The sequence below is a fragment of the Lithobates pipiens genome, unplaced genomic scaffold (genome assembly GCF_037356315.1).
Source record: "Lithobates pipiens isolate NorthernLeopardFrog02 unplaced genomic scaffold, aLitPip1_a1.2 Scaffold_18, whole genome shotgun sequence".
Taxonomy (NCBI): Eukaryota; Metazoa; Chordata; class Amphibia; order Anura; family Ranidae; genus Lithobates; species Lithobates pipiens.
Window position 1 is genome coordinate 616,848,774 of NW_027507758.1, and position 64,910 is coordinate 616,913,683.

Sequence of the window (64,910 nt, forward strand, 5' to 3'; positions counted from 1 at the left end):
TTTACCAAACAACCGGGCATTATATTGTGTTTGTGTGCACTAAAATTAAATTGTATTTTTTAACGCAAAAAAAAAATGTGTTACCACCTTATTTTTTTTACATCTCCCCAACCACAAATGAAAGCAAGGCCTTAGGGCTCATTCACACAGGTGGCTGGGAGGGAGGTAAAAGCAGGAGGTTGAGCTGTAGTTTTATTGCCACCTGAACAAGGACATGCTGCTATTCAGGGCTGTACACATGGCAAAATTGAAATGACATGCACTGCACACAGCAGGTCAGCATTTTCAGGGTTAAACAGGTGGTGGTGACATATGGCCTCCTCACCACCTGTCAAACACCTGCAATGATAGCTGCATGTCTGGAGGAGACCTTTCAGACCTCATTCCTCCTCCAGAGCCTCCCTAGAACCCTACAGTTCCATGCACCCCTCCTTCATCCCACTAACATAGAGTGCCACAGGCTGATCGCCTCCATGCCACGCCGCATTGATGCGGTAATTCATAAAAAAGGAGTCCCGACCAAGTATTGAGTGCATTCTATACTGTACATACTTTTCGGTAAGCCAACATTTCTGTATTAAAAATCCATTTTTTTTTTTTTTTTTTTTTTAATTGGTCTCATGTAATATTCTAATTTTCTGAGATAGTGAATTTTGGGTTTTCACCAGCTGTAAGTCATAATCATCAAAATTAAAAGAAAGAATTGCTTAAAATATATCACTCTGTGTATAACGCATCTATATATAAAATATATGAATTTGAATATATAATGTTGACCAAGGTGAAGGCAGGGATCCTCTGGGCTGGATGGCTTAAGTAGGCAGGACTGACGAGCAGGATATCATCAACAGCTGAGTAACTGTGGAGGGATGGGAGCTGGCAATTAGCTGACAGCTGAGCGACCAGCTCAGAGAAGGAAGGGCTGAGCCCAGCCCTGACACCTCCTCTGTGCAGTTGGTTTTGCACAGGGCAGCCTGGATCCTCCTCTTCTCCAGGACCCTATTTGCCGGTGTTCGTGCAGATAGTGTCCTCTTCTCCGGTCCTTCTTTGCTGGTCTTGGCCCCTCCCTCCTGTTGAGTGCCCCCACAGCAAGCAGCTTGCTATGGGGACACCCGAGTTGAGCTGCAGCTCCGTGTGTCCATTTAGAGGCAGAGCTTCCGTTCGGCCCAGTCCCCTATCTCTCCTGATTGGCTGAGACACAGCAGAGGTGCCATTGGCTCCTGCTGCTGTCAATAAAAGTCAGTTAGCCAATCAGGAGGGAGAGTCCCAGTTGGCCGAGGGACTTGTGGTCATCACTGGACACTGAGGGACCTCAGGCAAGTATTAGGGGGACTGCTACACATAGAAGGTTTTTTTTATCCTAATGCATAGAATGCATTAAAGTGGTGTTGCACATAAAAAAAAAAAAAATCAAAATTCCCAAAAAAAAATAAAACATTTGATTTTTTTTAACTCGCCTCTAAATGCCTGTTGCCAGGGGGTCCCTCGTAGCCTGCCTCCTTCAGTGCCTGGGCTCTTGACGTGACTTCCCCTCGGCGCAGGAAGAGCTAAGCTCTGCCCCCTCCCACCTGTCAGTCATCTGGGACACGTCACAGGTCCCAGATGACTGCGCGGCCAATAACAGCGCACGGCGCTGCTCGTGCATGCGCCGCTCGCGCATGTGCAGTGGGTGCCCGGCTGTGAAGCCACAGCCGGGTGCCCACAGTTAGAATGCCGGCACCGCCGAGCGGAGGGGAAAACAAGCGGGGCTTCATTCCCCCGCATCGCTGGACCCTGGGACAGGTAAGTGTCCGATTATTAAAAGTCAGCAGCTGCAGTATTTGTAGCTGCTGACTTTTTTTTTTTTTTTTTTAAGGGGAACTCCTCTTTAAGGTTAAAAAAAAAAACTTCTGCCTTTACAACTCCTTTAAATTCATTCATAACAGCTTTGTGGACATTGTGATCATGTGATTGCATAGGAACCACATGATCCCCCAGCCGATCAAGATAGCCAAGTACAAGGAACTGCAATCCGTTGTGTCCTGTAGACACAGCTCTTGCAAAAGCAGAACGCTGCTCACCTCCTGGGGGGGGGGGGGGGGGGGTGCCAAGCGTGCATGTGGCAAGTGATGTATGGGTACGTCACTTAGCCTGTAGCTGCCACCTGTCGGCAGGGAATCAAGGCTGCCGCAGTCTGTCCCCCTGTCCGATGATCCCCTGATGTGCCCGCCAATCGGGTAAGTGCCGGTGGGCCGGCAAACAACGAGGGGGGGTGTTTGTTGAGAGGGGCATGGTTGTTTGCTGACCCCCCCCCCCCCCAACAAAAAATCACCAGCCGCCACTGCTTGGCTGTGATAAATGCCTCAGCACCACTGACGCCTCAGGTTTCACACATTAGCAGAGGTAGGTTAGTGATTTTTCAATACCTTGGGGTCACCCTGGAATAAGACTTGGGACTTTGTAGCAAATAACAGAGTATATTGTCAAGTAATTATTAAATAAGACATGCGTCAAAAAACTACAGTAAACCCAATTCAGGCCAGCATAAACGGTAGCGTTTCTCACTACATCAGCAGCGATGGGCAACCAAGATAGGTACCAATACAGCTAGAGACTAAGTTGCCAATGGGCTCTGGATGCTAAACCTCTGCCTTTTTATAAGGGAAGATTGCAATTTAATGGGTATAATAATTGCTCTCAACAGCAAGTGAACTATGTGCAGTCCTTAAAGTTAGTCGTCTGACAGCTACGTTGGGGCCCTTGAAGACATTGGCACACTTATTGGTGTTAGCTAGTCATGCATCCAGTGGGGTAGTCTTAAAACAATGGGCTCCTTAGGACACTGAAGTGGGAGGGGCCTGGTAATGTGTTAAGGTTCTGGGATACAGGCTCTGGGCAAACTAGCAGACAATGCCAGTGGCGTAACTAGAACCTTCAGGGCCCCGATGCAAGAAACCATGAAGGGCCCCCCTGAACCCCAGCCAGGGCCCTTCCCTCCGAGTCTGGCGGTGGAACTCCAGGGTGTGGTCACAGGTATGACCTTTTGTGAGCCCTGTACTTCCACCACTGGTATCAGTAGTTTTTTTTTATTAGTTTTTTTTTTTAATTTTTAGGTGCCCCATTGGGGGACTGTCCCTAGGCAGGATGGGGTCCCCGTCCCCAGAAGAGATGAGGTCCTTTTGTCCAGGGCATATGAAGTTACTGCCCCCAGGTGAGAAGGGGTCCCTGTCCCTAGGGGAGATGGGGGTCCCTGTCCCCACGTGAGAAGGGGTCCCTGTCCTCAGGGGGAGATGGAGGGAGTATGTAATGGTGTGTGGAGGATGGGGTCCTCTCACTCACCATGACCAAGCTGCAGGCTGCGCACTCATCCATGTTGGCCTGGGCTCCATCCAGTGTGCTGGACGGGCGATCAGCATATCTCCCAGAAAGACCTTTCATCATCTGTGTATGACGAGGGAGGAGGAGGGCTGGCAGACAAGCCTGCAGTGTCCTCCAGGGAGCTGGCTCTCATAGGGCTACACTGCATCTGTGTGCTTAAAGTTTGTTTACCCGGGAGAAGTATGCAGTGCAGTGTGTGCCGGATTCAGGGCGGGGGGGCGGGGCAGGACTCTGGCTGGGGAGAACAGACATCGGACTGAGCGGCAATGCATGGAGCAGGAGAGGGGTACTCTGAGGAGCCGCCCGAGGACACAGGTCATGTGGGGAATGCACAACTAAAGAGCAGCCAGTGCGATAGTCGAGCATGGAGCTCTGCTAGCCACCCTCCACCTCCAGCCATCCGTGTGCATGGTGCACTGGTACCCCTAGCTGCCTATGCTGCTGCCGGCCATATGTAGAGGGGGCTGCATGGGCCCCCTGCATCACAGGGCCCAGTTGCGGTCGCGACTGCTGCACCCCCTATAGTTACGCCCCTGGACAATGCTGAAGTCTAGGCCAGATGCCCACATGTCTTGTTAACGTCCCCTTCCCCATTGTGATGCCACCAGGCAGCAACATGGATACCTGAAGAAGAACTTTTCAACCCCTACACAAGTAGTGAATAGGGAGCATGAACTTTGCCGATTGGAGAGCTCTAGATCTAACTGATGAAGTGGCATGTTGGACCTTTGAAGAGAGACTCCTGCTTCCACACAGAAAAGAAGCATCCTTCCCTACTGAATGCTGGCAGGGAACGGTTCTTTTTACTTGGGATGTGGCTGCTTTCTAAAGAAAATAAACTGTGTGGTTGTACACATCTTTTTGTTTGATGCACCCAAAATATGTTTATCTGATTTTAACTGAACATTCAACTAGCCTTTAACAATAGAGCATCTGATTTTGACTATATTGCATTTATTTTGTAATTGTTGTAAAACATGTAGCCCGGGATAGAAAATTGAAGTTTGGCCCTGTACTGGAGACTTTGACAGCAGACATATTTGGGCTGGTGCTTATCACACCCTAGAAAAGGTGGACTGTACCAGAAACAAGAGTCACCTTGGTGTGTACTGGTCGTGTGGACTGTAAAAGACAATGAAAGCTGTAGGTATGTTACTTTGAAGAATTTCTATGTCCATTATATATTGTGAGATTCCTTTTTTTAAATGGTGATATCCAAGCTGAAGGTCAGCCGTGCCATGATGGTGAATGGACCTTATGTTGGAATGCTTAAGACAGAAACTCCTTTCCAAATCCACCACATCTATTGCAGTAACCCACATAGGAGATTCTGTGTCTTCGACCTGAAGTTGTCTACTGCCAGATAAGCCATTGACCACTTGTGAAGATCCTGAATGATACGCCTGGTTATGCTGTCCAAGCAGTGGAGAACTTTAATTGTTGAGTGATGGAGACCTAGAACTTGGAGTACAGAATGTTTGGACCCTCGAGCGTTGGCTGATGTACATCAGGCTGCTTTCCTCAAGGGTAGTGCTTGGGAACCTGAAAAATATGGCTTGAATTTTCATTGTCTCAGGTTGAGGAATCTCTGGACCATTCAGAAGACAAGGCAATGAGCAACCAGAAAGATTTAGCAGAAGCAGAGCCTCAGCTGGTGTGCATGGTTTGAAAGGTTTTTTTCCACACACATTCCCCAAAAAGGTTATAGTATTTGCAGGTCAGGGTCATGTTGTATTTAGGTTGAGCAAATATCAATTTGCTACAAAGCTAAGTTTAAAGTTTTCCCATTAACCAGATGATAAACAGAACCTCTGTCCCCTCCAATAAAATAACTGTGACAGGAGATGACCTTTCACAGTCACTCTGTGATCCTCAATCATGTTGCTTCTTATCCTCCTGATCATCAGCACATCCTGCCTGTCAGTAAGTGCTCTAGGTAAGTCTCGTGTTTTTGATGTCAGGAGATTTAATCGTTAAGCAGCTAGTAGATAGTCCTTGACAATGATGCAAGAAAGTCAAGTTGTGTAGATACCAGAAGATCTCCCTTGCATTCTAGACTGGTAGGGAAATCTGCCCCTTCAGAGGTTGTTGCTGGTGGGTAAATCCACTACTGTAGCTGTGATCACCATTGAGAACTGGTGTTCTTGAGAGCAATGGAGGTATATCTTGTGTTTTGTTGAGCAGTGGAGGTATATCTGGTGTTTTGGAGAGCAGTGATAGCCTAACCGCTTTTCTAGTTATCAGTGTTAGCCCTTGTACACACGGTCGGAGATTCCGACGGAATGTGTCCGATCGGACCGTTTTGTCGGATATTCCGACTGTGTGTGGTCTCCACCGGACTGTTTCCGTCGGAGTATCCGACGGACCAAGTTTTCCAACTTGTTGGTACAATTTTCCGACAAAATGCTCCGATCGAACATACTCCGATCATGTGTAGAGAATTCCGATCAGACAAAGTGCCACGCATGCTCAGATCAAATTCCTACACCAAAGCTATTGGCTGCTAGCGTGAACGTAGTCCCTTCGTAACGAAATAACGTCATCACGTTCTGTTTCCGACAACTTTGTCCGACCGTGTGTATGCAACAGTTTCGGACAAAATCCGTCGGACAAAATCCGATGGATTTGGTTGTCGGAATGTCCGACCGTGTGTACAAGGGCTTAGACTATCTTGTGCTCTGATGTTCTAGAAGTGAGTTTTGGTGGAATATTTTGTATTTCAAAGATGATCAATTGCAAAATAACTGATGTTCTAGAAATGGGTTTTGATGGAGTATCTGGGGTTACAGAGGTAATCATTGGTGGGTTATTTAATGTTCTAGAAGTAAAGTTTTCGGGAGTATCTGGTGTTCTAGAGACAATCAGTGGTGGGGTGTCTAATGTTCTAGAAATAGGTTTTGGTAGAATAATATATAGTTACATAGTTAGGTTGAAAAAAGACACATGTCCATCAAGTTCAACCACAAAAAATAAAATAAAAATAATAATAATATCATACAATCCCATATACCCAATTCTATACCCACAGTTGATCCAGAGGAAGGCAAAAAACCCCAGCAGAGCATGATCCAATTTGCTAAAGCAGGGGAAAAAAATCCTTCCTGATCCCCCGAGAGGCAATCGGATTTTCCCCCGGATCAACTTTACCTATAAATGTGTTCTAGAGGTGTCATGTGTTCTAGAGGTTATCAGTGGTGGGGAACCTGATTTTCTAGAAGTGGGTTTTGATGGAGTATCATGTGTTTTAGATACAATAAGAGGTGAGATATCTCATGTTCTAGAGGTGGAGTAATTTTTGTTCTCGAGGTAATCAGTGGGGGGTATCTGATGGGATCTAGAGGTGAACTCACGTGTGGATTATGTGGTAACTTTCAGGTGGTTATTGGGGGAGAATAACTGTTCTCTTGGCATTCCAGGCTGTTCCAGCGGTTTGCACTCTTCTGCTCACATAATCATATATAGTGATGCTTTTGAATATTTGAGCAATCTAGATGACTTTCAGACTATCCGAAAGTTGGTGGAAGCCTTCAACAGTTCCTCCAATGAAGTCAAGATTGAGCTTTATTCGTATGACGCCAAGAAGCTAGGAGATTACATCCGCAAGAATAAGGCCCTTGGATCAGCTGCTTACTCTGTGACTGAGGTCTACATTATAACATATATAAACTCCATGATATGGCAGCCACCAGCCACCACCGAGCGCAAGTCACATATCCTTATCCTGCTTTTGAGACACTCTTATCCGCACATATTCATGAAGCCTAAAATCCACAAGCTGAAGAGGGCCGGGTTCCAGATCTTCACACTGGTCTATGGAGCACTGAGAGAATATGAGTTGGAGGAAGTGGCCACATACCCAGCAGAGTGGCACTCGTACAGCCGGATGAACTTCAAGAGCAGTGACAGTGCTGCCGAGGCCCTTGTGAGATCTGCATGTCGGAATATTGAGGCAAAAGAACGCGTAGCAAAGAAACAGCGTGAGTACACCCATGTACTAACATTATTCATTCTCTGTAAATACACAAGATGGCCGGTTGTGCTGCATTACTTGTGTTTTCTTGCCTTCCAATGTTACATCACCTAAACTTTAAACCTAGACTTATAGTATAGTAATAATGGTATCTAGTATGCTGTGAGCTACTTCTGCAGGACAGGTCCATGTTGGAAAGCTGCTGCAGATATGACTCTTACCAGTTTGGTGCTGGCCACATGGCTTAGCTCTTGATTAATGTAACAAAACAAGAACACAGATATGACAATACATCATAACCAGGGGCTGACTTGTAACTTTTGGCCCAGGGGGCAAGTACAACCCAGAGGGCCATGGTGCAGCAACTCAGTCCCCCTCCCACTTGCCCTCTTCCCTGCCTCCTCCCAACCCCCATCCCAGGCTGAAGCTCTGCTCCAGGTAATCTCTGCTCACTTGGCGGGTCGGGCTAAGCAGCAGCTACTGCACCGACTATGGGTTTCTGAACTGACCATCAGAGGGGCGGCTGAGGGCTGCAGGAGGAAGATGGGGCGGCTCGTTGGGTCTGACCAGGGGAGGAGAGCCCCTGGTGGGGCAATGGGCCGGCCTCTGCTCTGACACGGTGTACAATGTCTATGCCAGTGGGGAGCAGCCTGTGCCCTGTCCTTATCCAGCACTTGGTAGGACACTGGTGGAATTTTTTACTCCTCTTCTCCAGGTAGCTTTTAGGTATGTCTGCAGGGCCGTTGCAAGTATTTCTTGTCTACTCAGGCGAAGGTGTCAATTTGACAATTCACACCTTCAGCAATGTCAACTGAACAATTAAAAGCTCCCCCAGACATCATGGCACTATAGTGATTGGGTTATGTAATTTGAACAGCGCGATTTCACAAACGTTTACACCATCAAACATATTTTCCGACCATCAACATCTGTCTTGACACATTCCATGGTGCCTGGATAGATTGATTTACCTGTGTACATGTAAAAATACTTAAAACCAAGGGTGAAAAACAATGTAGTGGCAATCTACACAATCACAGTAGCGATTGGATTTAAATTTTGCTGCCCCATCCCTCCCTCCAAGTTTTTCCCCTATCTTATCTTATTAACATTTGGTAGTCATATCCCAAAATATTCTAATGCCGCATACACATGATCAGAAATTCAGCCAACAAAAGTCCAATGAGGGCTTTTGGTCGGAAAATGCGACCGTGTGTATGCTCCAATCTGACTTTTGCTGGCGGAATTCCCGTCAGCAAAAGATTGAGAGCAGGTTCTCAATTTTTCGGTTGGAAAAAGTTTCGATTGGAAATTCCGATCGTCTGTATCGATTCCGACGCGTACAAATTCCTACGCATGCTCGGAAACGATTTCGATGCATGCTCGGAAACATTGAACTTCATTTTCTCGGCTAGTTGTAGTGTTGTACGTCACCGCGTTCTTGACGGTCGAAAGTTCAGAGAACTTTTGTGTGACTGTGTGAATGCAAGTCAAGCTTGAGCGGAATTCCGTCAGAAAAACCATCCAAGAAAATCCACTCGTGTGTACGCGGCATAAGAAGTATTTTTTTTTATATCTCATGGATGAAATGTGAGAAATAAAGTATATATGATAAAATCATTCCGTAAACACATAACACATACACTGCATATATCATTTGGGGAAAATATGCTTATAAAATAGTTTGACCAATTAATCAATTTCTTTGTTTGTTTTTATTGTAAAGAACTAAAAAAAATGGCAGCCAAGTGGCTTCCTCTATTCTAATTAGTATGAGAACCCAGGAACATAAACGAGTATTTTTATATTCTCATATAAGCACTGCGCTATTGTTATATATATATATATATATATATATATATATATATATATATATATATACGTGCTGCTACTTAAAATGCAAATAAGAAAACAATGTAGTGTCAATCTACACAATCACAGTACCAAAAAAGAACAATAAAAATTATTCAAAAGTGTCCATAATAAAATCAAAAATACAAACGCATAATCTTGAATAAGTGTATATCCAATACAATTCTAATAACTGGTACAATTCATAAAAATGTATATCTATATATACAATGTAGACGGGTTGCCACATGATTACAAACGATTAACCACATTCTGACCGGCGCAGGCCGATGTACGTCGGCAGAATGGCACGGGCAGGCATATTGGCGTACAAGTACGTCCATTTTTATATGCCGCCCTGCCATCGCGTGCGCGCTGCTGGCGGCTCGCTTGCGTGCCTGTCGGGACCCCCGTGAGTCCGGTCGCGGGTCCCACAGACTCGATCACCGCGGGGATACCCGCGATGGTCTCACGGGGCGGCTGAACGGGGAGATGCCGTTGTAAACAGCATCTCCCCGTTCTGCCTAGCAACAAGTGATGCTGATCTCTGCTCCATGTGATTGGAGCAGAGATCAGTGTTCACTAACACAAAGCCCAGCCCCCCACAGTTAGTAACACGCCCTTAGGAACACTTAACCCCTACACTGCCACCCCCTGGTTAACCCCCTTACTGCCAGTGTCATTTACACAGGAATCACTGCATTTGTATAGCACTGATTGCTGTATAAATGACAATGGTCCCAAAAATGTGTCAAAAATGTCCGATGTGTCCGCCATAATGTCGCAGTCACAATAAAAATCGCTGATCGCCGCCATTACTAGTAAAAAAAAAATATTAATAAAAATGCTATAAAACTATCCCCTATTTTGTAAACGCTATAACTTTTGCGCAAACCAATCAATAATCGCTTATTGCAATTTTTTTACCAAATATATGTAGAAGAATACGTATCGGCCTAAACTAAGGAAAATTTTTTTTTTATATATATATTTTTGGGGGATATTTATTATAACAAAAAGTAAAAAATATTGCCTTTTTTTCAAAATTGTCGCTCTATTTTTGTTTATAGCGCAAAAAATAAAAACCGCAGAGGTGATCAAATACCACCAAAAGAAAGCTCTATTTGTGGGAAAAAAAGGATACCAATTTTGTTTGGGAGCCACGTCGCACGGCTGCGCAATTGTCAGTTAAAGCGACGCAGTGCCGAATCGCAAAAAGTGGTCTGGCCTTAAGCCAGCAAAATGGTCCGGTCTGAAAGTGGTTAATATCAAAAATTATACATACTGACAGACTTCAATTGAATCATGGGGATACGGCATATATTAGCTCTATGCATTTTGTGGATTGATCCACTCTTCAGGAGCATGCGCGTTGAGTGCAATAAAATATAATAGAAGGATTTGCTCTATGGTCTGATCCTACCCAAGGAAAAAAGAAAAATCATAAAAAGTAAAAATAAAATAAAATCAAGTATATAAACCCACTCTATACCATACCTACAAGGTTGACTATATAATAAAAATGTGGCACTGCAGATCGGGGACCCCCAAAGGGGGGCATCTCCAACGGGAGCCAAGGTGGTGTGAGTGGCCTGCTGTACAGCAAGAAAATCATCCAGGGGAGACAGATTTCAAGAAATTGAAGTAGTCAGAGTGACCATAAGTGTTGAGACCATCAATGAAGGACTTCTGAAAACATATATATGATTATATATTTTATATAGTTATAGTATGAGACGTACGAGGTGTCCTGTGCTCGGTAAAGAACAGGGGGATTGAAGTACTAGAAAATATTGGTGGTAGCCAAGGTGTAAGAAGTGAAAAGTGATGAGGGTATAAACGCATCGCCAAGGTTGAATAAAACAATCTAATTCTAATTACCAATTAGACAGTGATTAGTTCATAGGGTCCAGGGATCCAAGGTGATTAATGCAGTGAACCAAAGTGAGCGACAACACACCAGAATGAATCTGACATTCCTGGGTGAAGCCTATAAGGGCAGGGCCATCACACGCCCACCAACGTCTCGTAGGCGTACACTGCAGGCCACCAACGTCACGTAGGCATGCACTGCAGGCCACCAACGTCACGTAGGCATGCACTGCAGGCCACCAACGTCACATAGGCATGCACTGCAGGCCACCAACGTCACGTAGGCGTGCACTGCAGGCCACCAACGTCACGCAGGCATGCACTGCAGGCCACCAACGTCACATAGGCGTGCACTGCAGGCCACCAACGTCACATAGGCGTGCACTGCAGGCCACCAACGTCACGTAGGCGTGCATTGCAGGATGGAGGCGTCCTTGGCTGGGCGGAGAACCGCCCATCGTTGGTGCCATTACACTCCTCCATCTAGCTGACCCACCTTAAGTAGAAGGGGCTGTTACCTCCCATCCCTTGATTGGATATACAGCCTCCCTTGCTCTTTTTAGTGTGCCATGTGATCTGGTTTAGAAGCCCCCTGGCTCCCATCCCTCCCGGGAGCTGCGATACATGCTGCGGACCCTCCTCCTCTGCTCCTACTTAGGGTGGGTGGATGTTCATGCACCATGCATCATCGTCAACTTCTGTGTGTTGCAGGTGCGGTGTCACTGCTGTGGCACCGCTACTGCTTTTCACAGTTGTACCGTCTGGCGGCTAGATGGTGGAGCGTAATGGCACCAACGCCATTAATGTGCTCTCTCTCTTCTCCCAAGTCCCTCCATGTCCCCTCCTCTGTACATCTCAGAACTCAAGAAGGTGAGAAGGGGGCAGGTTCAGTATTTTCCTATTGGATGAGAAAGCAGAAAAAAGGCTGTATATCAATCTGCCTCTGAATTCTGCCTGCTGGGTCTAGCTATATATCATTGACTTATGTGGCAGGAGCCACTGTATCCCTCCACAGCAAAAAAGAGTCCCCAGGTTCCTGGCATCAGTACAGGATTTACAGGTAGAATAACATTTTAAAAAACACTGTGAAACATAGAAGAACTGGTATGTGAATTTTAGGGTTGTTTAAAGAATTTGTCAGGGTGCTTTAGAACCCCCCAAGCTTCTATCTGGCACCAACTCTGAATCCGGGGACAAAACCGGGGGACAGACTTGGTCCAGGGACAGTGTCCTCAGTCCAGGGACTGTCCCCGGAAACCGGGAACGTCTGGTCACCCTATCTTAAAGGAGTCTCAAACTCAGACACACATTAAATTTGCCCATTAAACAAGTCCAAAGTCCACCGACAAAGACTTTACGTGCCCCAAGGGTGCCCAATTCAGCTTTAATCATCATGAGTTATTAGTTGCACTCCAGAGGTGTCCTGCGATTTTGTAACAACAATTTTCTCCTTTTCTATGCAGTTCTGTCTGAGGTTCATCTGGTTGGTGGAAATGGACCTTGTCAAGGTAGGGTGGAGCTGTTCTACAACCAGACGTGGGGCACCCTGACTGACGAACACTGGGACAGACAAGCTGCTGACGTCATCTGTAGACAGCTGAAGTGTGGCCCCTCAGTGGAGGCTCAGAAAGGAGACACATTTGGGGCTGGTGTTGGCCATGTCCTGGAAAAGGTGGATTGTACAGGGGATGAGAGTGACATTTCAGAGTGCTTATTGGGAGCCTGGACTGGGAGAGATGATGTAAGAAGTGTGCACAGTGCTGGAGTCACCTGCCTATCCTCTGGTGAGTCCATCTTAGTCCTCCACTCATAGAATGATATGTTTTATGATCACTGGTATAATGGCAGTGTTTGCTTTGCAGGTGTCAGTGGTGTCAGGCTGGTGGACGGATCTGGTCGCTGTAACGGGACTGTTGAGGTGTCTGTGGACAACGTATGGAGGAGGCTCTCCCTATGGAACTTTGACTTGAGGGAGGGAGCAGTCATTTGCCGAGAGATGAGCTGTGGACCTCTGGTGAAGGTGCAGGAGGTCTATTCCACTTCTGGCACCCAGGCGGTGGAGAGATCCAGATGTTTTGGGTCAGAGTCAAAGTTTTCGGAGTGCAGAATTGGTCTTTGGAAGGCTGACACTCAACTACCGGATGTACATGCTGCAGTCGTGTGTTCAGAGACAGGTAGACACCCAGTACAACCGATATTAGACGTGTAGAATATAAGAAAATCACCACACAACCAACTGTGGAAAATGTCTTTCTTAGATGATTAACTCTCAATCTTGAAATGTATATGGCCATTTCCTATGCATTTTAATAAACTGACAGTGACATTTTCCACAGTTAAGTTGTGCGATGAATCCTTCATGTCCTTGGCACTTACCTTTTGGTATTACAAACCAGTCCAGCACGCAGCCTTTGTGGAAGGATGTTAAAGTTAAGATCCACCTGGAGCAGTTGCTTGATGTTTATCTGTATGAGAGGTGGTCCATGACCCATCTTTTATCTTTCTTTATTTTTATCTCAAACTTTCTCTCACCTGACTTTGTATCCCCATTTCCTCCCTCTTCTTGCTCTCTATCCCAGCCTCTTTGGTTGCTCTTGCTTTATCTATTTCACCATCTATCTGTTTTTACTTTCTCTTTCCTTGTCCCTTTGTACTGTTTCATCTCTCTCTATCTCCCTATACCCCCCATTTGCCTCCACCTTTACAGCTTCCATATATAACCAGGCATGTACTGGCCATTGGGACTACAGGGAGTTTCCCGGTGGGCCGATGGCTCAGTGGGCCGGTTTCAGTGACAAAGTAATGGCTGCGTGGCTCGCCCTCAACTTCATACAGTGATATGAGACAGATGAGAAAAATACAGAGGAGAATAAGTGAAATGCATGAATTTGCACAATTGCGTATAGTTTTATATACTGTTTTTGTGCTTGTTTGCAAAATTAAAGTGGGCTGGTCTGGATGAAGTCCAGGGCCAAATTTTTGTCCCAGTCCAGTCCTGTATATAACCCTCAATTTCTCCATCTACACCCATCCATTTTTCCCCATCTATACCACTCAATGTCCCTTCATCTATATCCCTCTGTCTCATCGTCTATATCCCTCTATCTCATCCTCTATACCCCTCCATCTCTCTTCATCTATACCCCTCCATCCTTCTCCCTCTATACCCCTCCATCTCTCTCCCTCTTTAACCCTCCATCTCTCCCTCTATAACCCTGCATCTATCTTCCACTATACCCCCCCCCCCATCTCTCTCTATCTATACTTCACCATCTGTCTCCATCTATACCCCCCCATCTCTCTCTATCTATACTCCACCATCTGTCTCCATCTATACCCCCCATCTCTCTACCTCTATAATACTCTATCTATCCATCTATAACCCTTCCACCTCTCTCCATTTATACTATACCCTTCCATTACTCTCCTTCTATACCTGGAATAAAAAGGGGGGTGGTTTTTGGCTTCCCCTTATTCAGATTATAAATATGTATTACCTTGTCTGTTCCTATAATTAGCTAGTCTATCAAAGCTCTGATAGTAATAATGGTGATGATATATTAACTATATCAGCTATAAAAATAAACACAATGCTCGAAGAAGCAAAGGTCTTGTTTATTTACAAAGAACGTAGCATACTAACATACAATCTACGAATATTACAGAGCATATAGTAATAAAAGAACAGAGATGATACTTTACGTACAGTGAGACCTTCCTTGAAGTTAAGTTTGTTGGTTGGGCTCTAGGAGAAATAGGGGTCTTCATGATTTGCCCTCATATTTTAAAACACTCAGACACAACCCACACAAATACCCTCTGTGTGCCCATGTAGTCCTCTGTCCAATGAGAAGCTATAAGGGGTTGTTCTTCCTAATCCCCAGGGGGTATGTGTTACCCTGGATCCTCCAGGAAGTCTTTTGTTGTCTCTACCAGGTAGCACTGCTACATTACCATCAAACTTCTTGGCCCTGGTCAACATTCCAGTCTATATCTGGTCCCTTAGATGTTCTGGTTGAAAGGGAGGCAATTAGGCACTTTTATCTTCCCACCATCAGGCAGTCTGAAGCAAAGCTCTCCTATTCCCATACCCCATCATTAGGGGGTATGTGTGATTCCTTTTTCCAGATGAAGATTCTGATTTGTACTCTTCTGTTATACAAACCCTGTTGTATAATCTTGTTTTACTGACATTCCAAGATGACTTCCAACAGGCCAAATGGCTTTATTAACTAAGCAGTAAAAATCCACAATTGTCTGATATAAAAACATATGTTGCGCCTTTCAACAATACCCCTCAATCTCTCCTACTCTATACCCTTCCATCTCTCTCTCTCCCACTATATCCTCCATCTATCTTCCGCTATACCTCCCCCATCTCACTCCCCCACTATACTCCTCCATCTGTCACCCTCTATCTATACCCTCCTGGGATTTTTTTTCTTCAAAGAATTGGTGCAGGAACTCCCCCCCTTCAGTCACCTCTTATCTCAATGTCCTACCCACCTCTGAGCACCATCCCTTGGTTCCACCCCTTACCCACCTCCAAGTACCGACCCTTTTAGAAAATACAGAACCAAGTATAATTTTGTGGTGATAAGTAATTTGTATGAAATGTAATAACAATAGGAAAACCAGTAAAGTAGATCCCCCACAGCCATCAGCTATAGCGCCCCCCCCCCCCCCCCCAGCAACAATAGCATTCCCCAGCAATAATGGATCCCAACAATAGACCCGGCAGCAACAACAGATTTCCCAGAAGCCACCCCAGCATCAATAGACTCTCCAGCTGCCAGCAATAATTGACCCCCTAGCAACATAAGCCCAACCAGCAACAATAGATCCCCCACCATCAACAACTGACTACCACGCAAAAATAGATGCCCCCAGCAACAATAGATCCCTCAGCCCTCAGCAGTCAGCAACAATAGACCCCCCTCAATAGTAGAACTCTTCCAGCAACAATTGACCCCCCAGCAACATAAGTGTGGCACAGTGGTGTAGTGGTTAGCACTCTCACCTAGCGGTAAAAAAGGGTCGCTGGTTCGGATTGCAACCGCGACACTACCTGCCTGGAGTTTGCATGTTCTCCCTGTGCCTGCGTGGGTTTCCTCCGGTTTCCTCCCATGCTCCGAAGACATGCAGGTATGTTAATTGGCTTCTGTCCAAAATTGGCCCTAGTATATGAAATGGGGACCTTGGATTGTGGGCTCCTTGAGGGTAGGGACCGATGTGAGAGTGTGATGTACAGGGATAGGGACAATTGTAGACACTCACTCAGGTTGAACTGGATGGACTGGTGTCTTTATTCAACCTTACTATGTAACCATTAGTCCCCCCCTCCCAGCAGCAACAATAATAGACCTCCCCAGCAACAACAGACCCCAATGCAAAAATAAATTGCTTCCAGGAGCGATAGATCCCCCAGCAGCCAGCATCAATGGACCCTCCAGGACCCAGTACCCCCAGCCATTACATACATTCGGTGCTGGGATTGCGCCCCCCCCCTCCCTGCTGAAAGAAAGCCCTTATACCCTCCATCTATATTCCAGGAAACTCCTCTATTTCTTTACCTCTATATCCCTCCATCTCTCTCTATCTTTTTATACCACTTCACCTCTCCATCTATACCACTCCAGATCCCTTAATCTACAACCCTCCATCTTTCCCTTCTATACCCTCCTATCTCTCTCCCTCTATGTTAAATACTTCTTTTCCATTGGCGCCTTTTACCAAAATAACAACATTTTGGTTAAATGTTGGATTTTCCATCTAGTTCATCCCCAATCATCTCATATGGGCCATCACAAAACATGAAAAAATACACCTTATAATGTACAGTCTAGAACAGTGATCATCAACCCTGTCCTCAGGACCCACTAACAGGCCAGGTTTTATGTATTACATTGGGGGGATGCAGACTAGAATACTGCAATCACTGAGCAGCAAATGATATCACCTGTGATGTATTTGAGTTATCTTGTAAACTTGGCCTGTTAGTGGGCCCTGAGGACAGGGTTGATGACCACTGCTTTAGAGGGTGACATCTGGACCAGTTGAATTTGGCAATGCACCTTCAGATCCAGACTCTTGCTCCTAGATGTAGGCCTGGTTCAGTGGCCCAATCGTGTACTGTAGAGGGGCTGCCGTTGACTGCAGCTATAACTGCACAATTAGTGTATCTGATGGACTACCAAGCATTGGACCCCAACATCCATCGCTTTTGGACCTCCAAGCATTGGATGTTGGAGTCACTCTCATGCACTCCTTCTCCATTTTCTTTCAGCAATATCCAAGGTGTCAGTAGCTGGGGAGAGTGGTAAGTGTTCCGGGAAGGTGAAGATCTTCTCCGATGAGCTCTGGAGCACGGTCTGTGCAGCAGAATGGAGTGCAGCTGAAGAGGCGGTACTTTGTAAGCAGCAGGGCTGCGGTCCAGCACTGGAGCTGGTTGAAGTCAAGAAGGTGACTCTGTCAAGGAGTGCAACTCCACATACAAATTTCCGCAACGTGCACTGCAGTGGCTCCGAGACCCATCTGTCTCAATGCAGCACCGTCCTGTCCAGAGGATACAACTGTTACTCTGGGGAGGCTGTGGTCTCGTGTTCACCAACAGGTAACATTAAATAACCAGTAGCAATAGTGATGCAAGGGATATAGACTGGCCCAATAGTTAAGCTTTTTTTTTTTTTTTTGCATTTTTTGTATTTTTATATTTCTTTTGGTGTTGAGATCACTATTTTTTGCTGGCGGCTTCCTACATATGTACACGTATTTAGATATTTTTTAGGCTCACATATATATATATTTTTCTTAGGTATTTTTTTTACACATTTAATATTAGCCAGGTGGAGCGCATTAGTTTTGTGCATTCATTCAATAGTTAAGCTTGGCATCTACTCATGGCTGGCAAGGAAAAAGATTACAGGTGAGGTTAAGAACATGCAATTAGGGATTAGGGTGAGATTCATCAGGCCAGTAAAGACAATACTTCTGTGGGGGACCTAGCATTAAATTCAACATGATGGGTCCATCCAAGGTTCTCAATTGTCACATACCTTAAGGCAGAGCCCGGGATGCAGGGAGCGGCCTCTCCTATACCTCTGATTCGGGAACCCCTGGTAGAGATGACAGGGGCTCGAGAGTACAAAGGGGCACAAGTGCCTAACTGGGTAGCTGGTGTAGAAGGCAGGATACCGTAGATAGAAAGGAGGTGTCCTGTAGACCAGCAGCGGAATGCAGACAGGGTACAGCAGACAGCAGGGAGGTGTATTGTAGTTCAGCAGCAGGATGCAGACAGCAGGCAGGATACAGCGTACAGCAGGAAGGTGTCTTGTAGCCCAGCAGCAGGATACGGACAGCAGGCAGGATACTGGGTAGAGAAGACAGTCTGGGTCAAACACAGGCAGGCAGATCCAAAGAATAGTCAAAGTCCAAGCCGGGATCGGGGTGGGCAGCGAGCAGAGGTGTCAGGAACAAGCCAAGTCAGATATGGATCAGGTAAATCAGGTAACAGATAGCAGAGGTTGCAGGAAACGCTGTTGATCGGGCAGCAAGACAGCAAGGCATGAGTCCCCTTTAAATAGCGCTTCTTGGCACCGAGTGCTGTCAGAGCGGGCATGCGCGACTGTGCGCCCGTGCGCCGTTAATTGCGCTATTGCGCATGTGCGTGCGCCAAACAGCTTTCTTGTGCACAGGCATTCTTCTGACCCCCAGATTGCTTGGAAGTTTGCTGGAAAGGCTTTCCTGACAACAATATGAGTATACTAAGTCTGAAAAGCGTGCCAACCTTATCTTTTGTTTATACACATCATCAAGTTTGATATCACCGGGCGAAGTGTGAGAGACTTTTTCCATGCACAGGATTTATTTTCATGCCACACAGTCAAGAATCCATTTGAATTTGGATTCATTCATCTTTTAAACTTTTATCTTGAACTTCAATTTATTCACATACATATATTGTGATATCCAATTAGGGTTTTGGGCTAAGTATACAGCATGTTACAGCCAAATATTCACGTGTTCCTGCACTAGTCAAACCATTATTCACCAGAACATACCGTAGTGCCTGGCTCTGTTTGGAGAGAGGGCATTGTCTATTTGTTGTCAAAGGCTGATGTTGTTATTGTTGCAGGTGTCTCGGAGGTGAGGCTGGTGGATGGTCCTCATTCCTGCTCTGGACGGGTGGAGGTCTGGTATAAGAAGAGGTGGGGAACGGTGTGTGACCAGAACTGGGACCTCTCTGATGCTGAGGTGGTGTGTAGACAGGTTGGCTGTGGTCCTGCAGTTCAGGCACCCGGTGGAGCACATTTTGGCCCAGGAAATGGAGACATTTGGCTGGAGAAAGTGTTCTGCAATGGTATGGAGACTGAGCTGTCACACTGTGGTGCTATGATGTCCAAGAAGAACCTCTGTGTCCACTCCCAGGATGCTTCTGTCATTTGTGAAGGTCAGTGACTTCTAGACATTGTATATGAAACTCATCCTCTAGCTCAAATTTCCTGAGAGTCATATTCATCCATTTGCATGTCAGCTGTCCTCTCCTGCATGTCTCTGTGTGCCGTAGATTGTGAAGATTTGCAATAATTTCCTAAAAGATGCAAATTAGAATGTTGCCGTTTTATTATCCCAATAAACTCTAATGCTGCGTACACACAATCGGATTTTCCGACGGGAAATGTTGGATGTGAGCTTGTTGGCTGAAAGTTCTGACCGTGTGTATGCTCCATCGAACATTTGTTGTCGGGGCTTTCCGCCAACAAATGTTGGCTAGCAGGTTCTCAAATTTGCAGCCAACAAAACTTTGTTGTCGGACTTTCCGATCGTGTGTACACAAGTTCGTCGCACAAACGTTCATGCCTGCTCGGAATCAAGTACGAGCCGGAAGTGCTCAGTCTTGTAAAACTAGCGTTTGTAAGCCCTTGTACACACGGTCGGACATTCCGACAACATGATCCGTTGGATTTTGTCCAACGTATTTTGGCCGAAACTGGTGTTGCATACACACGGTCGGACAAAGTTGTCAGAATATCCGATCATTTGTAACGTGGTGACGTTATTTCGTTACAACGGGACTACGTTCAGGCTAGTAGCCAATAGCTTTGGTCTCGTAATTTGATCTGAGCATGCGTGGCACTTTGTCCGATCGGAATTCACTACAAACGATCGGACAAAGTCCGATCGGATCATGTTGTCTGAAAATTTTATAGCCCAGCTCTAAAACTTTCTCGGTCGGATATTCTGATGGAAACAGTCCAATGGAAGCCATACACGGTCGGATTATCCGACAACACAGTCCAATCGGACATTTTCCGTCGGAATGTCTGACCGTGTGTACAAGGGCTAATGGAGATATCACATGACTAATGAACTTCCTTTTTATCAGCCGTGGTACATCTTCTATGTCACCACGTTCCCATGTTCGGAATTGTTGGCCAACATTTGTGTGACCGTGTGTATGCAAGACAAGTGGGAGCCAACATCCTTCGAACAAAAATCCAAGGTTTTGTTGTCGGAAAGTCAAATTTTCACAAAGATGACTCTTCCTGTTTTAGACAAGATATTTATGATCTCCACTGGGGAATTCACCCTCACTTCCTGTCCCGGTGATAGGGATGTGATATCATATTTCTCAGATGGGGATAGAGGCAGCAACCAATGGATGTATTTAGTAGGGTGAGGAGGGGTCAGAGTAATAGCGGTCTCTATGTCTTCCTATCTGGCTCAGTCAGTTGCACATAGGAGGGCTCCAAACATGTTGGGACTAGTGGGCTTTCTTAATAGAACTCCCAGCATGCTTTGCAAGCTTAACATCATGGAGGCAGTATAAATGTAAAAAATGTATAGTTATTGAAAAAAAAACATCAAGCTCCTAAGTTTCAAACTTAATTAAAAAAGAAATCAATATCAATAATGTCAATAATTATATCGGAATTGCATCCAAAGTGTTTCTTTTTTTAACTAGTGGAAGTTAGATTTGAACAACTGGTCAGTCTTTTCATTGGGAATTTCTGCCCCCTAGTGGCTGCTGTGTAGTAATATATGGAGAATGCGGGCAATCAGCTTTCTGCATGGGAGGGGGGTCACAGTGGGACCCCCTCCCCAGTAAAGAGGGACTGGAACACATTTAGCTTACTGAACTTGCTAATAAAGTAATATTTAGCCATGTATTGCCAGGTTCTCAACAAGCTGTCAGCCAGGCTCCACCCCCTAGGAGCCTTCAGCACCAGCTGACACCCAAGAATCAACTACTGCTCCAACTACTGCTCCAACAACCTCTTTAAGAGGTTAACCTGTCATGTTTGATTTGCCAATCTGATCCTCCCATAGGCAAAAAGGGCTACAAATTTTTTTTTGGGCTTACAAACAGATTTTCCCAGACAAATGCCATTGTTCCTCCCAGAAAAGGCCAGCGCTGGGGTCGTGTGCTCGGTGCCGACATACAAAGGGATTGCAGGGCATTAAATCTTTTGGAAGAAGGTCTCAAAATGGAAAAGGTTGCTTGTTTAGTAATGGAAATTGGATGAAACAATAAATAATAGTGTTCTTTTTATATATACATAGGTTTGGAAAATGATATCTTTTTTTTTATGTTTCCACAGAAAAGGAGCAGGTCTAGCAGAGAGGGAGGCAGGCGAATGTCGTCTTTCTGGTTCCTTGCAGCATTGCCCCGTCTCTTCTACACATTATTCCATCTATTCCATCCATCTACTACCAGGTCACAGAGAATGAAATATCCAACGTTCTCCAATCACAGACAGATGTACGGACACGGCCACCAACTGATGACTTTTTTCTCTCATCCCCGGGCCTCACCCTTATCTGCTTCTTATAGGTCACCGTGTGCTCCCAGCAGTTCTGTCCAGCTCTCTCCTGAGCAGCAATTATTTTCCAGCATGATGGGGCACTACCAGGCAATCTGCAGTCTCTCCAAAGGTTGGAGAAGGCTCTAACGCCTAGAGGCCAATGAACCATGATGGGACGTTCTCCAGTATCCGGAAGGCGATCAGTGCCGCCATTCCACCTACAAACTATATCTTACCTACCGCCACCTAACAAAAATAAAATTTCTGAAGAAAAATTCTTGGAGACAATGTTTTTGGGGCAAACCTTTCCCGCTAAAAGCTATTGGATGGCCACTGTCTATATGACTTGTATTAATTCCCCCCTTGCTGCTTGCACGTTGTGAACTTTCAGGGTGAAGAAAGGGTTAAGGGCCACCCTTCCCATTATATACACTTCTCCAAAAAATGAAAGGAACATTTTTTATTCAGAGTATAGCATCCATTCAATGAAAACTCTTGGGGTATTGTCCTGGTCAGTTTAGTAGCAGAGGGGGTTGTTAATAAGTTTCAGCTGCTTTGGTGTTAATGAAATTAACAACAGGTGCACTAGATGGGCAACAATGAGATGACCTCCAAAACAGGAATGGTTTTATAGGTGGAGGCCACTGACATTTTTTTTCCCTACTCATCTTTTCTGACTGTTTTTCACTAGTTTTGCATTTGGCTAGGGTCAGTGTCACTACTAGTAGCATGAGGCAATACCTAGATCCTTATAGAGGTTGCACAGGCAGTCCAACTCCTCCAGGATGGCACATCAATATGAGCCAGTGCCAGAAGGTTTGCTGTGTCTCCCAGTACAGTCTTATGAGCATGGAGGAGATTCTAGGAAACAGGCAGTTACTCTAGGAGAGCTGGACAGGGCTGAAAAAGGTCCTTAACCCATCAGCAGGACCAGTATCTGCTCCTTTGTGCAAGAAGGAACTAGATGACCACTGCCAGAGCTCTACAAAATGACCTCCAGCATGCCACCGGTGTGAATGTCTCTGGCCAAACATTTAGAAACGGACTTCATGAGGGTGGCCTGAGGGCCCGACATACTCTAGTGGGCCCTGTGCTCACTGCCGACACCATGGAGTTCGATTGGTATTTGCCATTGAACACCAGAATTGGCAGGTCCACCACTGGCACCCTGTGCTTTTCACAGATGAGAGCAGGTTCACCCTGAGCAAATGTGATAGATGTGAAAGGGTCTGGAGAACGTTATTCTGTCTGTAATATCATTCAGCATGACCGGTTTGGTGGTGGGTCAGTGATGGTCTGGGAAGGCATATCCATGGAGGGACACACAGATCTCTACAGGCTAGACAATGGCACCCTGACTGCCATTAGGTATCGGGATAAAATCCTTGGACCCATTGTCAGATCCTACGCTGGTGCAGTGGGTCCTGGGTTTCTCCTGGTGCAGGACAATGCCCGGCCTCATGTGGCGAGAGTATGCAGCCAGTTCCTGAAGCATGAAGGAACTGATACCATTGAATGGCCCCCACACTCGCCTTACCTAAATCCAATAGAACACCTCTGGGACATTATGTTTCGGTCCATCCGAAGCCACCAGGCTGCACCTCAATCTGTTCAGGAGCTCAGTGATGCCCTGGTCCAGATCTGGGAGGAAATGCCCCAGGACACCATCTACCATCTCATTAGGAGCATGCCCCGATGTTGTCAGACATACATACAAGCACGTGGGGGGAATACAAACTACTGAGGACCACTTTGAGTTGCTGCAATGAAATTTCAGCAAAATGGACTAGCCTGCTGCATAATTTTTTTAACTTAGATTTTTGGGGTGTCTTTGAACTCAGCCCTCTGTAGGTTGATCATTTTCATTTCCATCAAACAATGCGGCATCCTTTTATTATGAACACATTAACCAGTCCATACCAGTATAGATCCCAACACATTACCCAGTCCATGCCAGTATAGATCCTAACACATTACCCAGTCCTTACCAGTATAGTTCCTAACACATTAACCAGTCCATACCAGTATAGATCCCAACACATTACCCAGTCCATACCAGTATAGATCCCAACACATTACCCAGTCCATGCCAGTATAGATCCTAACACATTACCCAGTCCATATCATTATAGATCCCAACACATTACCAAGTCCATACCAGTATAGATCCCAACACATTACCCAGTCCATACCAGTATAGATCCCAACACATTACCCAGTCCATGCCGGTATAGATCCTAACACATTACCCAGTCCTTACCAGTATAGTTCCTAACATATTAACCAGTCCATACCAGTAAAGATCCTAACACATTACCCAATCCATACTAGTATAGATCCTAACACATTACCCAGTACCTACCAGTATAGATCCCAACACATTACTCAGTCCATACCAGTATAGATCCCAAAACATTACCAAGTCCATACCAGTATAGATCCCAACACATTACCCAGTCCATACCAGTATAGATCCCAACACATTACCAACACCATACCAGTATAGGTCCCAACACATTACCAAGTCCATATCAGTATAGGTCCCAACACATTACCAAGTCCATATCAGTATAGATCCCAACACATTACCCAGTCCATATCAGTATAGATCCCAACACATTACCAAGTCCATACCAGTATAGAGCCTAACACATTACCCAGTCCATACCAGTATAGATCCTAACACATTACCCAGTCCATACCAGTATAGATCCCAACACATTACCCAGTCCATGCCAGTATAGATCCTAACACATTACCCAGTCCTTACCAGTATAGTTCCTAACATATTAACCAGTCCATACCAGTAAAGATCCTAACACATTACCCAATCCATACTAGTATAGATCCTAACACATTACCCAGTACCTACCAGTATAGATCCCAACACATTACTCAGTCCATACCAGTATAGATCCCAACACATTACCAAGTCCATACCAGTATATATCCCAACACATTACCCAGTTCATACCAGTATAGATCCCAACACATTACCAACACCATACCAGTATAGGTCCCAACACATTACCAAGTCCATATCAGTATAGATCCCAACACATTACCCAGTCCATATCAGTATAGATCCCAACACATTACCAAGTCCATACCAGTATAGAGCCTAACACATTACCCAGTCCATACCAGTATAGATCCTAACACATTACCCAGTCCATACCAGTATAGATCCCAACACATTACCCAGTCCATATCAGTATAGATATCCAGCATGATATTTTTCCTCACTGAGATCTGATGTCTTTTGAAAGTGTTCCTTTCATTTTTGTTGAGCAGTGTATATTAGTTGTGGAGTCCCTGCTGTGTCAGACGGAGATCTGTGTGGGAATACAGAGCCCAGTATTGCTGTATAATTTATATAACATGATTTTAGACACGGAAGAACTCACTAGAGACGGCACGCTGCAACCGACCGGTAATGTCACTGGTCTCCCAATGCACAGTACAGACAGATTTTCATAATTAACCAATATACTTTCTTCGCTACAAGGTAGAATTGGTTCTATATATAAATATATTCAGGAGGGAACTGTTGGTTGAGTATTAATATGATGAGCTGGAAGCTTCTTGAATACTGTAAACAACTTTACTTGCATGGAGGATAGCAGTATATATCTTAACAGCATGGAAACAGGAACACAACTGAACACTGAGAAAAGTACTTCATCTCATTGCATCATACAATAGATTTACATGCACATTACTCTTAACCCTACAGCGCCACCTGCTGTATAGACAGATATAATGTATATGTAGTCACAGTACATAAGCAACTTGCTGTTGTTTTTCCAACAGAAATAATGTTCAAACATCCAACAATGGACAGTTTGTTTCGTTTGCGATGCGCAAAGCCTACCCATGTGCACCGCACTCTAAAAAAACTGTTAAAAATCTGGACGGTGGCCATTTTTGCTGAGTTCATTCATTTTAATGGACTGCCTTAATGCAATGCACAATAATATGTGACACTTTACTGGATCTCTTCACATGTTGTTAGTGTACAAATGAATGCAGAGATTAAAAAAAAGTCATTAAAGGGTAACTCCACTTTCATAGGAAAAAAATAGCAAATAAAAAAAAAAATATATATAGCGTATACAATTGCAACACAAGTCATATTGCAATTGAATGCTATTACCTTTCCTTTTCAATCTGCAGCTCTATAATTTTCTGTAAAATACAATGCAAACAGAACGCCCCCCAGAAACATAATTTTCTGCTTGTGTGATTGGCTCATTTTTCCAGAAGTCTGCACTAAGATACCATTCAGGATTTCAGGCATCCCCTGCAACAAAAAATTTATTTTTGGTGAGATACTCCCAATAGGAAATCATGTCTAAAGGAATGCAGACCCTGGGATTTGGCCACGCCCTTATTACTGTTTTCATAGAGTGTGTGAGAATCAAAGGTGCCTGAAGACCTCTGTATAGTGCATTTATCAATGATTCAAAGGACCCCAGCGATGCAGCCTCCAGCACCACCAAGGTGTTTGTATCGTCAGAGATCACCCAATTATGTGCGTGGGTAAGTAGGGCTGCAAAGAAATATTTTTGAAGATCTGGACAGGCCAGTCCCCCTTCTGTCCAGGGTCTACAGAGATTTGATTTGCTGAACCTGGGAGTTTTAGATTTCCATAGGAATGAAGAGATAATAGTATCTAATTGCTTTAAAAAAAATGGGGGTATCCATATTGGAGTGTGTCTTATGACATCAAGAAAAATAGGGCCATATGTCTATTTAAAATGTTACTACATCCAGGACCCTGCATTCACTATATCTGGTCTCCCACAGTACACAGAACATGGAATTGCAATTATTTTAGTAAATATAAACTGCTAAATACCTTTTATCATCATCAGTATATACTGTAGCCAGGGCTGCTGTTAGGAATCACGGGGCCCCATACAGCCTACCTGACAGGGTGTCAGGACTGGGCTCAGCCCTTCCTTCTCTGCAACTCAACTGTTGGCTAAATGCCAACCCCTATCTCTCCACAGTGACTCACCTGTTGATGATATCCTGCTCGCCAGTCCTGCCTTCTTAAGCCGCTCAGCCCAGATGATCTCTGCCTTCACCTTGGTCACATCTCTAGAGACGCTCTCCTGCATTCCTCATAAAGACTTGCTTGGCTGACATTCCTTTTGGCTCCAGATCCTGCTTGCTGTTCTACTACGCTCCTCTTAGCTCCCTGATGTTTTGGCTTTTCTGACTACCCATTCCGGTTCCTGAACTCTGGCTATGTTTTGACTACATTTACTATGTTTACCTTTTTTAAAATTATTATTAAACAAGTGAGATTTAACTGTACTTCTGTCTCAGTCTGATTCATGGTTTCTGACATAGGTCCCCCTTTGGCTGAAAGAGACTGAGGACCTATCAGTCCCTTTCTCTACAGCCTCATCTGCACAGATAAATTAACAGGAAATGCTCAGAGGCTTCCTGCTCATTCACAAACTGAAGCATAGTAGGAAAGGAAGGGGCTAGTAAATTACATATGAACTGATGGTGCCCAGGCCCAGTACAGGAGGGCTGGCTGTACTTCTGTTACCGGCCTCAAAATGTGAATTAAGAGAGCCGATAACATTTTGGGGGCTCGTGTGCCGGGATTCGTTGTGTTACCAGTGAGAAGGAAGTGCGAGACAAGCGTGAGCCTGCTACAGAGCTACAAGGAGAATCGTGAGAGTCGTCTGCCTCGTGAGTGCAAGTCTTCAGATTGCAACAGAGATGGCGTCTCCTCGTCGTGCGCTGATGTGGGATATCCGGAAACAAATTCATCTGCTTAATGAAGAACAGCTGCATAGCCTCGCTATTACGCTGGAAGATGAAAGAGACGTGGACGTTCCATCAGTGACTGGTACCAACGAAATGGAACTTGTTGAATTTATTGAAGACTACTTGAGAAGTGATCAGCTGGAAAAGTTGGAAGATCAAGGTATGTCTTACCTACTCATCATCCAAGACAAGATCAATGAACTAAAACTTAACAAGGAAAGTACACCAACTGTGGACATTGCAACCGCTGCAAATAAAATAAGTAGTGGGACTGCAAGGACTGAACAGGTATCGGAGGTGGTGAGATTAACTGATGTTGTTGCTTTATTGCCACGTAGAGAATTTAAAATGCATGGTGGTGTAATTTCAGATCATGGTTCGGACATGAGTTACAGTAGCGTGTGCAGACAAATTGACGAGGGTCTAACAGAAAAATTCCCTGAATCTGAAATTATACGCACAGTGTTGAGAATAATCAAACCTGGTAATTTTAAAGATATGTTGACTGACAAAGATGATCTTACTGTTGCTGAATTGAAAAGGTTTTTGAAGTCACATATGAGAGAACGAAGTGGTAATGAGTTATTTCAGGACCTTAGCAATGCTGCCCAGCAAGAAAGAGAAACAGCACAACAATTTGTTTACAGGCTAGTGGGGTTAAAACAAAAAGTTCTGTCTACATCACAACATGATAGGCGAGAGCTTAACTATGACAAAAAACTGGTGCAAGGCATATTCCTTCATACACTGTATCAGGGACTAAATGAGAAAAATTCTAATGTTAGACGAGATATCAAGCCTTATGTGTCTGATTTGACAGTAACGGATGACTTTATCATAGAGCAAGTCACCAGATCAGTTGATGAGGAAACAGAAAGGCAGAGACGCTTAAAGCGGGAGTCCACTGGGACTCCGCGTTTTTTTTTTATTTTTTTTAAAAGCCAGCAGCTACAAATACTGCAGCTGCTGACTTTTAAATAATGACACTTACCTGTCCAGCGCGCCCGCGATGTCGGCACCCGAAGCCGATCGCTCGCTCGGCTGCCGGGTCCCGCCGCCATCTTGGGTATGGGAATCAGGAAATGGAGCCTTTCGGCTTCATTTCCCGGTTCCCTACTGCGCATGCGCGAGCCGCGCGGCGCAATCCGGACGGTCCCCGCTGCCTCTGGGAGCTGTGTGTTTCCCAGCAGGCAGCGGGGCACTTGCTGAAGGGGGCGGGCGCTTGCGGAACGGGGGCGTAACGTACGCCCCGTTCCGCAGAGAGCTAGCCCGGAAGTGGGTGCAGTTACCTGGATTATCCAGGTAACTGCACCCCCCTCCCCCCTGAAAGGTGCCGATTGTGGCGCCGGAGGGGGGGGGGATTCCGATGAGCGGAGGTCCATTTTAGGGTGGACCTCCGCTTTAAACAGTGCTCCTAAACATAAACCTCTTACTGTTCATTCATCCCAGACACCAGGTAATAGTGAAAAAGACACCTTCCAAAAGGGAGTTGAGGGAGATGCTAGAGCAAATCACACTGCATTAATGGAACTAACAACACAGGTCTCTGCTCTCACAAAGAACCTGGAAAAGATGATGAAGCTAACTCCTATTGTTGGAAACCAAATGACTAAGCCACTAACCAATGTTCAAGTTCCAGATACAACTCACTGCAAGCCCAGGTGTGATGATTGCATTAAACGAGAGAGTCAGAACTGCTACCATTGTTTCTACTGTGGTTGGACAGGACACAGAGCGGTTGATTGCTTGAAGAAAAGAAGGCAGTCGGGAAACGACAGACGGTCACTGGGAAAGGGACAACCAGTGACCACCTCAAATGATCTGTCCCATGCTAAGGTAAACAGGGTATTCACCCACCGGTCAACTAGAACACTCCCAAAAGAGAATGGATTCTCCAAACAACACGTAGCACAATTAATTGGAGGAAAATGCCTACTGTCATGTCGGATGAATGGTGTACCGGTTGACATGTTGATGGATACAGGAGCTCAGGTCAGCATTGTCGGGAAGGCATGGTTAGAAAAGTTTCTACCCAGCGTCTCCATTAGGCACATACAAGATTTACTTTGTGATGACAACTTATCCATTACAGCTGCAAATGGTTCTATCATTCCATTCATAGGGTGGATTGAAGTCTGCCTGGAATTCGAAAGTAGTGGACATGGAAACTCAGCCATTTATGTGCCAATGCTGGTGAGTGACTGCTGTAATGACAATCCAATTCTTGGGTTTAATGTTATCGAAGAATTGATCAGAGAAAACCGTGACCGACCAAACAGCACCCAAAACCTGACTATCTTGCTGAGTGAAGCTATGAAAGTAAGACAGAGTGTAGCGAATAACATTGTCAATGCTGTCAGTCAAGCAACTGACCCAGGAGAAATATTCGATAGTCGTATGGTCAAAGTGGGGAAGAAGGGACTCCAGATTAAAGGAGGCGAGCTCTGTGAAGTCAAATGCAGAATTAGAGCGTGGTCGAAAGGAGGAATCATGCCATTTGAACCACTTCCCGAATATCCAGTCGAGGAAGGACTTGAACTATTTCCTTCAGTGGTAGATGTGCCAAATGGGTTCTCTAAACTGGTGAAGATACCTATACTGAACCGTGCTCAACATGACATCTACCTTCCACCCAGAACAGTATTGGGTACCATTTCTCCAGCAGCTGAGATTCTACCATTGTCTCCAAACAAAGACGATGGAAAGGGAATTGACCAGAAGAAAAGGGTGTTTCATGTAAACCAGTTGAATCAAGTGGACACTGGAAATCAGCTACCCACTAACAAATCTGTTAAGTGGCACCCACCTGTCAATTTGGAAGATCTCTCAGAAGAAGAACAGGAGATAGCGAGACAAATGTTATATGATGAATCAGATGTCTTTGCTCGAGATGAGGGAGACATAGGATGCATTCCTAACCTGAAACTGAGGATAAATCTGAAAGATGAAACTCCTGTCCAGAAACGCTACAATTCGATACCGAAACCCCTATACAAAGAAGTGAAAGAATATATCCAAAACCTTCTTGACCGAGGTTGGGTAACAAAATCTTCTTCTTCCGCATACTCATCACCAGTTGTTTGTGTTCGAAAGAAGGACAGTAGCCTACGACTATGTGTTGACTTTAGGGAGTTAAACCGAAAGACTATCCCAGATAGACATCCACTACCCAGAATACAAGATCTGCTGGATAGCTTAGGAGGATTTACGTGGTTCTCAATCCTGGACCAGGGTAGTGCGTATCATCAAGGCTTTGTGCATGAAGACTCCAGACATCTGACGGCTTTCAGCACCCCCTGGGGACTCCTGGAGTGGAACCGTATTCCATTTGGATTAACGAATGCCCCAGCAGCTTTTCAGAGATGCATGGAGAATGTATTAGAGGGCATCAGAGACAAATGTTGTTCTCCATACTTGGATGACGTACTTTGCTACTCCAAAACTTTTCAGGAGCATGTCAATGATATTAGGCAAGTGCTTAGTCGAATGCGTGAGCATGGTATCAAACTTAGACCGAAGAAGTGTGAACTCTTTAAACGACAGATTCGATACCTTGGACGAATGGTGTCAGAAGAAGGCATAAAAATTGACCCAAAAGATCTTGAAGCGGTATTACATTTGAAAAGGAAAGAACCCAAAACAGTGGGAGGAGTCAGATCTTTGTTAGGATTCCTGAGCTACTACAGGTCCTTCATTCAAGATTTCTCTCGACTTGCTAAACCACTGTATGAACTTTTGCAGAACACTGAGAAAGAATCTGCTACATCCATCCCCAAAAACAATCGGAGGGAATCTATAAAGAAAAACGGGAACAAAGCACAAGTGCCATCTAAAACACTGATTCAATGGACACCCAAACATCAAGCTGTAGTATCCAGACTGGTGGACATGCTAACCAATCCACCAATTCTAGCATACCCTGATTTTGATTTACCCTTCGTCTTACACACTGATGCTTCCAATGAAGGCCTAGGTGCTGTACTATACCAACGACAAGGAGAAAAACTTTGTGTTATTGGGTTTGGCTCCAGAACATTGACTCCAGCAGAGCGCAATTACCATCTTCACTCTGGTAAACTTGAGTTTTTAGCTCTCAAGTGGGCAGTCTGTGACAAATTCAGAGATTACTTGTACTACGCTCCAACATTCACCGTTTACACAGACAACAACCCATTGACATATGTATTGAGTACTGCCAGACTGAATGCTGTGGGTCATCGCTGGGTTGGCGAGTTGGCTGATTTCCACTTCGATATCAAGTACAGGCCAGGTAAACAGAATGCAGACGCAGATACACTGTCACGATTTCCGGTGGAACTTGCAAAGAATCTGAGTGAGTACACAGAGCTTGTACCATCTGAGGTTGTGTCAGCTATGTGGCAAGGGAGCAAAGCTGTTGACGAAGAAGAGGCATTATGGGTGGTTTCATTGACTCTTCACTCAGAAAGTGATGTGGCCGAAGAATTGCTGAAAGGACAGACAATCTGCCCAATGACTCAGGAGAATATCAGAGCATTACAACAAGACGATACCAACATTAGAGAAGTGGTCTGGCTTAAGGAGAACGACTGGATTCCAAACCACAAAGAAAAGGAGAGTATGACCAGCAAAACAAGAACAAAATGATGGAACAGTAGTTGGCGACCAAATCTGGGCTACAGATATGGTGGGACTAGACACTGCAGAATTACCCTCATTAAGTCAAGACTTACCTGTGAACCAAGATATGCAAATGGAGAATGATGTTGATGGAGAAGACTCAACTCCTGTCAGAAGATCTACCAGACAAGCTAAGCCTAAAGAGATCTTTACATATGACACACTAGGTCAGCCAAGATACATAACAAGTCAGATTCACACCATACAAACTCACACAATGCTAGCTACTCCCAGGACATGCCAGGTAGTTAACGTAGCTCCTTGGTGGCAACAAGTACCTATTTGGGTTACTTAAATCACTAAATAGTGTTCAGATACCAATTGAGTTTAATGTCGGGAGCCATTAACTGAAGGAGGGGAGAGTGTGACGGACTGGGGTTTATATGGTCACAAAACAGACACCCCAAAGCAAAGTACATATTCATTTTTTTTTATATTTCTAAACATCTCCCTTCTATTCTATTAATAACCAGTAGATGGCAGAGAAGGTACACAAACAGAGTCTATATAAGGCCACACACCATGTGACTGGAAATTAAACTACTTCCAGCCATAAAGTCAGTGGTCATATCTCATGCTGTTTGTGTGATTCTTTGCAGTCCACGCCAAGCTGATCACCTTATCTCATCGCGTCTACAATCATCGGCTCTCTTAATTCACATTTTGAGGCCGGTAACACTTCCTTATCAGTGGCCTTGACTGTAGCAGGCTTGTGACTTCTATAAGTGTCTGCTTAAAGCTTGTAGGAGGAGTTTTCATTCTCCCATGATTGTCCTTTGAGGATGCAGGACCCCTGACTTTCTGTCTGGTCAGATTGGCCCTGAACTGATCACATTCATTCTCTCAAGAAAAAAAACTCTCTAGAAATACACATCAAACTGAGCATGTGCAGCTTGTCCCCTAGCCTCTGTACTATCCAGAGATGTATTGGGGACGATGAAAGAAGGGGAGGATCTGTGCATACAGGATCAAACAACCTTTTTACATAATGCAGAGGATTAATCCGTTAGGTTCTACAGAGAGTATAACAAGCATTCTTTACTGCATATACAGACTGAGTTTACTGTTTTGGGTTTAGTAACCCTTTAAGCTCCTGCCCCCAGGTTTTGACATGCATTTTGTGTGTGGCAGGTGTAGGGAGAGAAACCCCGCTTGTCAGGGACCACAACTAGCAGTACAGAAAGGTTCCTGATGAGGAGGGGAAGGTTAGAGCTTTTTTGATCAGGAAAGAAGTCTCCCCTCTTGGAACCAGACCGACCAGGCTGCACTTTACCATCTAGACAGGCGCTGTCGGTATCTCTCCTCAGCCGCATCTGTGACTACATTGAACTGTGAGTTATTTCTCTTAAGTGGCGCTCTCCCACTAGGGTGTTTGCAATGTTGGCACTCTACTTAATACAGATTTCAAGTTTTGCTGCAGCTGGACTCTGTGTATTCATTGCCCGCACCACTGTTGCACCTCCCCACATGCCCTCTGCTTCCTTGCATCTCTAACAAGTACTCACTGCTTCGGGAAATTTTTTCTTAGGGAGCGTGCGGATCTTGTCCCCCAATTCTTGATACTTACTAGCTATGAACGAGTAATGGGCAAAGTACAGAACATGTTTCCTCTGTTCAGGAGAGTATGTACATTCTAGATCTCTTTCCCACTTCGGGAGAAAGGGGGGGGGGGGTACAAAGACCTCAGAAGACTTGAAGGCAACAGAGGCCATATGACAGGAGGGCCCGGGTTCCAAACAAAGGGGTAGCAGAACTCTTTGAGCTCCCGTGCCAAAGATAGTGAATGACCTGTTGAAGTCGCCGAGCATCTAGTGGACTTGGAGGATCAAACATAGATCACTAGTCAGAGGCCATATTCAGACCAGTAGCGAAGTCATGAAGGCAGAAGGTGCCTCATTGAAGTAGTTGTCGGAAATTTTTGTCAATTAGGCCTAAGGGGGAAAGCTGGATTACCAACACCCAGGAAGGACCTAGGGATTGCCTTAATGAAGTACCTTAAGAGTTGCACATATTAGGAGGTGATTCTTAAGGGTGCCCAAGAACTGTGATTCTATCCATGGTAGGCATTATGGTAGGCATTGAAGTAGGATATCGGTACAAAACTGCTCCAGGGCTTGCGTTCAATAGCCCTAAACCAATCAATCACCCTTTAGAGATGAAGCACTTAAAAGTATCTAAGGGGCTTTTTCGGAACACCACCCCCCATGTATTAAGGCAAGGTAGGAATAAGATGAGCGGGGGCGTGAGTTCACCCAAAGCGTATGAACCTGCTCCGGACCGTTTAAAAAAAAAAGATTGGGTAATAGAAATGAGCAAGGCCTTGATTAGATATAAGAGTCTGGGCATGATATACATCTTAACCACTTTCAGACCGGACCATTTTGCTGGTAAATGACCAGAGGTCTTTTTACACTTTGGCACTGCGCTGCTTTAACTGGTAATTGCGCGGTCATGCAATGTTGTACCCAAACAAAATTTGCGTCCTTTTCTTCCCACAAATAGAGCTTTCTTTTGATGGTATTTGATTGCCTCTGCGATTTTTATTTTTTGCGATATAAACGTAAAAAGACCGCAAATTTTGAAAAAAAATGATATTTTCTACTTTTTGTTATTAGAAAAATCCAATAAACTCAATTTTAGTCATACATTTAGGCCAAAATGTATTCAGCCACATGTCTTTGGTAAAAAAAAAGTCAATAATTGTATATTTATTGGTTTGCGCAAAAGTTGTCACATCTACAAACTAAGGTACGTTTTCTGCAATTTACGCAGCTTTTAGTTTACGACTGCCTATCTCATTTCTTGAGGTGCTAAAATGGCAGGGCAGTACAAAACCCCCCCAAATGACCCCATTTTGGAAAGTAGACCCCCTAAGGAAATTGATAAGAGGCATGTTGAGCCCATTGAATATTTTATTTTTTTACCTCAAGCGATTGAATAATGACAAAAAAAAATTTTTTTTTTTTTACACAAAGTTGTCACTAAATGATATATTGCTCACACATGCTATGGGCGTATGTGAAATAACACCCCAAAATAAATTCTGCTGCTTCTCCTGAGTACGGGGATACCACATATGTGGGACTTTTTGGGAGCCTAGCCGCGTACGGGGCCCCGAAAACCAAACACCGCCTTCAGGCTTTCTAAGGGCGTAAATTTTTGAGTTCACTTCTCACTACCTATTACAGTTTTGAAGGCCATAAAATGCCAAGATGGCACAAAACCCCCACAAATGACCCCATTTTAGAAAGTAGACACCCCAAGCTATTTGCTGAGAGGCATGTTGAGTTCATGGAATATTTTATATTTTGCCACAAGTTGCGGGAAAATTACAAACTTTTTTTTTTTTTTTTTTTTTCACAAAGTTGTCACTAAATGATATATTGCTCATGCATGCCATGGGCATATGTGAAATGACACCCCAAAATAAATTCTGCTGCTTCTCCTGAGTACGGGGATACCACATATGTGGGACTTTTTGGGAGCCTAGCCGCGTACGGGGCCCCGAAAACCAAGCACCGCCTTCAGGCTTTCTAAGGGCGTTACAGTTTTGAAGGCCATAAAATGCCAAGATGGCACAAACCCCCCCCAAATGACCCCATTTTGGAAAGTAGACACCCCTAAATTTAGGGGTACACTAGTGAGACTAGGTAATAAATGGCGGGTGCCCTGAAACTATAAAAAAATAACTAACCAACCAGCGTCACCTGTAACAGTTATATGGTGATCACTGGTGAAAGGGTTAACTAGGGGGCAATCAGGGGGCTTTATGCGGTAGTATATGGGGGTCCCTGGCGCTATAAAAAGCTGCGGCGAACCTAAATACCTACCTGCCTAACTAGCGTCACCTGTGACACTAATACAGCGATCAGAAAAACGATCGCTTATTAGGCTGGGTTCACACTGGAGCGATGCGGGAACGCCACGAATGCGCGGCGGGTTCCCGCATCGCATGCCTCCCGGCGGCAGTTCACACTGCCCTATGCGAACTGCTGGGAGTGTCAGTGAAATGTTACTGACACCCCCAGATCAGTTCGCATATCGCAGTGCGATCTGCAAACTCGGATCGCATGGTGTGAACACCCATGCGATCCGATTCTGCTGCGGGCCAAAAAAAGGGTCCCGTGCGAATTTGCGGCGGGTGCGGCGGGTGTGGCGGGTGCGGCGGGTGCGGCGAATGGCTGAACTCGAATCGCACAGAGATCGGATGTGATTTGCACTGCAGTGCGGTGCGAATCACATCCGTTCTCATAAACCGCTGCAATGTGAACCCAGCCTTAGTGACACTGGCGACGGGGGGTGATCACGGGGTTAAACCTTTATTGGGGGGGTTAGGGGGGTACCTTAGAACTAAAGGGGGCTAACCCTAACTGCCCTAACAGTTATTAGTCACAAATGACACCCGCCGGGTGATCAGGGGGTTAAACCTTTATTAGGTAATAAATGGCGGGTGCCCTGAAACTATAAAAAATAACTAACCAACCAGCGTCACCTGTAACAGTTATATGGTGATCACTGGTGAAAGGGTTAACTGGGGGGCAATCAGGGGGCTTTATGCGGTAGTATATGGGGGTCCCTGGCGCTATAAAAAGCTGCGGCGAACCTAAATACCTACCTGCCTAACTAGCGTCACCTGTGACACTAATACGGCGATCAGAAAAATGATCGCTTATTAGGCTGGGTTCACACTGGAGCGATGCGGAAACGCCACAAATCCGCGGCGGGTTCCCGCATCGCATGCCTCCCGGCGGCAGTTCACACTGCCCTATGCGAACTGCTGGGAGTGTCAGTGAAATGTTACTGACACCCCCAGATCAGTTCGCATATCGCAGTGCGATCTGCAAACTCGGATCGCATGGTGTGAACACCCATGCGATCCGATTCTGCTGCGGGCCAAAAAAAGGGTCCCGTGCGAATTTGCGGTGGGTGCGGCGGGTGCGGCGGGTGCGGCGAATGGCTGAACTCGAATCGCACAGAGATCGGATGTGATTTGCACTGCAGTGCGGTGCGAATCACATTCGTTCTCATAAACCGCTGCAATGTGAACCCAGCCTTAGTGACACTGGCGACGGGGGGGTGATCACAGGGTTAAACCTTTATTGGGGGGGTTAGGGGGGTACATTAGAACTAAAGGGGGCTAACTCTAACTGCCCTAACAGTTATTACAGTCACAAATGACACCAATGCAAAAAAAAAAAAAAAAATGACATTGGTGTCACTGTGACTGGGGGGCAGGGGTAATTGGGGGGGTGATCGGGGGGTAAAGGGGGGGTGTGAGTGTGCCTGGCATGTTCTACTGTGTGTGTAGAGTGTTGGTGCAACTCACCGATCCGCTCTCCTCCGTGTCGGAACGAAAAATACCGACACGGAGGAGAGAATACATCACTTCCTCTCCTGTGTTTACATTACAGGAGAGGAAGTGATGTCACGGGGGATTCCTATTCGTCGGGAGCGATCGCGAGGGGGTGGCCATGAATGAATGGCCGCCCCCTCGTCCCGGATCGCTCCCGGACGAAAACCGACCGCCGCAGGCACCGGGCGGGGGCCCGATCGGGCCCCCGACCCGCGGGAGGCAAGGGACGTACATGTACGCCAATATGCCTGCCCGTGCCATGCTGTCGACGTACATCGTCGTGCGGCGGTCGGCAACTGGTTAAGGATAGCATTGCTGAATATTCAGGAATATTATATTCAAGAACATTTAGAAAACGTGAACTGATCAGGTTCATAACCAACTGCACAGGATGCAGGACCTCAGCTTGTGTGTAGGGGATGCCAAATCTGTTTCCACATACTTTATTTAAAATGTTGTAAGTTTTTTGTGACAGGTTGAATACATATCAGTGTTTTTCCAATTTGAGTTTATGGTTTCCCCATTAACCACATAATAAACAAACCTCTGTCCCCTCTGGAAGACCACTTGGCAAGAGGAGACATTCCATAATCGCTCTGTGATCCACCATTGTGACACTTCTTGTTCTGTTATTCAGCTGAAAGTTCGCTTCTCCTCCTCCCCCTCCTGCGGGCTTTCAGCTGCTGCAAGAAAATATAGCTGATCGGTTATAGCAAATGCTGCCCCGCCGACCCTGCTGTCCCTCTTCCTCTTTCTGCCCGGGCCCCCCTCCGCCCTCACTCTCCTGGTGTCCCAACCCCCCCCCCCCCCCTTGATATTTCACCAAAGCCCACCAATAAGGCTGCTCCATCCACTGCCCTACTGACACCGTCCTCTGCAGGTGGCAAAACCACCAGGGTCGCAAAGGTCACATTTGCGACAGGCCCCTGTCGTTTTGCCACTATGCACGATAGGGGGCTGCTGCAGACCATGTTAAAGGGTCCCATTGTGGGACCATAATAAACAGCCCCACAACGGCAGTAAAGAGCCCAAGGAACAGTGGGAAGAGCCCTGGGACCAGAGGAAACAGCCCCAGGACCAAGGGTTTCTTGCACAGGGGCCCTGAAGGTCCTAGTTATGCCTCTGGTTAACAGTAATGGCTGTACGATTCCACAAAGCACTGAAACATAACACACTTTGTCTAGATAGATATTAAGTAATACATTGAATTTTTCTGTCTGGGGCATGTCTATGTTTATTTCATTGTTGAGAAGGCAATCATTGATGGGGTAATCTAGTGTTCAAAAGGTGATCGGTGGTAGGATAATCTAGTGTTGAGAGTTGATCACTGGTGGGGTAATTTGGTGTTCTGGAGGTGATTCCTGGTGGATTAAGCAGGTGTTCTGGAGGTAATCACTGATAGAGCAATTTGGTGTTATGAAAATTATCACTGGTGGGGTGTTCTGAAGGCGATTCCTTATGGGGTAATCTGGTGTTCTTGAGATGATGTCTGCTTTGATGATCTGATGTTATAAAGGTGATCCCTGGTAGGTAAATCTGCTGTTTTGGTTGTGATCCCTGCTGAGGTATTCTCAGGGCCCGTCTTTAAGGCAGGGCAAAAGGGGCAGCTGCCCTGGGCCCTGCATTGTTGTGGGGCCCAAAGCAGCTGCCTCCTACTTGCCAACTATCCTGGTTTAAATTCCCTCGTCCCTTGAAGTTTTAGTCCCATGCTGTGTCCTGATATCTCAGTGTGAAGTGCTGCTACTAATGCTGCCCAGCTCTGCCCTATTGTTGTGTACGGATGACTCACCTGCAGACCCCGTATTTACATGCAAATAACCAGCATTCATATGTAAATAGCAGCAACATTTATATGTAAATAGCAGTGTCCGGCCGCATTGATATGTAAATAAAGGTGGCTTTCTTGTACATATCATGCCCCCCTGAGGTAATATCCACCATCACCTATACTGAATGCTGTCCACTGGGGAGGGGCATGCTTGAAAGTCCTGCCTGCAACTGTGGTCATTAAGCCTAGTGTTGGGGTGTGCAGAGGTAGGGAGAGAAGGAATTATACTTTGGGGTGAACAGGTGAACAAAGAGGGGATGTATAGAGGTAAGTAAGGTGGGTGCAAAGATGAGCAGAGGAGTCAGGTAGAGTTAAAGGGGGGGGGGGGGGTTTGAGTGCACAGGATGGGGCAGGTTTGGGGGTGCAGGGGCACTGCTGTGTATCTGCTAAAGGGCAGTATATTTCTGTGGTGTCAGGAAAGCGATTTTGCATGTGCTCCCAACACACACATGTGAACGCAGGCTGTCTCAGTTACATTGGTGGTCAGTGTAAATCTTCTCATTACACTGGTGCTTGGTGTAGAATCCTTTTATTCACATTAGTGGCCAGTGTGAAGGTCCCCCTTACATTAGTAGTCAGTGTAAATCCCTCCTTACATTGGTGGTTACTGTGAATGCTTCTATTACATTAGTGGTCAGTGTAAACCCCTATTACATTAGTGACCAGTGTAAACCCATATTACATTAGTGGTCAGTGCAAACCCCTATTACATTAGGGGTCAGTGTAAACCCCTATTACATTAGTGGTCAGGGGTAAACCCCTATTACATTATTGGTCAGTATAAACCCCTATTACATGTGTGGTCAGTATAAACCCCTATTATATGTCTGGTCAGTGTAAACCCCTATTACATGTGTGGTCAGTGTAAACCCCTATTACCTTAGTGGTCAGTGTAAACCCCTATTAAATTGGTGGTCTGTGTAAACCCCATTACATTAGGGGTCAGTGTAAACCCCTATTACATTATTGGTCAGTGTAAACCCCTATTACATTAGTGATCAGGGGTAAACCCCTATTACATTATTGGTCAGTATAAACCCTTATTACATGTGTGGTCAGTATAAACCCCTATTACATGTGTGGTCAGTGTAAACCCCTATTACATGTGTGGTCAGTGTAAACCCCTATTACATGTGTGGTCAGTGTAAACCCCTATTACCTTAGTGGTCAGTGTAAACCCCTATTAAATTAGTGGTCTGTGTAAACCCCTATTACATTAGTGGTCAGTGTAAACCCCTATTACATTGGTGGCCAGTGTTGAAACTCCTCTTTATATTGGTAGTCAGTAAAACAGTAAAAAAAAATCTGCATTTCCATTGATCGCACCCTCTCCTCCCCCCAGCACTGACACTGATCCCCGGAGTTCTAGGATCCCTTGGAATTTTCTCTCTATTAACCACTTCAGCCCCGGAGGATTTTACCCCCTTCCTTACCAGAGCACTTTTTGCAAATTGGCACTGCGACGTTGCACCCAAACAAAATTGACGTCCTTTTTTTCCCACAAATAGAGCTTTATTTTGGTGGTATTTGATCACCTCTGCGGTTTTTATTTTTTTTGCGATATAAACAAAAGAAGAGCCACAATTTTGAAAAAAACACAATATTTTTTACTTTTTGCTATAATAAATATCCTTTTAAAAAAAATAACAATTTCTTTTCTCAGTTTAGGCCAATACGTATTCTTCTACATATTTTTGGTTAAAAAAAATGCAATAAGCGTATATTGATTGGTTTGTGCAAAAGTGATAGCATCTACAAAATAGGGGATAGATTTATGGCTTTTTAATTTTTTTTTTACTAGTAATGGCGGCAATCTGCGATTTTTTTCGTGACTGTGATATTATGGCGGACACATCAGATGCATCAGACACTTTTGACACATTTTTGGGACCATTCACATTTACACAGCGATTGGTGCTATAAAATTGCACTGATTACTGTGTAAATGTGACTGGCAGGGAAGGGGTTAACACTAGGGGGAGCTGCAGGGGTTAATTATGTTCCCTGGGAGTGATTCTAACTGTGGGGGGAGGGGACTCACAAGGGGAGGAGATCAATCGGTGTTTCTCTGTACTGAGAACACACCATCGGTCTCCCCTCCTCTGACAGGACGTGGATCTGTGCGTTTACATACACAGATCCACGGTCCTGCTGTGTTCACGGGCAATCGCGAGTGCCCTGCGGAGATCGTGTCCGCCAGGCATTCACACTGGGTCCCGAGTGATGCCGCTGGTGCGCGCCCCCTAGACGACCGGGAATGACAGGATGTCATATGACGCCCACCCAGGATGGGAGATCCCATCTGCGGGTGTCATATGACTATACGCCGGTGTTGAAGTGGTTAATAGGTCTGCTCACCACCCCAGTCCATGGTGTGCAAGCAGTGAGGAGATGGTGTGCTGTAACCTCTAGCAACCAATCAGTGAGCAGTATTACTGTACAGTAATCTCTAGTAACCAAACAATCAGAAATCATGTGTTCAGTGGCAGAACTACCGCCATAGCGAGACACACGGCCGCTATGGGGCCCGCAGCTGAGAGGGGCCCATGGGGAGGATGAGGAATGCATATTGCGGGGGGGGGGGGGGGCGAGCACCGCCCGCACGGACCCCCAGCCAGGGGAAGCGAGGAGAGGAAGAGGTAAGCTGTCTGTACGAACAGAGAGCTGTAATAGCTTTCATTTGAATTTCACATAGCCCCACCTCTTGGCCCGGCGCCTTTGATAGACAGAACACCGGTCCAATGTGGGACATGTGACGTCATCAAAGGCTCCGGGCCAAGAGGTGGGGCTATGTGATGGTGAGCCCCAGGAACACAGGACATTCAAATGAAAGCTGTTACAGCTCTCTGCTCGTACAGACAGCTTGCCTCTTCCTCTCCTTGCTTCCCCTGGCTGGGGGACCGTGCGGGCGGTGCTCTCCCCCCCACTCTGATGCAGCCCCATGCTTGACAGCAGCCATTTGAGGGCTCCAGTAGACATTCTTCATCCTCCCCGGTAGTTCCGCCACTGGCTCACCTCTTCCTCTGTACAGGTGAGGCTGCGTTGTGCATGGGTCACGCTGCATTTGGCACAGGTGAGGCTGCATTGGGCACAGGTGGGCACAAGTGAGACTGCATTGGGCACAGGTGAGGCTCTATTGGGCACGGGTCACGATGCATTGGGCACAGGTGACGCTGTATTGGACACAGGTGGGCACAGGTAAGGCTGTATTGGGCACAGGTGAGGCTGTATTGGGCACGGGCAGGCCACGCTGCATTGGGCACAGGTGAGACCACATTGGGCACAGGTGAGGCTGCATTGGGCGCTGGACATGCTGCATTGGGCACAGGCAGGTCATGCTGCATTGGGCACAGGTGAGGCTGCATTGGGCACAGGTCACGCTACATTGGGCACAGGTGAGGCTGCATTGGGCACAGGCCACACTGCATTGGGCACAGGTGAGGCTGTATTGGGCACTGGACACGCTGCATTGGGCACAAGTGGGCACAGGTGAGGCAGTATTAGGCACAGGTGAGGCAGTATTGGGCACGGGCAGGCCACGTTGCATTGGGAACAGGCAGGCCACATTGGGTACAGGTGAGGATTTTTGAAGCACTAACACCAGCTGTTTGGAGTATTATTATCTGTTGATTGTTAAACTTTCTGGAACACTTATATTGCTATTGTGGTGTAGGATGTGGGCCTGTTGTCCCTCCATCCCTTTTCTTTGCTTCCTTCCTTCCTTCCTCATTCATCTCAGACTCGAACCACACCCCCTTTGAGCCACACATTTTAAACCACGCCCACTATTTAATTTAAGCCCTGCCATTTTTTGTTGGGGGGGGGCTGTTTGAAGGGGGGGGGCATACAACATTTTGCTATGGGGCCCTGTGATTTCTAGTTACGCCCATGCATGTGCTATAACCTCTAGCAACTAATCAGTGAGCCATAATGTGTGCTGTAACCTCTAGCAACCAGTGAGTAAGCAGTAATGATATATTGTAACCTCTGGCAACCAATCGCAATAGCTGCCTGGTCTGATACAGTAAATTGATTTTGAGTCCAGTTGGTATTTATTGTATGTTTCAGAGCAGATGGGGAGTGAAATTTCATGGGGGGGGGGGGGGGGGGGATTTAGCCCAGGGTCCAATCGATATCAAAGATGGCCCTGGGTATTCTAGTGTTCTCAAAATGATCCCTGGTGGGGTAATATGGTATTCTCTAGGTGATTCCTTGTGGAGAAATCGGTCACATATGACGTTTTCTGGTGACTTGCTGTGGACACTCAGATGGTTATAACATAGAGAAGCTTCACAATGCAGGCAGGATTTCACAGCCGGATTTCTCTGATTCTGGTGAACCAGACAGGGAACGTTGTGCGATGTTACGCAGAAATAAATTGCTGTGTAGTGGAGGTCGCTCCTGGAACTCTTCCCTGCACTGAGGACAGGAAAAACCTCCAGACCCCTCCTGTGTATCAAACACACGGTCAATGCAGACCCGGCAGAAGTTGTGTCCACATTTCAGGTTTACAGGATCTGCATAAATATTCAGACAGATGGAACAATCCAGCTCCGCTCTCAGATCTGAGGACGCCATCGCTGACTGCAAACAGAGAAATTAATATAAAAGTTTCTTATTATTCAAAACCAGTGTTTCAAGATAGGGAATCTCCTTCACAGGGTGAGGCTAATGCCACGTACACACGATCGGAAATTCCGCTAGCAAAAGTCCGATGAGAGCTTTTGGTTCGGGAAATATATCCGTGTGCATGCTCCATCTGACTTTTGCTGGCGGAATTCCAGCCAGTAAAAGATTGAGAGCAGGTTCTCAGTTTTTCGGTCGGAAAAAGTTTGAATCGTAAATTCCCATTGTCTGTACCGATTCGGACGCGCAAGATTCCTACGCATGCTCGGAAACAATTCGACACATGCTCGGAAGCATTGAACTTAATTTTCTCGGCTCTTTGTTGTGTTGTACGTCACCGCGTTCTTGACGGGCGAAAGTTCAGCGAACTTTTGTGTGACACGTGTGTATGCAAGCCAAGCTTGAGCGGAATTCCATCGGAAAAAACATCCGCTCGTGTGTATGGGGCATAAGAGTGTGTCCTGTGCTAATACGTTAAAATTAATTTTAGTGCACACATACAGTAATACCTAATTTTTGGGTAAAATATAAAAGATTGGGTTGCATTGAATAAATAGATACCAAATATGTCAAGCCTTAAAATGGCACATGCCTGTGAAATGGCAAATAAATTACGGTACCCAAAATCATCTATTGGGTGATTTCTCAAAGCCTTTACAGTTTAAAATGAACTTTGAATGTTGGCCCCAGAATTATTAACCTCACTCCAACATTTGTGGTGATACCTCACATGTGTGGTGCACATGCTATTTACATACTGTATCTCACAAAAGTGAGTACACCCCTGACATTTTTATAAATATTTTATGCAATCTTTTCATGTGACAACACTGAAGAAATGACACTTGTCTATAATGTAAAGTAGTGAGTGTACAGCTTGTATAACAGTGTAAATTTTCTGTCCCCTCAAAATAACTCAACACACAGCCATTAACGTCTAAACCGCCGGCAACAAAAGTGAGTACACCGCTAAGTGAAAATGTCCAAATTGGTCCAAAAGTGTAAATATTTTGTGTGGCCACCATTATTTTCCAGCACTACCTTAACCCTCTTGGGCATGGAGTTCACCAGAGCTTCACATATTGCCACCGGAGTCCTCTTCTACTCCTCCATGACGACATCACGGAACTGGTGGATGTTAGAGACCTTGTGCTCCTCCACTTACTGTTTGAGGATGTCCCAAAGATGCTCAATAGGATTTAGGTCTGGAGACATGCTTGGTGAGTCCATCACCTTTACCCTCAGCTTTTTTAGAGGTCATCTTGGAAGGGTGTTCATTTAGATCAAGGGGGCCACAATAAATGGTTTAACTTACCCGTTGCTCCCTCGGAATGACCTAGACAATTCTACGATGTAACCTAGATTTTTCCGTGATATGACCAAGACTTTTCCATGATATAAACAGTGATATAGACATTTCCATGATAGGCCTGATGATCTAGATTATTCTATGATATAACCTAGATTTTTCAATGATAGGACAAATGACAGAGACTTTTCCATGATTGGACAAATGACTTAGACTTTTCCATAATTGATCAAATGACCTAGACTTTTCTATGATTGGACAAATAACCAAGACTTTTCCATGATTGGACAAATGAGAGCTTTTCATCGGAAAATGCGACCGTGTATATGCTCCATCGGAATTTAGCTGTCCGAATTTCCGTCCGCCAAAAATTAATAGCATGTTCTCAATTTTCCCAACGGAAATACTTTCTATCGGAAATTCCGATCGTGTGTATGCAGTTGCACTCTGGAAGAGCAGTTGCTCCAGAGATTAGTAAATGAGCAGAAGCTCTGCTGACCTCCATCATCCAATCATGTGCAAGCAAAAATGCATTTTTTTTCCTCCTTGCACATGATTGGGTCTCTCTTTGCAAAGTGAAGCTTTACCATTTACTAAGCTCTGTAGAAACTGCACTTGCAGAGGGCAACTGCACTTTGCAAAGTGCACAGTCTATTTGCCTTTAGTAAATCAACCCCAATGTGTCTTATACAGTGGTGTGAAAAAGTGTTTGCCCCCTTCCTCATTTCCTGTTCCTTTGCATGTTTGTCACACTTAAGTGTTTCGGAACATCAAACCAATTTAAACAATAGTCAAGGACAACACAAGTAAACACAAAATGCAATTTGTAAATGAAGGTGTTTATTATTAAAGGTGAAAAAAAATCCAAACCATCATGGCCCTGTGTGAAAAAGTGATTGCCCCCTAAACCTAATAACTGGTTGGACCACCCTTAGCAGCATCAACTGCAACCAAGCATTTGCGATAACGTGCAATGAGGCTTTTACAGCGTCCTGGAGGAATTTTGGCCCACTCATCTTTGCAGAATTGTCCTAATTCAGTTACATTAGAGGGTTTTCGAGCATGAACGGCCTTTTTAAGGTCATACCACAACATCTCAATAGGATTCAGGTCAGGACTTTGGCTAGGCCACTCCAAAGTCTTCATTTTGTTTTTCTTCAGCCATTCGGTGGTGGACTTGCTGGTGTGTTTAGGATCATTGTCCTGCTGCAGAACCCAAGTTCGTTTCAGCTTGAGTACACGAACAGATGGTCGGACATTCTCCTTCAGGATCTCTTGGTAGACAGCAGAATTCATAGTTCCTTTTATCACGGCAAGTCTTCCAGGTCCTGAAGCAGCAAAACAGCCCCAGACCATCACACTACCACCACCATATTTTACTGTTGGTATAATGTTCTTTTTATGAAATGCAGTGTTCCTTCTACGCCAGATATACTTGGATACACACCTTCCAAAGAGTTCCACTTTTGTCTCATCGGTCCACAGAATGTTGTCCCAAAAGTCTTGGGGATCATCAAGATAAGTTGTGGAGAAATTGAGACGAGCTTTGATGTTCTTTTTGCTCAGCAGTGGTTTTCTCCTTGGAACTCTGCCATGCAGGCCATTTTTGCCCAGTCTTTTCCTGATGGTGGAGGCATTAACGCTGACCTTAACTGAGGCAAGTGAGGCCTGCAGTTCCTTGGACGTTGTTGTGGGGTCTTTTGTGACCTCTTGGATGAGTCGTCGCTGCGCTCTTGGGGTAATTTTGGGCGGCCGGCCACTCCTGGGAAGGTTCACCACTGTTCCATGTCTTCGCCATTTGTGGATAATGGCTCTCACTGTGGTTCGCTGGATTCCCAAAGCTTTGGAAATGGCTTTATAACCCTTTCCAGACTGATAGATCTCAATTACTTTCTTTCTCAATTGTTCCTGAATTTCTTTGGGTCTCGGCATGATGTGTAGCTTTTAAGGATCTTCTGGTGGACCTTACTGTGTCAAGCAGCTCCTATTTAAGTGATGCCTTGATTGTGAACAGGTGTGGCAATAATCAGGCCTGGGTGTGGCTAGAGAAATTGAACTCAGGTGTGGACAACCACAGTTATAGTATGTTTTAACAAGGGGGGCAATCACTTTTTCACACAGGGCCATGATGGTTTGGATTTTTTTTCACCTTTAATAATAAACACCTTCATTTACAAATTGCATTTTGTGTTTACTTGTGTTGTCCTTGACTATTGTTTAAATTGGTTTGATGTTCCGAAACACTTAAGTGTGACAAACATGCAAATGAACGGGAAATGAGGAAGGGGGCAAACACTTTTTCACACCACTGTATATAATGTATCCTCCTAGATTTGTTGGTGTGCTGGAATACAATGCATGGGCAATAAAGCTTTATAATTGGTTATCACTACCCAGAGAGGAAAAACATATCCTGTAGATAGATTGGTCCTTTCCCAGTGTTCCTGGTATTTTCAAAGTCCCAATAAATGACAATCTGAGTTCTGGGGGTGGGATATTATTGGGGAAGGATCAATCTGTATGCTGGGGGTGGGATCTCACTGGGGAAGGACCAATCTGTGTGTTGGGGGTGGGATCTCACTGGGGAAGGACCAATCTGTGTGCTGGAGGTGGGATCTCACTGGGGAAGGACCAATTTGTGTGCTGGAGGTGGGATATTATTGGGGAAGGACCAATCTGTGTGCTGGAGGTGGGATATAATTGGGAAAGGACCAATCTGTGTGCTGGATGTGGGATATAATTAAGCAAGGACCAATCTGTATGCTGGAGGTGAGATCTCACTGGGGAAGGACCAATCTGTGTGTTGGGGGTGGGATCTCACTGGGGAAGGACCAATCTGTGTGTTGGGGGTGGGATCTCACTGGGGAAGGACCAACATGTGCGTTGGGGGTGGGATCTCCCTGGGGAAAGACCAATCTGTGTTTTGGGGGTGGGATTGCACTGGGGAAGGACCAATATGTGTTTTGGGGGTGGGATCTCACTGGGGAAGGATCAATTTGTGTGCTGGAGGTGGGATATTATTGGGGAAGGACCAATCTGTGTGCTGGAGGTGGGATATAATTGGGGAAGGACCAATCTGTATGCTGGAGGTGGGATATAATTGGGAAAGGACCAATCTGTGTGCTGGAGGTGGGATATAATTGGGGAAGGACCAATCTGTATGCTCCGGGGGTGGGATCTTACTGGGGAAGGACCAATCTGTATGTTGGGGGTGGGATCTCATTGGGGAAGGACCAATCTGTGTTCTGGGGGTGGGATCTCACTGGGGAAGGACCAACATGTGCGTTGGGGGTGGGATCTCCCTGGGGAAAGACCAATCTGTGTTTTGGGGGTGGGATCGCACTGGGGAAGGACCAATCTGTGTTTTGGGGGGTGGGATCTCACTGGGGAAGGACCAATCTGTGTGTTGGGGGTGGGATCTCACTGGGGAAGGACCAACATGTGCGTTGGGGGTGGGATCTCCCTGGGGAAAGACCAATCTATGTTTTGGGGGTGGGATTGCACTGGGGAAGGACCAATCTGTGTTTTGGGGGAGGGATCTCACTGGGGAAGGACCAATCTGTGTGCTGGAGGTGTGATGTCACTGGGGAAGGACCAATCTGTGTGCTGGAGGTGTGATGTCAGTGGGAAAGAACCAATCTATGTGCTGGAGGTATGATGTCACTGGGGAAGCACCAAAAAAAAAAAACAGCCAGAACCCCCATTGACAAAATGGAATTCTGAATTAGGCATTACATTATTGTAAATTCTCATCCTGATTCATTGGCATAGTCACATGTTTCAGATCAGATTTTTATATGAAAGGCGATGACAGGATGAAACAGGTGGCTTTCAAAGGTAATGGAAGAGAAGATGCTAAATTAGTAATTGCTGAGATAAAACTGTACATAGGAAGGACATCATAGAGGAATGTAGTGAACAAAGCACCAGTTCCCTGGGGGCCGGTCACATGTCTGTGCTGGAGAACACATCCATTTTTAATGCATTCTGTTTACTGCCCCTGTATGAATGTTCTGTGTGGGAAAAGCCGCAGTGAAAATTATACTGCACCAGGCATATTTAAGAAGATAAACATGTTGAAATTTTCACTTTAATTTGATAAAAATCTATAACACTCAACCCATTGGCTAGACAAACATGTAGGTTGCTCAAAGCAAGAGGGTACTCTCCCCCCGGTCCTCAGGTGCGAGGGGCTCTAAGTTAATTATCCTGTAGTATCAGTATAGGTCCATCCAGGATTCCGCTGAACTGGTAGAGGAGTACATTCACTAAATGAACCTGAAGAGGGGTGCCTTCACTCCACTGAACTAGTAGAGGGGTTCCTTTACTCCAATAAATGGGTAGAGGAGGACCTTCACTCCACTGAACTGGTAGAGGGGGTTCTTCACTCCACTCAACTGGTAGAGGGGTTTCTTCACACCGCTGAACTGGTAAAAGGGGTCCTTCACTCCACTGAACTAGTAGAGGGGTACCTTTAATCTAATGAACTAGTAGAGGGGTTCCTTCACTCCAATGAAATGATAGAGGGGTTCCTTCACACCACTGAGCTGGTAGAGGGGTACCATTACTTCACTGAGCTGGTAGAGGGGTACTTTCACTCCACTGAAATGATAGAGGGGTTCCTTCACACCACTGAGCTGATAGAGGGGTACCATTACTTCACTGAGCTGGTAGAGGGGTACTTTCACTCCACTGAAATGGTAGAGGGGTTCCTTCAATCCATTAAACTGGTAGATGGTTACCTTCACTCCACTGAACTAGTAGATAGGTTAATTCTCTCCACTGAACTGGTAGAGGGGTTCCCTCACTCCAGTGAACTAGTAGAGGGGTTAATTCTCTCCAGTGAACTGGTAGAGGGGTTCCTTCACTCCAATGAAATGACAAAGGGGTTCCTTCACTCCACTGAAATGGTAGAGTGGTTCCCCCCCCGCTGAACTGGTAAAGAGGTTCCTTTATGCCACTGAACTTGTAGAGGGGTTCCTTTACTCCACTGAACTGGCAGAGGGGTTCCTTCATTCCACGGAACTGTTAGAGGGGTGCCATTACTCTAATGAACTTGTTGAGGGGTATGTTCACTCCACTGAGCTGGTAGAGGGGTACCTTCACTCCACTGAACTGGTAGAGAGGTATCTTAACTTCACTGAACTGGCAGAGGGTTGCCTTCACTGTAATGGACTGGTAGAGGGGTTGCTTCACTCCACTGAACTGGTAGAGGGGTCCCTACAATTAACTGAACTGGAAGAGGGGTGCCATTACTCCAAAGAACTGGTAGAGGGGTATCTTCACTCCACTGAGCTGGTAGAGAGGTACCGTCACTCCACTGAACTGGTAGAGGGGTTCCTTCACGTCACTGAACTGGAAGACGGATTCCTTCACTCCACTGAACTGATAGAAGGGTTCCTTAACTCTACAGAACTGGTGTTCACTCCAATAAACTGGTAGAGGGGTACCTTCTCTCCACTGAACTCGTAGAGAGATACCATCACTCCACTCAAATCATTGAGGGGTACCTTCACTCCATTGAACTGGTAGAGGAGTACCTTCACTCCACTGAACTAGTAGAGGGGTACCTTCACTCCACTGAACTGGAAGAGGGGTACCTTCACTCCACTGAACTGATAGAAGGGTTCCTTAACTCTACAGAACTGGTAGAGGGACTCCTTCACTCCACTGAACCGGCAGAGGGGTACCATTACGCCAATGAACTAGTATAGAGGTATGTTCACTCCAATAAACTGGTAGAGGGGTACCTTCTCTCCACTAAACTAGTAGAGGGGTACCTTCACTCCACTAAACTAGTAGAGGGGTACCTTCACTCCATTGAACTGGTAGAGGAGTACCTTCACTCCAATGAACTAGTAAAGGGGTACCTTCACTCCACTGAACTGGTAGAGGGGTTAATTCTCTCCACTGAACTGGTAGAGGGGTACCTTCACTCCCCTAAACTAGTAGAGGGGTACCTTCACTCCACTGAACAGGAAGAGGGGTACCTTCCCTCCACTGAACAGGTAGAGGGGTACCTTCCCTCCACTGAACTGGTAGAGGGGTACCTTCAATGCACTGAACTGGTAGAGGGGTACCTTCCCTCCACTGAACTGGTAGAGGGGTACCTTCAATCCACTGAACTGGTAGAGGGGTACCTTCAATCCACTGAACTGGTAGAGGGGTACCTTCCCTCCACTGAACTGGTAGAGGGGTACCTTCACTCCACTGAACTGGTAGAGGGGTACCTTCACTCCACTGAACTGGTAGAGGGGTACCTTCACTCCCCTGAACTGGTAGAGGGGTACCTTCACTCCACTGAACTGATAGAGGGGTACCTTCACTCCACTAAACTGGTAGAGGGGTACCTTCACTCCCCTGAACTGGTAGAGGGGTATATTCACTCCACTGAACTGGTAGAGGGGTACCTTCACTCCACTAAACTGATAGAGGGGTACCTTCACTCCCCTGAACTGGTAGAGGGGTATATTCTCTCCACTGAACTGGTAGAGGGGTACCTTCAGTCCACTGAACTGATAGAGGGGTACCTTCACTCCACTGAACTGGTAGAGGGGTACCTTCACTCCACTGAACTGGTAGAGGGGTATATTCACTCCACTGAACTGGTAGAGGGGTACCTTCACTCCACTGAACTGATAGAGGGGTACCTTCACTCCACTGAACTGGTAGAGGGGTACCTTCACTCCCCTGAACTGGTAGAGGGGTATATTCACTCCACTGAACTGGTAGAGGGGTACCTTCACTCCCCTGAACTGGTAGAGGGGTATATTCTCTCCACTGAACTGGTAGAGGAGTACCTTCAGTCCACTGAACTGATAGAGGGGTACCTTCACTCCACTGAACTGGTAGAGGGGTACCTTCACTCCACTGAACTGGTAGAGGGGTATATTCACTCCACTGAACTGGTAGAGGGGCACCTTCACTCCCCTGAACTGGTAGAGGAGTATATTCACTCCACTGAACTGGTAGAGGGGTATATTCACTCCACTGAACTGATAGAGGGGTATCTCCACTCCACTGAACTGGTAGAGGAGTATATTCACTCCACTGAACTGATAGAGGGGTATTTCCACTCCACTGAACTGATAGAGGGACACCTTTACGCCACTGAACTGGTAAAAAGAAAGTAGATATTGATTCAGCACATAGGATATTCCCCAAAGAAAATAAAATCCATCCAGCAGGTGGAATAACCCTATACCCCCCCAAGATATGTTCCCCAAATATAAACAATATTCTCCCAGCTCTTAGAATCATTGTCTGCTAACTCAAAATACCATCTGTGCCAATAATAGTATATAATGCCAATAACAATCAATCTTAAAATTATCATCCTTCAAGTGCTTGAAAAAATAAAAAAATAAAAATAAAAGCTTACTAGACCCTCAGAAGTAAATGGGTCATGTCAGGCAAGTGTAATTATACAACCGGCCACCAGGTGTCACTTTCCCTCTTCTTCACCGAAGCATCCAGGGTCCTTTACTTCTCCCATAAGTGTATAGAAAGCAGAAGAGAACAATCAATATCGGTCAGATAATCAATAAATAACACTGATTATTGTGCTCACATAAGTGTGCAAGTGCAGTCTGGAAGAAGACGGACATAAGGGGGCACTCTGGAAGGAGATGACATAAAGGGGCACTCTGGAAGTAGATGGACATAAGGGGGTACTCCGGAAGGAGAAGACATAAGGGGGCACTCTGGAAGGAGATGCGCGTAAGGGGGCACTCTGGAAGTAGATGGACATAAGTGGGCACTCTGGAAGGAGAAGACATAAGGGGGCACTCTGAAAGAAGATAACCATAAGGGGGCACTCTGGAAGGAGATGACATAAAGGGGCACTCTGGAAGGAGATGACATAAGGGGGCACTCTGGAAGGAGATGACATAAGGGGGCACTCTGGAAGGAGATGACATAAGGGGGCACTCTGGAAGGAGATGACATAAGGGGGCACTCTGGAAGGAGATGACATAAGGGGGCACTCTGGAAGGAGAAGACATAAGGGGGCACTCTGGAAGGAGATGACATAAGGGGGCACTCTGGAAGGAGATGACATAAGGGGGCACTCTGGAAGGAGATGACATAAAGGGGCACTCTGGAAGGAGATGGACATAAGGGGGCACTCTGGAAGGAGATGACATAAGGGGGCACTCTGGAAGGAGATGACATAAAGGGGCACTCTGGAAGGAGATGGACATAAGGGGGCACTCTGGAAGGAGATGACATAAGGGGGCACTCTGGAAGGAGATGACATAAAGGGGCACTCTGGAAGGAGATGGACATAAGGGGGCACTCTGGAAGGAGAAGACATAAGGGGGCACTCTGGAAGGAGATGACATAAAGGGGCACTCTGGAAGGAGAAGACATAAGGGGGCACTCTGGAAGGAGATGACATAAGGGGGCACTCTGGAAGGAGATGACATAAGGGGGCACTCTGGAAGGAGAAGACATAAGGGGGCACTCTGGAAGGAGATGACATAAGGGGGCACTCTGGAAGGAAACAACATAAGGGGGCACTCTGGAAGGAGATGTCATAAGGAGGCACTCTGGAAGGAGATGACATAAGGAGGCACTCTGGAAGGAGAAGACATAAGGGGGCACTCTGGAAGGAGACAACATAAAGGGGCACTCTGGAAGGAGATGTCATAAGGAGGCACTCTGGAAGGAGAAGACATAAGGGGGCACTCTGAAAGAAGATAACCATAAGGGGGCACTCTGGAAGGAGACAACATAAGGGGGCACTCTGGAAGGAGACGACATAAGGGGGCACTCTGGAAGGAGACAACATAAGGGGGCACTCTGGAAGGAAACAACATAAAGGGGCACTCTGGAAGGAGATGTCATAAGGAGGCACTCTGGAAGGAGAAGACATAAGGGGGCACTCTGAAAGAAGATAACCATAAGGGGGCACTCTGGAAGGAGACAACATAAGGGGGCACTCTGGAAGGAGATGACATAAGGGGGCACTCTGGAAGGAAACAACATAAGGGGGCACTCTGGAAGGAGACGACATAAGGGGGCACTCTGGAAGGAGAAGACATAAGGGGGCACTCTGGAAGGAGATGACATAAAGGGGCACTCTGGAAGGAGAAGACATAAGGGGGCACTCTGGAAGGAGATGACATAAGGGGGCACTCTGGAAGGAGATGACATAAGGGGGCACTCTGGAAGGAGAAGACATAAGGGGGCACTCTGGAAGGAGATGACATAAGGGGGCACTCTGGAAGGAAACAACATAAGGGGGCACTCTGGAAGGAGATGTCATAAGGAGGCACTCTGGAAGGAGATGTCATAAGGAGGCACTCTGGAAGGAGATGACATAAGGAGGCACTCTGGAAGGAGAAGACATAAGGGGCACTCTGGAAGGAGACAACATAAAGGGGCACTCTGGAAGGAGATGTCATAAGGAGGCACTCTGGAAGGAGAAGACATAAGGGGGCACTCTGAAAGAAGATAACCATAAGGGGGCACTCTGGAAGGAGACAACATAAGGGGGCACTCTGGAAGGAGACGACATAAGGGGGCACTCTGGAAGGAGACAACATAAGGGGGCACTCTGGAAGGAAACAACATAAAGGGGCACTCTGGAAGGAGATGTCATAAGGAGGCACTCTGGAAGGAGAAGACATAAGGGGGCACTCTGAAAGAAGATAACCATAAGGGGGCACTCTGGAAGGAGACAACATAAGGGGGCACTCTGGAAGGAGATGACATAAGGGGGCACTCTGGAAGGAAACAACATAAGGGGGCACTCTGGAAGGAGACGACATAAGGGGGCACTCTGGAAGGAGATGTCATAAGGGGGCACTCTGGAAGGAAACAACATAAGGGGGCACTCTGGAAGGAGACGACATAAGGAGGCACTCTGGAAGGAGACAACATAAGGAGGCACTCTGGAAGGAGACGACATAAGGGGGCACTCTGGAAGGAGATGTCAAAAGGAGGCACTCTGGAAGGAAACAACATAAGGGGGCACTCTGGAAGGAGACGACATAAGGGGGCACTCTGGAAGGAGATGTCATAAGGGGGCACTCTGGAAGGAGACGACATAAGGGGGCACTCTGGAAGGAGACGACATAAGGGGGCACTCTGGAAGGAGACGACATAAGGGGGCACTCTGGAAGGAGATGTCATAAGGAGGCACTCTGGAAGGAAACAACATAAGGGGGCACTCTGGAATAGTGATGGACGAACTTCCGACGGGACGTTTCGCGAACGCGAAACGCGAACGGACACAAACGTTCGCGAAAACGACCGTTCGCCGCGGGCTCCATTGACTTCAATGGGAGGCGAATTTCGCAAACCTTTAGGTCGAATTTGCGGCCACGGGGTAATTATTAGGGGGTAGCACGTAGTCCCACCACCTGGACAATAGCATAATACATGTATGAGGTGAATTTGGGATCGATAACTACAAGCATTTTTATTTTATTTGGGAAATTGTTCTGACAATTCAGGACTATGGAGCTAATGAAGGCAATGGAGGAGAGGGAAGGTCAGGGACCAGGGTAGGCAAACAAGAGGGTGCAGGAGATACAGAGCACTGACAGCAGCACCGTAATACAGAGCACTGACATCAGCACCGTGACATACAGCGCTGACAGCAGCTCCGTGACATACAGCGCTGACAGCAGCTCCGTGACATACAGCGCTGACAGCAGCTCCGTGACATACAGCGCTGACAGCAGCTCCGTGACATACAGCGCTGACAGCAGCTCCGTGACATACAGCGCTGACAGCAGCACCGTGACATACAGCGCTGACAGCAGCTCCGTGACATACAGCGCTGACAGCAGCTCCGTGACATACAGCGCTGACAGCAGCTCCGTGACATACAGCACTGACAGCAGCTCCGTGACATACAGCGCTGACAGCAGCTCCGTGACATACAGCGCTGACAGCAGCACCGTGACATACAGCGCTGACAGCAGCTCCGTGACATACAGCGCTGACAGCAGCTCCGTGACATACAGCGCTGACAGCAGCTCCGTGACATACAGCACTGACAGCAGCTCCGTGACATACAGCGCTGACAGCAGCTCCGTGACATACAGCGCTGACAGCAGCACCGTGACATACAGCGCTGACAGCAGCTCCGTGACATACAGCGCTGACAGCAGCTCCGTGACATACAGCGCTGACAGCAGCTCCGTGACATACAGCGCTGACAGCAGCTCCGTGACATACAGCGCTGACAGCAGCTCCGTGACATACAGCGCTGACAGCAGCTCCGTGACATACAGCGCTGACAGCAGCTCCGTGACATACAGCGCTGACAGCAGCTCCGTGACATACAGCGCTGACAGCAGCACCGTAAGCAGCCCCAGGAGGAAGTCAGCACAGCACAGGGATGGTGTGATCCCCTCATAATAAGAACCCCCAGGAGGAAGTCAGCACAGCACAGGGATGGTGGGAGCCCCTCATAATAAGAACACCCAGGAGGAAGTCAGCACAGCACAGGGATGGTGGGAACCCCTCATAATAAGCAGCCCCAGTAGAAATATGACACCGCTCAACCTCTTCAAAGAGGAGGGTAGGGGCATATAGTACGGTGTGCTTTTTTGGGTCAGGGAAGTGAGCCAAATGAATTAAGAAGGTCTGTGTGCTTGATTCCAAAAATTGTTTATAGACATATACATGGTCTACTGATCACATGTGTTGAATTCCTCCGAGATCCATGCCTCATTCATTTTTAGAAATGTGAGGTAGTTAACACTGTCGTGAGCTAGGCGAGTACGCTTATCGGTCACAATCCCCCCTGCTGCGCTGAACGTCCTTTCGGACAGGACACTGGATGAGGGGCAAGCCAACAGTTCGATTGCAAATTGGGCAAGCTCTGGCCAGAGGTCAAGCCTGCCCACCCAGTAGTCTAGGGTTCATCACTCCTCAGAGCGTCCACATCGGCCGTTAACCCAATGTAGTCGGACACCTGACGGTCTAGGCGTTCCCTGATGCTGGATCCGGATGACACCTGTCGATGGGTCGGCTGAAAGAATGACCTCATATCCGAAGTCACCAACACATCTTCAAACCGGCCTCTTCTTGCAGGCGCTGTTGGATTGGTACCCGCAAATCCTTCTCTGGGAGTGGGAATTGCTCCTCTGCCAGCGCACGCAAAAGCAGAATGCAGCATTTCTCGAAGCAAGGCCTGGAAGTGCTGCATTCTGACAGCCCTCTGCGACGGCGGTAACATTTCCGCCATTTTGTGTTTGTACCGGGGATCTAAGTACGTTGCCACCCAGTACTGGTCCTTGACCCTCATGCTTTTTATACGGGGGTCCCTATTAAAACACTGGAGCATGAAGGCCCCCATTTGCACTCAAGCGGAAGGTATGTGGTGGTGGTGGTGTTGTTGGTGGTAGTGTCTTTGGGGGTGCACATAGCAGAGAGTGAAGAAGAGGGTGCAGATCGAGAGGATGAGGAGGGTGCAGAAGAATAAGGCTGAGTGAGCCACTCAACCAAGTCTGGTGCGTCCTTTAAAGTAATTGAACGCACCTTCTGCAACTTCCCACTTTGGCTCAAGGCTGTTGCTCCTGCCCTACCCCTACCACCCCTGCGGAAGGGCCTGCCTCTTCCTCTGCCTGTCATTTTTTAAATCACCCTGTGACAAAACTCTTAGTCCCTATACCGCTGAAGGACTGCTGCAGTATAGGGCAGCGGTCAGCAGTAGTGCACGTCAACCCTATGTATTGTGGACCGATAGCGGTCCTTACAGAACAGCAGACTGTACTGCACTCAGGCCTATGTACCGTAGCACCCTATACCAAGTTACCAGTCCTTATAAAAACTTTTGTGGACCAAGCAGGTTGTGTGTTAGTGTTTAGCAGACTGTGCGTCAGTCCCTATACCGCTGAAGGACTGCTGCAGTATAGGGCAGCGGTCAGCAGTAGTGCACGGCAACCCTATGTATTGTGGACCGATAGCGGTCCTTACAGAACAGCAGACTGTAACGCACTCAGGCCTATGTACCGTAGCACCCTATACCAAGTTACCAGTCCTTATAAGAACTTTTGTGGACCAAGCAGGTTGTGTGTTAGTGATTAGCAGACTGTACGTCAGTCCCTATACCAATGAAGGACTGCTGCAGTATAGGGCAGCGGTCAGCAGTAGTGCACGGCAACCCTATGTATTGTGGACCGATAGCGGTCCTTACAGAACAGCAGACTGTACTGCACTCAGGCCTATGTACCGTAGCACCCTATACCAAGTTACCAGTCCTTATAAGAACTTTTGTGGACCAAGCAGGTTGTGTATTAGTGTTTAGCAGACTGTGCGTCAGTCCCTATACCGCTGAAGGACTGCTGCAGTATAGGGCAGCGGTCAGCAGTAGTGCACGGCAACCCTATGTATTGTGGACCGATAGCAGTCCTTACAGAACAGCAGACTGTACTGCACTCAGGCCTATGTACCGTAGCACCCTATACCAAGTTACCAGTCCTTATAAGAACTTTTGTGGACCAAGCAGGTTGTGTGTTAGTGTTTAGCAGACTGTGCGTCAGTCCCTATACCGCTGAAGGACTGCTGCAGTATAGGGCAGCGGTCAGCAGTAGTGCACGTCAACCCTATGTATTGTGGACCGATAGCGGTCCTTACAGAACAGCAGACTGTAACGCACTCAGGCCTATGTACCGTAGCACCCTATACCAAGTTACCAGTCCTTATAAGAACTTTTGTGGACCAAGCAGGTTGTGTATTAGTGTTTAGCAGACTGTGCGTCAGTCCCTATACCGCTGAAGGACTGCTGCAGTATAGGGCAGCGGTCAGCAGTAGTGCACGGCAACCCTATGTATTGTGGACCGATAGCGGTCCTTACAGAACAGCAGACTGTACCGCACCCAAGCCTATGTACCGTAGCACCCTAGACAGACCAAGTTACCAGTCCTGATAAAGAGCTTTGTGGAACAAGTGAGTTGTGAATGATTAGCAGACTGCAGCAGAAGGGCAGCAGTCAAGTATAATATTCTTTCTATATTTGGAAGAAAGAATATTATACGTGTACAAGCCTATTACCGTACCACTGATACCAGTCCTGAAAAGAACCTTTGTGGAACTAATAGTAACAGCAAGTCTTTAAAATTATCCTCACTGCCTGACACACTGCTTCCTGCCTGTCCCTATACAAATTGGCAAAAAAGAGTAGGCTGGAACGATTAGCTGGAACAGCTCTTTTGTGGACCTGATAGTAACAGCTAATGATGATGATGATGATGATGATGAAGAAAGACTAATCTGGCTGAGCTGTCCCTAAAATAGCAGCATACAGCGCTCTGTCCCTTTATCTAAACTGACAAAAGAAACTCAGGCTGCTGACCTAACACCTATACCAGTCCTGAAAAGAACTTTTGTGTACCAAATAGCTAGCGTTTTCTCTGTCCCTACTCCACACAGGATCCTTTCCCTACAGTGACAGAAGAAAGAATGTAAAATGGCCACCGGATCGGGTGTATTTATAGGTTAGGGGGAATGTCCAAGTGTCCATGAGCTGTCATGTCTCAATTGGTTGTCCTGTAACACATGATAAACGTGTCACGAAAGGTTAAAGTTCTTGTATACATTAAACACGTAAGTCCGCCGGGGCGAACGACGGAAAAAGGCGTTCGAACCCGCGGACGGCGAAAGTCGGAAATTCGCCGCGAAACGACCGCCGGGCGAAACGTTCGTCCATCACTACTCTGGAAGGAGACGACATAAGGGGGCACTCTGGAAGGAGATGTCATAAGGGGGCACTCTGGAAGGAAACAACATAAGGGGGAACTCTGGAAGGAGACGACATAAGGGGGCACTCTGGAAGGAGATGTCATAAGGAGGCACTCTGGAAGGAAACAACATAAGGGGGCACTCTGGAAGGAGACGACATAAAGGGGCACTCTGGAAGGAGATGTCATAAGGAGGCACTCTGAAAGAAGATAACCATAAGGGGGCACTCTGGAAGGAGACAACATAAGGGGGCACTCTGGAAGGAGATGACATAAGGGGGCACTCTGGAAGGAGACGACATAAGGGGGCACTCTGGAAGGAAACAACATAAGGGGGCACTCTGGAAGGAGATGACATAAGGGGGCACTCTGGAAGGAGACGACATAAGGGGGCACTCTGGAAGGAAACAACATAAGGGGGCACTCTGGAAGGAGATGTCATAAGGAGGCACTCTGGAAGGAAACAACATAAGGGGGAACTCTGGAAGGAGATGACATAAGGGGGCACTCTGGAAGGAGACGACATAAGGGGGCACTCTGGAAGGAGACGACATAAGGGGGCACTCTGGAAGGAAACAACATAAGGGGGCACTCTGGAAGGAGATGTCAAAAGGAGGCACTCTGTAAGGAGACGACATAAAGGGGCACTCTGGAAGAAGATGCGCATAAGGGGGCACTCTGGAAGAAGAAGGCATAAGGGGGCACTCTGGAAGAAGAAGGCATAAGGGGGCACTCTGGAAGTAGATGGACATAAGTGGGCACTCTGGAAGGAGAAGACATAAGGGGGCACTCTGGAAGGAGATGTAATAAGGGGGCACTCTGAAAGAAGATAACCATAAGGGGGCACTCTAGAAGGAGATGACATAAGGGGGCACTCTGGAAGGAGACAACATAAGGAGGCACTCTGGAAGGGAACGACATTAGGGGGCACTCTGGAAGAACATGGACATAAGGGGGCACTCTGAAAGAAGATAACCATAAGTGGGCACTCTGGAAGGAGACAACATAAGGGGGCATTCTGGAAGGAAACAACATAAGGGGGCACTCTGGAAGGAAACAACATAAGGGGGCACTCTGGAAGGAAACAACATAAGGGGGCACTCTGGAAGGAGATGTCATAAGGAGGCACTCTGGAAGGAGACGACATAAAGGGGCACTCTGGAAGGAGATGCGCATAAGGGGGCACTCTGGAAGTAGATGGACATAAGTGGGCACTCTGGAAGGAGATGACAGAAGGGGGTACTCTGAAAGAAGATAACCATAAGGGGGCACTCTAGAAGGGAACGACATTAGGGGGCACTCTGGAAGAACATGGACATAAGGGGGCATTCTGAAAAAAGAAAACCATAAGTGGGCACTCTGGAAGGAGACGACATAAGGGGGCATTCTGGAAGGAAACAACATAAGGGGGCACTCTCGAAGGAGATGTTATAAGGGGGCACTCTGGAAGGAGATGTTATAAGGAGGCACTCTGGAAGGAGACAACATAAAGGGGCACTCTGGAAGGAGACGACATAAGGGGGCACTCTGGAAGAAGAAGGCATAAGGGGGCACTCTGAAAGTAGATGGACATAAGTGGGCACTATGGAAGGAGAAGACATAAGGGGGCACTCTGAAAGAAGATGAACATAAGGGGGCACTCTGGAAGGAGATGACATAAGGGGGCACTCTGGAAGGAGACAACATAAGGGGGCACTCTGGAAGGAGACAACATAAGGGGGCACTCTGGAAGGAGACAACATAAGGGGGCACTCTCGAAGGAGATGACATAAGGGGGCACTCTGGAAGGAGATTGAGAGATACAAAGTAACATTGTTTATAAAAATTGATCAGACAGGAGATAGAGAGATACAAAGTAACATCATTTATAATCATTGAACAGACGGGAGATAGAAAGATACAAAGGAACATCGTTTATAAACATTGATCAGGCGGGAGATAGAGAGATACAAAGTAACATTGTTTATAAACATTGATCAGACGGGAGATAGAGAGATACAAAGTAAGATTGTTTATAAAAATTGATCAGACAGGAGATATAGAGATACAAAATAACATTGTTTATAAACATTGATCAGACGGGATAGAGAGATACAAAGTAACATTGTTTATAATCATTGATCAGAGGAGAGATAGATACAAAGTAATATCGTTTATAAACATTGATCAGGTGGGAGATAGAGAGATACAAAGTAACATTGTTTATAAACATTGATCAGACAGGAGAGAGAGAGATACAAAGTAACATTGTTTATAAACATTGATCAGACGGGAGATAGAGAGATACAAAGTAACATTGTTTATAAACATTGATCAGACGGGAGATAGAGAGATACAAAGTAACATTGTTTATAAACATTGATCAGACGGGAGATAGAGAGATACAAAGTAACATTGTTTATAAACATCGATCAGGCGGGAGATAGAGAGATACAAAGTAACATTGTTTATAAACATTGATCAGGCAGGAGATAGAGAGATACAAAGTAACATTGTTTATAAACATTGATCAGGCAGGAGATAGAGAGATACAAAGTAACATTGTTACTTTTGAAATCATCTACAGGCCAAAGAGATGAGCTTCCATCTGTATGTGATGTCAACAAAAACAGCTTTGACCTGTTTTTTTTAAATAAAATATATTTCCTTTTAACCCTTTACTAATCCTTACCTCACGCCATACATCAGGAATAATGAATTTCCTTTTTTCCCTTCTCCCCATGACTATTCTTTTTTTTCATTTATATTGTTCTAACCATCAATATTTAAACTTTGTTTTCTATTTTTCTTTTTTTTCTTCATTGTTTTTTTAATAGCGTCACGTTAAAAAAAAAAAAAAAAAATACACAAAATTGCAAAAAAAAAAAAAAAAAGTCTATTTCCTTTGTAAACACCTTTAGCATGCTTTGTATCAAAATTCTAATTTTGGTGGCAGAATACCATTTATAAATTTGTATCCATGGTAACAATATTATTATTTTTTTAACTAACTCTGATCAATGTCGATCAAATGTATATGGACTGCATAAAAATATTATAATTAAAATATAAAAAAATTTTTTTTTACAATTATAATTATAATTTTTTTCAAAACCACCAAAAATCACCAAATTAAAGATACTGAATCTCTATTACTTGGATATCTTAAATAACGACAATGTTTTGCCTGCATAATTGGTCCCAAAGCAGCTCTGCTTCATAGGGGGTGTACGGGGGGGGAGGGAGTGTACAGGGGGGTGTACGGGGGGGGAGGGGGTGTACAGGGGGAGGGGGTGTACAGGGGGGGGGTGGGTTGAATTGGAATGCAGTTGGTTTTGCCTGCTCAGTACCATGTGTAGGAGGGTGAACTTGGCGAACGTTGGGCTCTTCCGATCCCGGGTTAGTATGTAACTATGGCAGACTAGTAAATTGGATTTGAACATCAGCTGCATCCCCGTGGTTGCATTGTAAAGGTCTATTGATGAACTGGAGGTATACGGGGAACGGGGGGGGGGGGGTATAAAGGAAAATGTCTCCATGCACCGGTGGAATCAGACACACGAGATTGATGTCCTTCATTGCCGCTGTTATTGATCCAGCACTTTCCCCCGCTCGGTATTTACGTCTCCTTCCACCACCACTTCCATTAATTAGAACCTCGTTCCGCCGTCTAATTTCTTAATGAGCCTCCCAATGTCATTGCTCAGCAGTTTCCATTCCATGTGCAAGAAGGGATCTGAAATACATGTTGTGTCCCCTGAAAGGATGAGTGATGGAATGCTGCCAGAGGGGCCCCTGAAGTCACCCAACTGGCACCAAAATAACCTTATTTCGTTAATAGGAAATCTGGAAGAGCTGCTGGTTGGAGAGGTGCCCAAATGTTACTATTGGCTTAGAAGGATAACAACAACCTGGGGAAGAGAAGAGAAAAGATGAAAAGAGAGGGAGAGAAGAGGAGAGGGGAGGGGAGGGGAAGGGAGGAGAGAAGAGAAGAGACAAGAAAAGGGGGGGGGGGAGAAGAGACAAGAAGAGGGGAGGGGAAGGGAGGAGGAAAGAGAAGAGAAAAGAAGGGGGGAGAGAAGAGACAAGAAGAGGGGAGGGGAAGGGAGGAGAGAAGAGACAAGAAGGGGGGGAGAAGATACAAGAAGAGGGGAGGGGAAGGGAGGAGAGAAGAGACAAGAAGAGGGGAGGGGAGGGGTAGAGAGGAGAGAAGAGAAGAGACAAGAAGAGGGGAGGGGGAGGGAGGAGAAAAGAGAAGAGACAAGAAGAGGGGAGGAGAGAAGAGACAAGAAGAGGGGAGGGGAAGGGAGGAGAGAAGAGAAGAGACAAGAAGAGGGGAGGGGAGGGGAGGAGAGAAGAGAAGAGACAAGAAGAGCGGAGGGGAAGGGAGGAGAGAAGAGACGAGAAGAGGGGAGGGGAAGGGAGAGGGGAAGAGAAGAGACAAAAAGAGGGCAGGGGAAGGGAGGAGAGAAGAGAAGAGACAAGAAGAGGGGAGGGGAGGGGTAGAGAGGAGAGAAGAGAAGAGACAAGAAGAGGGGAGGGGGAGGGAGGAGAAAAGAGAAGAGAGACAAGAAGAGGGGAGGAGAGAAGAGAAGAGACAAGAAGAGGGGAGGGGAAGGGAGGAGAGAAGAGACAAGAAGAGGGGAGGGGAGGAGAGAAGAGAAGAGATAAGAAGAGGGGAGGGGAAGGGAGGAGAGAAGAGACGAGAAGAAGAGAGGGGAAGGGAGGGGGGAAGAGAAGAGTCAAGAAAAGGGGAGGGGAGGAGAGAAGAGACAAGAAGAGGGGAGGAGAGAAGAGACAAGAAGAGGGGAG

At 46.2% G+C, this 64,910-nt stretch overlaps 1 protein-coding gene across 1 annotated transcript; it reads left to right on the plus strand.

Moving 5' to 3' along the window:
* Positions 1 to 5,182: 5,182 nt before the first annotated feature.
* LOC143989292 (antigen WC1.1-like) lies at positions 5,183 to 22,130 on the plus strand. The gene is made up of 7 exons (XM_077489371.1): positions 5,183 to 5,293; positions 6,774 to 7,334; positions 12,514 to 12,834; positions 12,913 to 13,224; positions 17,337 to 17,663; positions 19,185 to 19,499; positions 21,652 to 22,130. Exons 1-7 carry the CDS (start codon positions 5,236 to 5,238, stop codon positions 21,666 to 21,668), a joined length of 1,911 nt encoding a protein of 636 aa, XP_077345497.1. The 5' UTR covers positions 5,183 to 5,235; the 3' UTR covers positions 21,669 to 22,130.
* The last annotated feature ends 42,780 nt before the right edge of the window (positions 22,131 to 64,910 follow it).

Excerpts from the sequence above, each read along its gene's own strand:
- LOC143989292 (XM_077489371.1), top strand. The coding sequence starts at position 5,236 with ATGTTGCTTCTTATCCTCCTGATCATCAGCACATCCTGCCTGTCAGTA. Across the intron at positions 7,335-12,513 it reads ACGCGTAGCAAAGAAACAGC|TTCTGTCTGAGGTTCATCTG; the intron begins GTGAGTACACCC and ends TTTTCTATGCAG. Across the intron at positions 13,225-17,336 it reads AGTCGTGTGTTCAGAGACAG|CAATATCCAAGGTGTCAGTA; the intron begins GTAGACACCCAG and ends ATTTTCTTTCAG.